Source organism: Pseudochaenichthys georgianus, chromosome 6, assembly GCF_902827115.2.
Source record: "Pseudochaenichthys georgianus chromosome 6, fPseGeo1.2, whole genome shotgun sequence".
In the NCBI taxonomy this organism is placed as follows: domain Eukaryota; kingdom Metazoa; phylum Chordata; class Actinopteri; order Perciformes; family Channichthyidae; genus Pseudochaenichthys; species Pseudochaenichthys georgianus.
The window spans coordinates 31,192,916-31,253,302 of NC_047508.1; the positions used below are offsets into that span (position 1 = coordinate 31,192,916).

The 60,387-nt window shown below is 40.4% G+C and overlaps 4 protein-coding genes across 6 annotated transcripts; 3 read left to right on the forward strand and 1 right to left on the reverse strand.

Moving 5' to 3' along the window:
• Positions 1-7,963: 7,963 nt before the first annotated feature.
• Positions 7,964-11,216, forward strand: tph1a (tryptophan hydroxylase 1 (tryptophan 5-monooxygenase) a). The gene is made up of 9 exons (XM_071203538.1): positions 7,964-8,084; positions 8,180-8,280; positions 8,378-8,445; positions 8,535-8,731; positions 8,848-8,983; positions 9,073-9,199; positions 9,302-9,395; positions 9,592-9,727; positions 9,845-11,216. The coding sequence occupies exons 1-9, from the start codon at positions 8,048-8,050 to the stop codon at positions 10,017-10,019; spliced, it is 1,071 nt and encodes a 356-aa protein (XP_071059639.1). The 5' UTR covers positions 7,964-8,047; the 3' UTR covers positions 10,020-11,216.
• A 450-nt stretch (positions 11,217-11,666) lies between these two features.
• Positions 11,667-23,226, forward strand: sergef (secretion regulating guanine nucleotide exchange factor). Of its 2 annotated transcripts, XR_004552268.2 has the most exons (12): positions 11,667-11,729; positions 11,990-12,128; positions 12,660-12,812; positions 13,974-14,068; positions 14,234-14,294; positions 14,375-14,488; positions 14,574-14,636; positions 15,220-15,378; positions 15,480-15,640; positions 19,554-19,590; positions 21,671-21,767; positions 22,195-22,279. XR_004552268.2 is itself a non-coding variant. In XM_034084658.2 (11 exons), the coding sequence occupies exons 1-11, from the start codon at positions 11,688-11,690 to the stop codon at positions 22,401-22,403; spliced, it is 1,233 nt and encodes a 410-aa protein (XP_033940549.1). In that variant the 5' UTR covers positions 11,667-11,687; the 3' UTR covers positions 22,404-23,226. The 2 variants fall into 2 exon arrangements, 1 of the variants encoding a protein (XP_033940549.1); XM_034084658.2 differs by lacking the exon at positions 21,671-21,767 and having other exon boundaries at positions 22,195-23,226.
• A 99-nt stretch (positions 23,227-23,325) lies between these two features.
• kcnc1b (potassium voltage-gated channel, Shaw-related subfamily, member 1b) lies at positions 23,326-46,374 on the reverse strand. 2 transcript variants are annotated; one of them, XM_034084645.2, is made up of 4 exons: positions 44,829-46,374; positions 29,431-30,343; positions 28,534-28,707; positions 23,326-24,835 (listed from the first exon to the last, which is right to left on the reverse strand). In XM_034084645.2, the coding sequence occupies exons 1-4, from the start codon at positions 45,390-45,392 to the stop codon at positions 24,726-24,728; spliced, it is 1,761 nt and encodes a 586-aa protein (XP_033940536.1). In that variant the 5' UTR covers positions 45,393-46,374; the 3' UTR covers positions 23,326-24,725. The 2 variants fall into 2 exon arrangements, with proteins under 2 accessions (XP_033940536.1, XP_033940535.1); XM_034084644.1 differs by having other exon boundaries at positions 24,743-27,394.
• Positions 46,375-47,492: 1,118 nt separating this feature from the next.
• LOC117447778 (CD81 antigen-like) lies at positions 47,493-57,500 on the forward strand. The gene is made up of 8 exons (XM_034084668.1): positions 47,493-47,809; positions 49,370-49,484; positions 54,433-54,530; positions 54,614-54,688; positions 54,792-54,905; positions 55,002-55,100; positions 56,318-56,401; positions 56,890-57,500. The coding sequence occupies exons 1-8, from the start codon at positions 47,744-47,746 to the stop codon at positions 56,953-56,955; spliced, it is 717 nt and encodes a 238-aa protein (XP_033940559.1). The 5' UTR covers positions 47,493-47,743; the 3' UTR covers positions 56,956-57,500.
• Positions 57,501-60,387: the final 2,887 nt, after the last annotated feature.

Genomic DNA, 60,387 nt, shown 5'->3' on the forward strand with positions numbered 1-60,387 from the left:
CTCCAAACTATCCTCGACAGAAAGTGAAGAGCAAGCCGCTTGAGCCTTGCCGACTAGCTTGCACTGTACAAGTATGGCCCACACGTCGTCTGGCCAGAGCAGAGCAGCAGCAATGCGCTCAAATGCACTAAAGAACATCTCCACTTCCGACTCAAGAAAGACCAGTGGCGTTTTCTCCCGGAGGCCAAGGGAAGCCAGGCTTCCCCTGTTTTTTCGGATTGTAGTTATAATTTAAATAAATAAATAAAAACACTTTGTTTTGTTTCTGTAATTCTCCTTTCATGTGTGTTTCTGCCGGACCGTCTCTCCGTCTCTCCCCCATTCTCATTGAGTATTTTACAAAGAGTGAAACAGCGCCCCTCTAGATGTCATGGTGAAACAGTAGATTGCATTCACTGTTGCGAGAGGAGGCCAGCAGAATCTAGCTTCCCTTGGTGAAAAAAAATGGAGGGATTGACCAATCAGATGAGGCCCACGTGATGTCCCTGCCAACCTGTGATTGGTCAGGGCCATGCCAGGGGAAGCTAGCCGCCTCTCGCTTCCCTTCAGGGGCGGCTGGCGATTTGATTGGACACTGCCATCCAATCACATCAACATCAATTTTAATACTGTAACTGTCATCACCGCCGTTAGAAATTATCAAGCAAATGAAGCATTATGGAGGGAGGAGATTTGGCGTACTTAATTAAGCATAACTTCACTAAACTTCCGCTACAGCAGCAACTAAAAATTAAAGCAGATGGCAGGACAACGCCCACACTCGAGCTGTGTACACAGGGGAATAAGGGATCTAATCGGACATTCAATGAGGACAATTATGTCCGCACGGAGTGGCTAACTGGAAGCGCTAAACTTCAGCGTCTATTTTGGTGGCCATGTCTTCTTTTTGACAAGGGTTCGTGCTCCCTGAACAATCCTTGGGCAACTTCAGGATTCATCGACCTTGCCAACCTGTTACGGGCAATTGAGAGGCACGGTAAATCTAAAAATCATATAGATTGTGCTGTGAAATTAAAGCTTTTTGGACGCGTCAGGATTGCTGCACACGCTGTACAAACAGGTTGTTTCACAAGCCACCAGGAGAGCTGATACAGCTTCTTATTGAGGATGACCTACAGGGCACACTCTCCGAGGTCTACAAGCTGCTCCAGCTCATGCTCACGATACCAGCCACCAGCACATCAGCAGAGCGCTCCTTTTCCTGTCTAAAAAGGATCAAAACGTATCTGAGGAACACATGTGGACAGGACAGACTTGTCAACCTAGCCACAATATCCATTGACTCTGTTGTTGTGGAGGACCTAAAGGCCGCTGGGAAGTTCTATGACATTGTTATTGACCACTTCGCTACCATGAACGACAGGAGAATGGCCTTCCTCTTCAAATAGGGTGAGTGAAATGCACACCCCTTTCTCTCTGTGCATACCTGTTGCCTGAACTGCCCGTGTAGCTATGTGTGCAATTTCTGATGTGGTTCTGTTGGTTATTGTGCATTGCTTGCCTGGATTTAGCTGCAGGTGTTCCGTCTGAAGTAGTTGTTTTATTGCAGTTGTTTAATTAGCACAGGGTGCTGCTATCCGAAAATCAGCCCCGCAGATAGCATGCCATATAGGGCCCGACCAGCTGAATAGATGAGATTGTTTATATTTTTGTGTTACTTTTGGACTACGGACTGAACTAATTACAGAGACGAGGACTGTTGCTGCACTTGCCGTGTGTGTTAGTGTAACAGATGTAATAATAATAATAATAACTGAGATTTCTATAGTCGCTTTACAGGGTAAATATGCAGTGGGGTTTATTTAATTTAATCTTGTATAATCACACACATTCTGTGTTTTATATTATTTCATTCTGTGTTCTTCATTTTATTGAATGTTAAATACCTGGCAAGGTCGGAGAGCTGTGCTCAGGAGTTTATTGTTGTGAGGAATTTCATTTCCTTTCTTTGTGATTTTACTTGTATATATTGTGTCCCTCACGTTTCCTCTTCCCTTTTTGTAAACGTTCCAATGAGAGGAGTCACTGAGGGAAATGTATGTAAAACTGATCATTTGATCTGTTATCAGATTCAGACATTAAACAGAGATCGTCTCAACTCGGCGGGTCTCGCCCATTATCAACACAACGCATACTGATACTTTGATGTGAACGTAAAACTTTAAAGGTCTCCTGATTTAGTTTGTGAATGAATGCTTCTTATTTATTAATTACCGAATCTGCACTGCGCATTGAGCGGCTGGTATTGCATTGGTGGGGGGAGGTTGGCATACATTAATAAGAAAATGCTTAAATTAATAAGGAGAGAGTTTCAGTTGGAGTGCGTGCGGACCTGTTGCTTAGATAACAGGCGTGTACAAGTCCTGCATCTGTATGATACACATGTGTGTAAAATGTTACCGGGCGCTGTAATCACTCATCTGGTTACGTTATTGACCACCCCCCCGACCCAAAAACATTGTCTTCCCCTACATTTTTCCCCACCCCACGCTACTGAGAAAGACAGGGACCAGCTGAATGTTGCTACCAACATCAAAAGCAGCAGCAGAACCTGAAGGTGTAACGGCAGAATCACCCACCACAGCTGCTTGGAGCTCTAGCTGACGCATCCGGACAGCAGTGTCTGCCTCCAACTTCCTGATCTCCAGCTCATGCTTCCTGATCTCCAGCTCCTGCTTCCTGATCTCCAGCTCCCTCCTGAGCTGAAACTCTCGCTCACACTCACGCTCCTCCCTCTCACACTGGAGACGAGCCATACGCACTTTTACCCTGGCATCTAATTTAGACCCCATAGCAACGGCTACTTACAAATATTATTATTTATTTATTTACAAACTTCCCCAGATCCTGCCTACCAAACTTTACCTAACTATCTTCTGGAGCGTGCCGGGCTCGAGGCGACTTTAAAGGCAAACATCAGCGGCCAAAACCCTGAATCGCCTGCCCCCAACAGGGAATAAATCCCCACCCAGGATTACCCCGAAAATAAAAAAGGCAAAATAAAAAATGAGTGCCTGAAGGAAGGACTGATTCAGTCCAGCTAGACACTCCCCTGTCTAAACTGAGGAAGCTGTTCAACAGGAAGACACTTCACAGCCAACCCTACACCTATATACACTACTGCTCACCACCACACACAATATCAACACTAACCAACAACCAAATACTCACTCTTTGTCTCAAAGATTGGACGAGCCCCCATGTTACGTTCCCTGGTAGATCTAGGGGTACCAAGGGAAGTAGCGACACATAAGATAGCTGGACGAGAGAAAAAGGAGAGGAAACTCAATGCTGAAGGAGTTTAAGTGAGGTTTTAATAATAACATAAGTAAGGCGGCTCACCAGCCAAATTACAACACAAGTTTACAATAGACAGCACACCACTAGGCTGGGTCTCACACAGAGACACGCTGCACACATGCAGCCAGACGAGAAGGAGAGGAAGAAGGGGCCTCACTGCCGTCCTCCTCCGGTCCTATATGGAAGTCCTGATTGTCGATTAGGATCACCTGGGGAGAGGCTGCACCTGGGGACAATCAGAGGGAGAGAGAGGAAAACACACACACTAGAGATGTTAAGATTCACCGATTCGCATCGGTGCACCGGCATAAACGTTCAAGATGCGAGTGCACCGGTTGAAAGAGTGCACATCGGCTACAGTTTGGGTTGAACCGGGTTGAACTCGCGATGCATCGATTGCGTAGCGTCTTTGCATCGGTAAAAAACCGATTCATTCATATAAAATCCCCTCATCTTGTCAACGCTCAGCAGAGACGATCTTTGATATTTGCTTCGCCACTACGGAGGCCGAGAGTCTCAGTTATTAACACACACGGAAGTTGAGGAGAAAGAGAAACACAGCGCACCGAAAAATACCTACAAATCAAACGTTTGGCAACACTTCGGATTGTTCAAGAAAGACGGTGTAATAGTCCTTTATGCTATATAGTTGACCGCAGGTCATGGAGAGTAATAGGGTATCCGTAGACCTTTGTATGAGGTATCTTTATTACTCAACAGGTCTACAGCCATGATACATAGATCCGTCCGTATGCGGGCTTGCATACACACAGTATCACTCCGCAGCCGCACCCCATCAGTAACGTCCTGATGGTATATGTGCGCGGCACTATATACTACAGACGGTCAACTTGAAAAATCGCTCGCAAATTGTTAACAATGCCGAGCCGCTTTAAAGTACACACGTAGTACGAGGAACTTAACGACGCACATAAAGAGGCGACATGGGGTCTGCGGCTGAAAAGAGAAACCTGAAAGTTAGACTATGAGTTAAATCACTCAGTGAGGTGTTCTGTCAGAGAGAGTGGTGTTTAGTTTACAGCAGCCTGTGACGGCCAATAATAATTTAAATGTCTTCCTTACTGTAAGCAGTTATGAAATACCTGTTTGTGAAAGAGGTTATTTGTATTCTTTATTGTTATAGAACCCACTGCTTTCTGCTCACATGGTTAGCCTATGAATGAGTGTTAAGCACATCAGTCAGCAGCTGTATGGGCATGGCACTATGGTAGCTGTTATTTGCACATTGTTAATCATGAGCAATGCATCCCTACATTGTTTAACTGTGAGGTGTTATACAATTGTACTGTACTCTGGAGAGCTTTTAAAGCTAAAAAAATAAACGGCATGATGGGATGTGCAGTACCAAATATGTAAAGCACTTTTTTGTTAATGTATGATTTGCTGCATATAAGGAATAAAACAAATCCTCTGTCGTACCATATTGAAGTATCATTATTTTTGCATAGTGTTGAATCGCATAATGTTGAATCAAATCGTATCGAACTGTATCGCAACAGGGGTGAATCGTATCGTATCGCATCGCCTGGTGTTTCAAATGTATCGTTAATGTATCGTATCGTGGCAACGTATCGAGATGCGCATCGCATCGGCCTCAGTGATGGAGATGCACATCCCTAACACACACACAACCAAACACACACTACGGCACGTAACACTTGTGCACAGTGTGCGAACTATACCACGGTCTCCGGGATTTTTTTTTTTTTTTGCGGGGGGGGGGGAATACTGATCCGTGCATTAACAGCAACAGCACAGACATAGGCCTATTATAAAGAGAAAAGGTCTACATTTACATGAAACGTCCCGATGGATCATGTTCATGTCAACAGATTTCCCGAGCACGTATGGGCTACGCAAACTTCAATCAACTTGATAATAAATAATCCACGGACCACCAATGTAACGTTTGACTGTTTAATTAAATCAACTTAAAATGACTCAAAAACAGGCTACATTGTTTCACATGGGCTATAGCCTATTATGGCTGTAGCCTACATAGAGCCGAACACACGCGATAAGAGCAGCCAGCGGCACCAACCATGAACAATATTAATATTAATAATACAGCTATAGCACAACACAACCCTCTCACTGCTTGGAGAGACGCGACGCCACACACACTACACAACGGCTCGTCTTCTTGTGTCTCTTCAGCCCCCAAGTTAACGTTAGCTGTCAAGTTAGCACTAGCACTGACGTTAGCTCCCTCCTCTCTCGGTTCTGTTGTAGCAGCAGTCACAACGTACGATGTGCTACCACCAGCTACATTCGGTTGGTCTTCTTGATCAGGTTGTTTGGCCGTCTTTTTAAAGAAATTGCCCAAGGTAAGTTGTTTTTTTCTTTTCAACATGTCAGCAGCAGCAACAATGCCTGGTAAACATGCAGTGCTAACTAAACGAGCTTGTGAGTGAGTGGGTAGTGGGTGGAGCTGCGGGCAGCGTGCAAGCAGGCGACACTTTTTTCATGAATCATAAACTCTAAATATAATTTTATTTCACTTATTTTACACCTTTGAAAGAAAAAAAACATGCCCACATTTATTTGGTCATCATATCAGTATTTTAGAGAGCTCCCCCCAAATTTCCAATAGAGTCTGTCTGCAGACCACAGCAAGGAGGCGTTTCCTATAGGGGCGTTTCCTATAGGGCGTTTCCTATAGGGGCGTTTCCTATAGTGAACGACGGGAGCCGGCTCTCGCCCGCGAACGAGACGTTTTTTGTTCTGTTTTTGCGGAGGGATCTAGATCGGCATGAAGGCACATTATGCAATGTGCAATGTGTACATTATCCCGCTTATTACACATGGCCACATTCTCAACAAAGTAACGACATGACTCCCAATAATAATTGAAATGCTTTTATGGATTTAGAAAAAGATTTTATTGATTTAAAAAATAGTTTTTTGTATTGATTTAAATTGACATGCATCCGCTAAGAAAAGTAGTCCGTTGTTACTGTTTGAACTAACGTAACAACGGCAGTAACTGCTTCTATAGTGTTTTTGAGGAGCTTTTTGATTACAGATTTGAAAACATCGTTGCTTGCTTTAAAAGTAGCACAATTCATTATGTCAAACCTTGAAAGATATCCCTGCCCTAATGCAAAAAGTAACTGGCAACTATGTCGCCGTAGCTATGATGTCTATGTCTGGACCGCTGCGTAAAAAGGAGGGTTTCTGACCCATTACTTCTCTTCCTACTTTTTGTCCCCCTCTTCTCCCCGCTGCAGCCTAGCAGTTGATCTCAAAGCACGCTCCCCTCTCCTGCAGGGAGAAAAACTATATTTATATACTTTATATAGGTTGATACAGTAGCCCCTTTTTTTAAATAGTTTTTATAGGTGTTGCTATCTGTTTTGTGTAGCGTGGTTCTACAAGCAAGTCAATGCATTAATTGGGTGGTATCAGAGAGTTACACGGGTCTGTAAATGCAATGAAAACAATTGGCCACAGCAAATAATTTATATTAAACATGTAATTTTTACTTTTGAATACTTTAGTACAAAGGATGTCTTGAATAATTTAAGTGATATATGTGTACACATATACATAATTAGTCAAAACAGGGCTACATTTGATTGAATTAAAAGGTATAATATGTGGTAAACTGAAGAGCCCTTTGGGAGCCGAAAGAGCCGGCTCTTCTTGGTGAGCCAAATGATCCGGCTCAGCAAGAAGAGCCGGAATTCCCATCACTAGAACAATGACTTCTTCTGCGAGGATTTATAAAAGCAGCTGGATAAAAAAAGTTAGGAAACGCCCCTATAGGAAACGCCCCTATAGGAAACGCCTCCTTGCTGCGGTCTGCAGACAGACCCATCTCCAAATTTCACAAACCATGTTCCCAGGGGAGCTCATGTCACCACTAGGGGAGCTATAGCTCCCCCTGCTCCCCTCCAGTTCGCACCCTGCTTGTGCAGCAGTTCTCTGTAGGGATCCCTACTTAATACAGGCTACCTGTTGTGGGTGTTGCATGTCCTTTAAGATGTTCATATTTTATGTTTTGGCTGGCTATAGATGCTCTTAACTAATTTGAAGTTATGGATTCATGTATTCTGTGTTATAATTATTTCACATTGCAATTAAGTAAGGTAAAAACCAAATAAGGCAACAGTGTACTTCTCTTTAATTGTACTGATGAAGGGTTAACAAAACTATGCAGCAGGGGAGAATGTTACATTTTGTCCATATACATTTGTGGGTGTACATATGCACAAAAAAGAACTGTTAATTATCAGATGACCAATTTTGGTTGTTAAATGAGGATGATCTCTTGCGGGTACTCAAATGGAAATCTAAGTATTTAATTATTTTTTTTCAGATAAACAAATCCACCTTCACAAAAATTGAAGAAAACACTGAAAATAAGAATACATCAGAGAAAGGGAGAGCTACAATCATCTTTTCCCTCAAGAATGAAGTGGGAGGACTAGTAAAGGCGCTCAAACTCTTCCAGGTGTGGACAAAGTTGTTTCCAGTTCCTTCCTGTGAATTTAAGAATGTATACATTTATTTGGTGTACAGTGTAATATACGGTATATGTAGATAACTCGAAAATGATTGTCCATGTTTCTTGCAGGAAAACCATGTCAACCTTGTACACATAGAGTCCAGAAAATCCAAAAGACGCAACTCTGAGTTTGAAATCTTTGTAGACTGCGACAGCGACCACGAACAACTGAATGAAATAATCCAGCTGCTTAGTAGCCATGTGAACGTGTTTGATATGGATCCTCCAGATAATTCCTGTATAGAAGAGGAAGGTAAATGAAATCCCAAATATACTGTACTACAAATATGTTACATTAGGCTGTACTATCTGCAAAATGATACATTTTTATTCTCCCTCTTTTTTCAGATATGTCTAACGTACCTTGGTTTCCAAAGAAGATTTCGGATTTGGACAAGTGTGCAAACCGTGTCCTGATGTACGGTTCTGAGTTGGATGCGGATCATCCGGTATGTCAGCACAATTCAGATAACTGGTTCAATTTAAAAAATGCAAACTTCTTACATTTGCAGCATTCTCTTATCCATCTATGTCTCTCCGCAACAGGGTTTTAAGGACAATGTTTACCGGAAAAGGCGAAAGTACTTTGCTGATCTCGCCATGGCCTACAAACAGTGAGTATATCTTGTATATCCTAATGGTTATTGTGAACATCTGTGAAGTTCTTACTTGATACTCATAGAATTATTCTCTATTGTGGCAGTGGGGATCCCATTCCTCGGATTGAGTTCACAGAGGAAGAAGTGAAGACGTGGGGAGTTGTGTACAGGGAGCTCAACAAGTTGTACCCCACCCATGCCTGCCGGGAATACCTGAAGAACCTGCCACTGTTGTCCAAATACTGTGAATTTAGAGAGGACAACATTCCTCAACTGGAAGATGTGTCACGCTTCCTCAAGGGTACGTTTTTTAAGTGTTGCTTAAAATAATTTAAAATGTAATTTGTATCAATCAATCAATCCACTAATCGTCGCAGCTCAAATGTAGTCACTCACTCGTCTGTGTCATCTTCTCAGAGCGCACTGGATTCACCATCAGGCCTGTGGCTGGTTATCTGTCCCCTCGTGACTTCCTCGCTGGTTTGGCCTTCCGCGTTTTCCACTGTACCCAGTATGTGCGGCACAGCTCTGACCCCTTATACACCCCAGAGCCGTGAGTAACATACAGTACTATATTCTAAAATAAGGGATGTCAATGTTTATAAAAGCCTTTGGTCCTAATAGTTTGTCTTAATGTTTAAGGGACACATGCCATGAGCTGCTGGGTCACGTCCCGCTGCTGGCAGAGCCCAGCTTCGCCCAGTTCTCTCAGGAGATCGGTCTCGCTTCCCTCGGGGCCTCAGATGACTCCGTTCAGAAGCTGGCCACAGTGAGTGACACTGGTCAATTCAAATTCAATTTCCTATTCACAAATGTATAATCTAATATAATTGTCATATCTGTTTCTGTTTTCTCCACTCTTATGTTACAGTGCTATTTCTTTACGGTGGAGTTTGGCCTATGCAAACAAGAAGGGCAGCTGCGAGCATATGGAGCAGGACTGCTGTCATCTATCAGTGAGCTGAAGCTAGAGTTGTGTTTCGGCAATAATCTAACAATACGATATCGTGATAAAGGGGTTATAATATTTTATATTTTCGTATTTTGCGTAACTGCGTGATATATTCTTGTTGTAAAAATTATAAAATGAAATACACACAACCGTTGAGAAACAATGGAAATGGTACAATGGTTGCAATACCAACACTGTTTTTCTTTTACAGCATGCACTTTCAGGCAAGGCAAGGATAATGCCTTTTGACCCCAAAGTTACATCCAAACAAGAATGCATCATCACAACATTTCAGGATGTGTACTTTGTGTCAGACAGCTTTGAGGAGGCCAAAGTCAAGATGAGGTGAGCTTGGTTTCTCAGTAAGATATACAGTACATAATGATGTATCTTACACGGATAGATGTACATTATAAAATATCTCCCTCATATCTTTACATGGATGATGTTTGTTTTTTTTAGGGAGTTTGCCAAGACCATCAAGCGTCCCTTCACAGTCCGATACAACCCTTACACCCAGAGTGTGGATGTGCTGAAGGACACTCCCAGCATCAACAGCGTGGTGGAGGAGCTTCGACACGAGCTTGACATCGTCGGTGATGCCCTCAGCCGGCTGAACAAGCAGCTGGGAGTCTGACTGCACATATTTTAAAGTGTATGACCTACAGTCCATCAACGCTCACCGTGTCCCCGCCCCAAGCACTGCTGTAGAGATACTTCTGTGGTATCGACTTTCCTCAGTACAATGAATGTGCACTGCTTTTGGCAATACGCTCTGCTGTCCTCACTGCATGGTATATGGCTTATACAATTTACAGACACACATTAGGTATGTTTGGCTGCTGAAATCAGTAAATTGCACAAACCCAAAGATCTGCTTAACCTGAGAAATTGTTTTGCTTCGGTTTTAAATAGCTCAACAACTGCTTCTGTATTGCAAACAGGCAACACAACCTTTTAAAACATCCCCAGCTGTGATAAATGCAGGTCAGTCAGACAACTCATGTGTTTCTTTAACATGTTTATTAGAAGCAGCATAGTTGAGTTTGGCGTCTAGGCTCGGGTATCACTCCACAGATATTCATAGCATGATGAGTGATGATTAAATAACTAACCCCCAGAGCCTACAGGTGGAAGCTGGAGTGGTGGGGCAGGCAAGCAGCAGCGAGCAATGCATAGAAAGATATCTGGCAGGTTAAATAGAGCGGCATATTAAGGAGACTCTGTTTGGTTGGTTGTAGAGTGGCAAGGGGCGTTATGTATGAATGCAGCATAAGTGCTCGAGTTGACTGCCTGAACTCCCCATATGTGGTTTCCTCATCCAATTGTTAACTCTGCTGTTGTATAATATCATGTGAATTTTGTTGTACTTCTTTCACATTTAACATTTCATCTTCCTCACTTCAGTGATTTGAATAACATGTACCATGTTTGTATTCTTTTGAAGTGTCTATCATGTTTCCATTTGTCTGCTGTTGAGGGAAATTATAAAATGTACCTGGTGTTATAAGAATGTTTTCTTGATCGATTACGACAGACTTGTCCCTTGTTCCAAAACCTATTTAATTATACAGTGATGATTTGAAATACCTCCTCTTAAAGTGATTATATTGTAGTACTCCTGAAATCAAAACATTATTTTTGTACTGTAAAGAAATATAGACATTATAAGTGGGATATGTATTGAGACAAATAAATAAATTATATGTGCATCGTGTCTTCAGCGTGTGAAATGGTTTGTTACCTTTTGACTTGGTACTTTTCAATGTCCTCATATTGGTGGTTATGTTATGGATAATGATGGCTGATGATCATCATTGAGATGCAGAATCGCAGTGAGGACCCTGATAGTGATGACAATAGTTCAGGTTATAGTTTGTGTAATCTTAATTAAATGTTGAAAAAACCCATTGTCGCAAGGGTCTTCTATTCAAAGGGGAGTTTCTATTCAAAATAAAAAAATAAGATTGGTGATCTATGTCCAGGTTTCCAGGTAATACTTTAGTCTCACTGTTGAAAAATGCTGATAAAATAAGTATTTTTAAAAAGAAAACCATGCAAGTTAAAGCAACATGAGAGATAAGACATACAATTAAGCAAGTTAAAATGTAGGTGCAACATTCATTCAATTTTAGCCATAAATATGTATTTTATTATCTGTTCTCTTTTGATATGTTAAACGTCATTGTAAGATATAAATTGTCTTTATTATTTACTATGAAATGAGAAGGGGAAAAAATGAGAAACCTCTATCTGCAGCTGTTCACGACAGTGTCGCAAATCGTGCAGTATACGGTATTTCTCCATGGAAACGAGTTCGAGTACCGAGTTTTGTTTACACTCTTGGGTAAGTCATTTAACTTCACCGTTAAAGGTTTGTTTGATTCAACGTATATTTGATGTATCTAAAATACTCACCAACGACACAGTGACACTAAATTGTGGGACTTTAACGTAGCACTTTTGCTAACGTTAGGTAAACAGTTAGCAAACTAGCTCTAACGTACAAGAGTAGTGACAAGGAATAGCCGTTAAGATTCCGTTAACGTTAAGGCAGGAGTATTATTGGTCATATTGACACGGTTATCATAATGTGGTGTCGGGCAGGGAGCCAACAGCTACGGCCAGCTGGGACAGGGACATGTGGACGACCAGCCGGAGCCCCGGTTCTCCGACATCACTGCTCTACAACACAAGGCAGTACGGACTCTCACCGGCGGCGGGGGACACTCCGTGGTTATCACCGGTATTTGATCGTTTGCTCCTCAACTGTGCTGTTACTTACTTGCAAGACTGAAACATGTGTTGTGTTGAGCAGAGGTGGAAGAAGTACTCAGATCTGGTTCTTAAGTAAAACTATAACTGCCAGTGTAGGAATACTCTGTTACAAGTACAATTCCTACAATCAAAATGTTACTCAAGTAAAAGTAGAAAAGTATTTGCTTCAAATACACTTAAAGTACCGAGCAAACTGACTGAAACTGCCCTACTGAGATCATGTTAGGCCATGAAATGACATTAAGTGTGATATAATATCAGTGATATACTGTAGGTATTTGTAGCCAAGGTTAATTTCCAACACCTGTTCACAGGAGGCTTTAAAAAAACAAAGAAATAGTACAGGGAGGTCTAGAGAGGGTAATGTTGTTTCTCTTTCAGACATGAAAACATTACATTTGTGCTTCATTTTCAGATCAGTTGGTAGAGATTCCCATAGGTATGCTACTTTAACAGAGAAGAATATGCAATATATTCTGTGTGTTTTTGTGTTGAACAGAGAATGGAGAGGTGTTTGTGTGCGGACAGAATAACAGAGGCCAGCTGGGACTTGGCCACATTGCAGACATCACAGCTCTGCAAATCTGCCCCAGCTTGACTCAGAGGGTCTCAAAAGTAGCCTGTGGTTGGGAATTTACAATTTGTCTTACTGGTGAGAACTTTTTTTATTTAAGTATGTGTTGATCTCTTACTTGTGCCATAAGGGTAAGTACGGAAGAGGATTAGGGCCACAAAAAAATTATCTTATAATTCTGACTTTTTTCTCAGAATTCTGATTTTCTTTTCATGTGGCCCTAATCCCCTTCCGTAGGTAAGGGCCATATAAGTTTCATGAAAAAACATTAGGCATTACCCAAGTTAAACATCTAGATATCAGAGCAGCCTTATATGAGTGAGTCTCATGCTGAATTATATAAGAGGGGACCGAGAGAAATATAAAATAAATCTCATTTCTTTGATCATTTGCAATAGCATAATCAGTTGGTAAAATGAACGGTTGGATATTTACAATAATGCAATTAGGTGACAATTTGATATTAAAAAATGTAATGCAAGTAGGTTACAGTAGAGGGCAGTAAGGGGGAACAAGGTCAGGAACAGTTCTCACAGACCATAAAAAACTCATCATGCTGCATTCATTTCATAAGTAGGTTACTCTGATAACCAATATCTCACTGTAAACACCATTCATGTTAACATACAGGTTGAAATTATAATTAGGTCATTTTTTTACAAGGACATGCCTGAAAAAGCACAACATACAGACTTTCATGTCAGCTATTTCCACCTTTCAAGTTAATGCAACCCACATTTTAGGTTTGGAGGGTAATATATTCTGTGTATGTTTTTTTCAACCCTCACACAACAGACATTGCAACACATTGCAACCATGCAACTGTGTTTAGTTGTCTAAAAACACACACACACACACACACACACACACACACACACACACACACACACACACACACACACACACACACACACACACACACACACACACACACACACACACACACACACACACACACACACACACACACACACACACACACACACACGACTTAAATACAGCATGAGACTCACATTCCAAGTGATCAGGTTTGTCCTAAAAGCAGCAATAGCTGGAGGGCTCTCATGCACACTAGCTTCACCCCTCAGGCACCACTTCAGGGAGTTACCCAGAATCCATAGCAGGGTGAGGTTAAATATGGGTATGAAAGGCAAAACCTAAAACCACCCATCCAAAAATATTGAATATTTCTGTACTTTTTATTTATAAAGATATTCTTTATTTTGGTCAAACTGACAGATTCTGGTCGAGTGTTGGCATGTGGCTCCAATGCATTTGGACAACTAGGTGTTGGAAAAGCTGTATCACACTCTGCAGATCTACTGGTTGTTGAGGTGAGCATATGAGCAGTATATATTTTAAATATTTAAATCACAATATTACCACTTTTTTTGCCATACCTTTTATTTAATCAATCCTAAATTAGCTCAAATTGCTACAGACTTACTTAACCTTATGATCAGTTACTAAGCAGATGTTGCTGTGCTGTGTGCTTTCAGAGTCTGAAGGATCCAGTAGTGAGTGTAGCAGCAGGACTCAGACATTCATTAGCTGTTACAGGTAAGCTGGCACCAAAACATCATCAGTGTTTTTCATTAAGCAGTCAATCCACACATCCTAATGTTCTGTTCAACCCTCAGTCTCAGGCTGTGTATATCAGTGGGGAACTGGCCTCTGCAGTCACGCTAAGAGAGCACTCAGTCCCCGGCCTGTCCCCCCCCACCTCAGCTCTACGGTGCCCTCTCTGGTACCAGGTAAGTGGTCTACTGAATAGAAATAGTTGATGAAAGGAAAGTTTTTATGTATTTCAGTGATGATCGATAAATGTGTCTGTTGCAGGTCTGGATCAGAAGAATGTAAACATGGTAACTGCTGGCTTAGCGCACTGTGTGTGCCTCACAGGTATGACACCAGAAATGTAATTAGCCTATGTACAAACCTGTTATGGAGAATGACATTTATATTACCTGGGAAATTGCAGGAAGGAAGTTTGTACCCTCCCAACTTGCCGAAGATTGTTAACACAGACAAGAAACAAACTTTATTTAGCATGTCGAGGTATACAAATAAAGGCTTGATTTGCATTGTGATTTTGATTGTAGGCATTAGGCAGTTAGGCAATGAAGGCAGCAATACATTTTTTACCAAAGACAAAAGGAAACTGCACAGTTCAAGTTAAGTTTGAAAGGGTTCTCTGTAGCTCTTCCAGCAGGGAAAACGTTTGATTGATGCATTGGAAGTGTATAATTGTACTTTCTGGACAGAAGCAAGGCTATAATTTAAAAGCAGATATGTAAAGCATTTTGTGCTGTTCTTCCTCAGAGGGAGCATTCAGAGTTCCAGGTTCTACGAGCATGTTGTCCTCAACTTCATGGTCAGACATCATGTCTGTCTGTAATTAGTTGAACGGCAACACTCAATTACTGCCTTTCTGTGGCTGCTTCTGCTGAGGAAGAATGATATTTCTCCTGTCGTGTCTGTGCAGAAGACGGAGATTTGTTTCTGTGGGGAAGCAACAAGCATGGCCAGCTGACCTCCACCGAGCCCTTCCTGTCCTCTCCCACTCTGGTGAAGCGCTTCCTGCTGGGTGGAGAGAAAGTTGTCCTCGTGTGTAGCGGCTGGACACACATTGTTGCTCAAACAGGTTAAACACAATAACAGATATTATGTTTTCAATGTTCACAGGTTTTTATTGAGATTTAACGGACAGTTGCCATATCTGAACAATGTCCCTATTTATTTCAGAGAGCAGGAGAGTGTACACATGGGGCAGAGGAGATTATGGACAGCTGGGCAGACAAACCTGTCATCACGCAGAGCGGCAGATGACTGGTCCTTCAGCAGGAAGTGGGAACACTGTGGTGAGCCTCCCTGCAGAGGTTAAAGTCCTCTGTGGAGCAACACAGGTACAATTTATCACTATTTGTCACCTCTGATGCGGCTTTCACACCAGCGCTTTTCAGTTTCTAGCTCCGAGCGGGAGCTTTTCTGGTTCAGCTCCGGTTTCCCTTTTCAGCTCCCGCTCTGTGCACACCGCCCACTGGCGCCCCAGAGCTGCCCTTGCTGCGTCATGACGTCACCGTTTACATCGCTGATTTGCCCCCCAACGGCAGCCATTACGGCAGCTCACAACAACAACAACAACAACAACAACTGCGTCGGGTCGATGATCGTGTTGATTTTAATCACACGAAGCCAGAATAAATTGAATAACGACTTCTCCAACCTTATACTTTTCTCCAGAGTGCCGTGGTTAATTGTTTATTAATGTGTTTCTGCAGCATTTACCGACCGCTGCAGTGCAGCTCTTCCACAGGAGTTTATTCTCCCGTTAGCTCCCGGTTAGCTCACACTGCAGCAGCCGCTCTAAAGTATTCACTGTCCGACTCACACAAGCAGCTGATGCATATCCCCAGTCCCCTTAGCCTAAGTGAATGTGTGTCAGTCTGAATTGACACTGTTTGGTATCACAACGCTGTTATGAAAGTTTCTCTGGTATAAAACGGGTGATGTTAGCATAGCAACCGAAGCTAAACTGACTACTTGCATCCGATAGCTGCAATAATACAAAACGACACGTCTGCCTCTCTCCACAATGATCGATAACAGTGAACGGATGGTCAAAGTAAGGTACAAATAAACAGAATCACACGAAGCCTGGTTAGTGTTGCCTGACTTTATAAAGTGTGTTTATAGGCACTACTGCTTGTAGGCAGGCATAACAGTCGACCCATGGGAGGTGGGTTTAGTTTCCTGCACGCCTCGACGTAAGAGAGACGTAAGCGACGTCACCTCTTAGCTCCAAAGCTCTTGCCTCTGGACCGACAATTTTTTGGAGCTGGAAATGAAGCGGATTCCGGAGCTAAGAGCCGGCGCAGCTCCGGTGTGAACTGGAAAACCCAGCGCTTTTCAGGCTTTAGCTCCGAGCCGGAGCTGAAAAGGCGCTGGTGTGAAAGGGGCACAAGTCACCTTAAGGCATATGTACAACATACAGCGGTGTGACTTGAATACTTTAGTCGAGTTCTTACCCTTAAGAACTAATATTGCACTTAAGTATTTAAAGTTTCCGATGCTTTATATTTGGCAATATTATACTTTTTACTCATTTATGTGACAGCTTAAAATACTTTTCAGGTTAATAATGAAAAAAACAAGAGTGATCCTATAAAATAAAACCCACTGTTATAAAGCTAATTAAGCCCCCTAGTGGTATATCAAATGAGTAAAGTTACTTCTGTCTGTTACATCATTGAAATGCTGCTTGCATCAATAACAATAATAACCAAATATTGTAACATAAAAATGTGGGTATGAGTAGGCTTACGGTTATCTAAACATTTATCCCATACACGTATACTAGTTCTTTCAATGGAGGGCTCTAACTGGGAACATAGTCTTTTTTAAATGGTGGTATTTATACATTTACTTAAGAAATAAATATCTTAATAATTATTTCACCTGCATATGTTTATTCTTATTAGGTTTGAAGATATACTGGCCCTTTCTCATTTCTCGAACTCCCCTCCTCGACTCCCCTCCTCGACACTTAGTCCCGCCCACAGGAGATGCGAGCGGAGGAGCCGAGGAGGGGAACCGAGGAGAGAGGAGGGGAAGCAGCAGGCGGTTAGAGAAATGAGAACTCCTCTCCTCTTAGTGGTCATTTTAAAGAGACGTCCATTAATGATGACAGGAGGCACAGCAGCCCTCTGTCTGATGGACAGATGTGTTCATGACGACTTATATATTTACTTTGATTCATTCACAGTGCGGTATAATGAGACAATAATGGCTACAGATGCGGGGACACACACACGCGCACACACACGCGCACACACACACACACACACACATATGTATATTATATACAATTTCAGAATCAAGCAGAGCACTCTCATAATAACGTAACACTATCAGAGACTGGATATATCCCCCCCCTCTCTGGTCGCTACAATGTGGAAAATAAATTACGGGACAAAAGTTTTATTTACAAGTATTAAAAGTAAGCAGAGGACACCAAACCAACTGACACCTGTCTGTCCCCTGCATCTATGCACACACTGTACCACACACACCTACACCACAAACACGCATATCCAGCTCCTAAAACAGGCTACAGCCGTGGTGTATTTTATTGTGAAGCACTAAATGGTTTTAGAAAAATATTGACTCTTTGTTTGTAGATATCTACTAAACTAAAGCAAAAATAGTAGGCATGTTCTACTGAGTGATATATATTATACACACTGTTCTGCTTTCTGCACGGACCTCACAGCTGTTCTCACTGTAAACATCGCGTCGCGATGAAAGCAGTTAATAAAATAATATCCAGGGGATGCATGCAGAGCTGTCATTGGCTGAGATAAGTCCGGCCGTGCGTCACGAGTCTTTGAAACATCTCTGTTGCCGGAAATGCATCCACGAAGCAGCCGCGGAGGACCGTGGAGGACCCATCAGTGTATCCTCGGTTATAGCTCCTCCAGAGAGCCTCCTCGACGCTCGATCTTCGGTCCTCGAAGTGTATTTAGAGAAATGAGATGTCCTTCAACATGGCGCGCTGAAATTCATTTCCGGGTCACTACCGGAGGGTCGAGGAGTCGAGGAGGGGGATTTGATGAAATGAGAAAGGGCCACTGTATTGGATCCTATTGTTGTTGCCATCACACGTGTGGTGTATAAAATAAGTGATTCCGTCCAGCAGGGGGCAACAGAGACCCACCAACAAAGCTGAGGGTTGTTTTTAGTTGAAAAACAGTCTGACTGAATGGGAGCCAAGCCCACTGAGAAAAGCTTCTTAATGTTTTGCATCTCTACATCTATTGTGTAAAGCACACACACATATTTTCAGAGTACCACTTACATTTAGGGAAGGCGGAGATCTCTTCTCCCACGAGGGCAATTATATGAAAGCATCTTGGGATTGCAGCAGTTTAACTGAAGCCTAAATGGCAGCTATATTGTAGGAGATTGTTTCCTACTTCCTAAGTGGATATCAGGGAGCAGCTCTGGATCATTTCTCCAATGCACACATGATGCAGCAGCACAGGCGATGTTGAGGCGCAGTCACCTTGCGTGTAAAGCTAAAGGCAAGATGGATTAGCCGCTGGGATTATGAATCTTTCAGTCCAGCGTACAGTGTTGGTCCTCATAACACCGTCTATACACACCCACTGAGTCAATATTTATTCAACTTTCACATTTTAATGAAGCCTATGAACATTATTGGAGTTACAAATTAAAACCTGTCAGGGGTCCAGGACTCAATGGATTTGTTTTAATGTATGGCTTGCTACAGCTTTATGCTTGATCAAAGACATTGCTTCATCATAGCAGCTTTAAACTGCATTAGCAATGATATATACTCAATTCAGTGACCTTTTATTGCTAGTAACTACGTTATATCTATCTAAACTGGAATCTACAGAGCGCACTCTCAGGATCATCATTTAATAATGTGCTCTTAAGAAGGACTGGAATAAATGCCTTGAAGACCGTTGCATTACTTGTGCATTTTATTCTAGCTTTTATGAATGATCCAGGTTTTCTGTCATAGTTTCTACCCTGCTCTCTGAGAATGCTGTGTGGGGCTTTTATTTACAGAATCTTTTTTTACCCATGTAATTTGCGTTTCCATGCAGTTCTGAATACAAGTTGGAAGTCTACTTTTTTGTTTAAACATGGAATTTTATTTCAGTTTTGGATAACATTTGGTTACAAAGCATCTCAGTATCCATGGTGGTAAAGTATTTTGTGAATATAACAATTGTAACATTGTCTGCTTTTATCTCACATTTTATACAATTAAAATATTTTTCTCCACAGATTGCGTGTGGATCTGAACATAACCTTGCCATTTTAGGTGAGTGTTTCAAAAAGAAATATCCACACGATTTATTGGCGTTTCTTTCCCTTTTTCTTTTGTATGTTCTTTTCAAAATGTGCTCTATTTTCCTGTGTCATCTTGCTAGAAACAATATAAGAATAAACATGACAACTGTACTCGAAAAATAAATGAGGGCATCACTGTGAGGAAGTAAAGCAGAATTTTTTAAACATACAGTATTGTTTTCAGGATGTGCAAGTGCCTTACACAAGACACTCCACTTTTGTCCTTACATGACTCTGACTCCTACTAAATAAAAGAGTAGGGAATAATTATTTGCTCAAAGGCTGAGTAGGGAACTGTCTTCTTTACAGTTAGACATATGTGCAATATTAATCCTTCTGCTAATGCTGCGGAGGATTTCTGAGTTCAGCTCATTGCTCTGTGGCCTTTGCATCAGGAAGTAATTACAGCTTGGATAGATGGGTATCATTGACAGAGGCAATTACCCGCACAGGCCTGCAAAAGAGCTGAATTCCCTGCAAACATTTATAGGCATGTTTTTCCAGTTCCAGAGTGTTTGGAGAGCGATCTCCCTTTGTCTACATAAGAACATAACATAGACATCGCAGCTGCTCAAATCACTTAAATAATACTAAACAAACACAGATGTATATTGGGCTTCCTCTTCCAATTTAAAAATAGATTAAATTTGTTTGCGTGCTTTACAGGGTTGCCCAAAGTCTCCCGCTTTTCCATAGTCAGCGACAATCGCCAAAAATATTTTGGAAGTAAAATCTTTTTTCCATAAAATGTTAAACACTGACCCACTTTTTTACATCAGCCTGAGTATAAGTACTGCAGATGAACACAAAAACACAGGCACTGAGTTCCATTTAAGAGGAAACTCCTGACATCGTTGGTATTGCTGCAGTCAAAGCCACACTTGAAATATTTGGACCAATTAGAAGAGTTAATTGGAAATTCTTAATGCTGAGTGTCAGTCATTATGGCAGTTCTTACAAAGCATTGCTCTGTGCGTTCAAAAGTTCAGTGATGTGATGAGAAAGCAGAGCTCCTGTGAACCTCCTCTGTGCCGGGCTCTCCTCCTGTCTGGAGCGTGGCGGCAGGAGCAATGAAATGGCAAAAAAGGATTGGAAGCAGAGACCTGAGTGCTGCTATTTCTGGTCCTGATGTAGGTCAGGCAGAAAGGAACGGAGAGCATTGCATGCTGCTCATGATATCTGTTGCCTGCTCAGCCCTTGCCCATTTTCACCTGAGCAAGTGCTCCTCATGTATGAAATTCATCATCGTGGTCAGACGTGGGAGTAAGGCCACAGCTCATCCAATCTGAGGAAAGATTTGTTTGTTATGTGAACATTTTGAACTTAACATGAATGTTAGATCAGACCCTGTTCAAACTCATAAGTGTTGTATGATGTAATCCCTGCAGATATTGTTACGATGCTATCGCTAGTTCGGGGGTGAGATTTATTAATAGTTGAATATAAAACCAAAAGACAGGATTTGTTTACAAGGAAATGTCTTTTGGCTCTCGTGTCTTGTTTTTAATCCTTTTGTTGTGCCGAATATTGTGCAGCACTTGGTTGCCATGGAAACACCAATGTGTTTTCCTCCAGTCACTGAGTCCATGAATTAAGCACGGCACCAAAACAAGGCTTTTCCCCCAGTGAAGCAAACATATCAACACACTTTGCTCACGAGCTAATGGATGTTTACTGAGCAACCTTAATCAAAGATGGAGACATACGGAGTACACTTATAAATAGATGCAGTGGCTTCTGTTTGTTATGTACAAGCCATTACTGGTAGATTGTCACACTGACAGTAATTGCTGGCAAGATGTCAAGGAAAGCATTTGTCACATGGAGAATCCAAATCTTTGAAGCCCCTGAGAGACGAGCTAAAAAACGCAGAGAGACAAAGAAACGCCACGATGAAAGAAATGAGAAGAAGGCATGAAAGACACAACTGCAGGACAGGGAAAGCTTGAAGATGTGTTACCCTTGAGAAAGCAAGCTCGCTTCTGTTGCCATGGCAATGGAGCCTATTAGGTAACTGTGTTGCCATGGCACGTGTCTCCTCTGTGATGCAGACCTGACCACACCCACCAACAAGCTCACCAGCTGTGAAGAGCAGTGAGGCTTTGTGCTGGCTGAGTGTCAGTGTTGGGGACAAAAAGAGAAGTAGAAGTGTGTGTGTGTGTGTGTGTGTGTGTGTGTGTGTGTGTGTGTGTGTGTGTGTGTGTGTGTGTGTGTGTGTGTGTGTGTGTGTGTGTGTGTGTGTGTGTGTGTGTGTGTGTGTGTGTGTGTGTGTGTGTGTGTGTGTGTGTGTGTGTGTGTGTGTGTGTGTGTGTGTGTGTGTGTGTGTGTGTGTGTGTGTGTGTGTGTGTGTGTGTGTGTGTGTGTGTGTGTGTGTGTGTGTGTGTGTGTGTGTGTGTGTGTGTGTGTGTGTGTGTGTGTGTGTGTGTGTGTGTGCATGTGTGGGATATTGCATGCCTTCTGCTTTTTTGTACCCAGGCTTTTTTCTTCAGGCTTCTAATTTTAGGGTGCAGTTCTGCAGCCCTGTCCCCCTCTCCTCCTGTCAGCTCCACTGACCCATGACCCCTCTCCTTTTCAGGGGGGCGTCTCCTCTCCTGGGGCTGGAACGAACATGGGATGTGTGGCGACGGTTCCCAGAGCGACGTCTTTCAGCCGCAGCTCGTCTCTGGTGTCAGACCTCTTCTCATTGGCTGCGGAGCCGGACACTCTATGGCAGTGAGCCCTGTGACGACTGACTCGACTCAAAACTCTGCAACCACCTCAGAAACATCGGAGCAGGAACATTAATTTGGCATATAGCAGAGCAGGATGCCTTTGTGAAGCCAACAAATGATTAGCCTAAGAGCCTTAGAATTTACTTTGACTTTCACCTCCAAAAAGGCTACTTGAGAAGATCAGCCTTCAAACTGCAGTAGTCATAAATACTGTGGTGTGGCTGGACACCGGCTGAGTTATGTTACATGTGGACACACGCCATCATTTTAATGGACATGATTTGGCCTGATGGCTTTTCAGGACAGGGCCATGCCTAGGCTCCTGGTGCACCTGCATGTCTTCTCTCTAAAGGACGCCGTTATGGGTCATGTGAGGGATGGGCTAGACTGGTGCTCGAGCTCCATCTTCCAATGTCAGCGGTTTTATTGCTGTGATCTTGAAGGCACTCAATCTCTGCACTTCATACTGAAAATATCTTGTTCATCACATGATTTACCACTTCCTCATACAGTATATTTTTATTCGGCAACTTTCCATCACCTATTTATTAACTTGGCAGTCTGTGTCATACCTTGTGTGATGCACCACTTTCAAACTCTATACTTCAGAAATCCCTCTTGGGGGAAATGTGTCCGCTATATTTGACCCGAGCTACATATTTACGAGCTGTGGGCGCCCGCAGTGCAGGGACAAACTGTAGGTTGAAGCTGTGCAGTAGTAAAGGGCGATGGCTCATTGATGCAATTCATCTAAAGGTTTCTATTTTATCCTCGTGATGCAAATTAAACATGAAAAACATCTTTATCACTGAAGCTATGCATTAATGAAAGGTACATTAATATGCTTGTACCTGGATTAGTTTGAAAAAAATAAATCAGCACTCGTTGAAAAATGATCATTTCTGGGTTTTTTTTATTTATCACTATTTAATTTACAAGCCTGAACTGTATCGAATAAAAAAGACACAAAAATCCCTAAACAACAAACCAATCAAACGACCACTGAACACCTTTTATTGAGATAACTAACCACAAAATGCACGGTGTTCAAAACACACACTCATGTCTCACTACACGGCACATTGGTTGCCTCTCAGTTGCGTTATTGGGTTCGTTTAATAACAGCTGCTGTTGTTTGTATTCAGTGTCGGACAATGACCAACACACTGTCCCCCCATTCCTGCACAGCTCTATTGGCAGACTCATATCTGCTGAACCTGACTGCACACAGATCTCTGTAAGTTGTTGGCAGTGTGTTTGCAGTTGTTTGGTAAAAAGTCGGTCCCTCTTCACTAACTTTTACACACAAACTATTAAGCTCTACTTTAAACTGCATGGCTCTCCTTTCTTTTTTAATTAGGTATGCTTAATGCTTGCCTTTAGAAGCTGATGCGTATGGGAGTACGTATTGTATCTTTGTGCTTGTTGAGTACTGAACTGATGTGTGTTTTCAATGGCTGGTGAGTAATGTCAAATGAAATATACATTAATTCAACATGGTGAACAGTTAGAAGAATTTGCATAACAGAGGCACTTGTCCAGTATGTGTGTAATGTACTGGCATTGGTTTGCATTTCATACTAACCAATTTGCATGTGTGCAGAAAAAGTATAAAACCAATTCTACATGATTGTCAATTAATATTCAAATGAACTACAGAATAATGAATGTCTGAGCTGAGATATATGAGTTCATGTAATTTACATGAGCTATCTTTGTTAATCAAAGTGTAGCTATATATGAAAATATATCAACGTTTAATGAATGTTAAAAATACATTATTCCTTTCTGAGTGATAACCCTTTATACGTTCTGATAAACTAAGCAATTCATTACCCATTCCTAACTGCACACTTTGAATGCCTCTTAAATACAAGGTAAGAGTGGTGGTGTTTAAAGTAGGACCTCTTTTGTGAATGTGATCTCTTTGATGCCGCAAAACATATCAAAGGATTGTTAAAAGTGTACTAGTGCAAAACGGTGCAAAAGTCTACAAAGATGTGATGATGACAGTGCAAAGTTAACGATTGGTTTTCTACTGTTTTGTCTGGCTGACATGACACGTGTTTTTTGTCTTTTTTTGCTGGGTGAGTAAAATCGGAGCAACATTTTTTTTCTTTCAACAGAAGAAGCACACAGATATTTGATGATCACTCAAAAACATTGGTACACACAACTTTAGCACACAAAAAAGCGTATTTACAGCACAGGCACAAACCGAAAATAGGCACACAAATTACAACACAGTAACCAGTCAAAGATACTGAGCTACATAAGGCTTGACAACAAAACTTCCTCAGTGCTACATCTATGCTGCGTTTTGTGATGTACAGGTTGTCACTGTCACACCCATTTAAAAAGACTAAGTAATACACACAACAATGCTACAGCACTATCAGGTGGGTGATCGGCCATTATGGGTCATACACATAGTGGTTGGGACACCATGGTTCATAACACAAACTGACTCTGTTGGTTGTCTGCTCCGGTGCTGTCGCTGGGTCTCTATAAACATATAAAAAACAATAACATAAATAAATTATTACACAAATTATGTATAATATGGTGGAAATGATGGCGATGATGAATACCTCTGCGAGAGGCGAGACATGACACTATTGGAGAGTAAAGAAAATGTGCTCCGTTAGTTCCTCATGGTAAACGTCCGGTTTACCATGTTTTCCCCATGCTTAGGCATCAGGCAACGGTGTACTGTTTGTGTGCAGAGGTCACGCTCTTGAGTCGGTTAATAAACATGCCCGGTCATGCTGCGTGTTACACGTTGATGTACAGTAGTTCGGTCATTGTCATGCGTTTGTAAACTTTGCGTCATGCTCTCACAGTCCCCTCGTTTTTGTACACTCTCTTTGACCCTGACACAGGTAAACAGAGGGTCGAACAACAGTTCAAAGTACTAAGCCAGTGGGAAAGGAAAGATGTATGTACAGTATGCATGTGCTGGTGAATAAAAACGGAGTCTAAGCGCTAGTTGTGTATAAAATTTATTTCATGCAAGGACTTATATTTACATATTTTATTTTAATACTTTTCTGTTGCATAAATGGAAAATACATGCATGTACCTTTCCCCAAGTAGACCCACATCCCATGCTGTGTCGCATTGTACTTTTTTCCCCCACTTGAATTGCATGAGAATAGAATCCCTCTCCATCTTCACATCAAATCTTCACAAGGTTTTTTTTTCTTAAATATATAACGTCGATTAATTACCACAAGAGACATGACTCAAAAAGTAAAACTCTGCTCTCTCAGAATAAAAACAAGACTTAAATGAGTTGCAGTACTTATATCTTCTTCTAGAAACGAACACTTCTCATAATATTTTCTTTTAAAGTGCCCTAAAATAATTGTGCATACTTCTTTTGGGACAAAAACAGTATTGACGTTTTAAAGCAATAGAAATAGATACTGCCGAAGCCAGTGTGTCATCTTGTAACTCGCTATATTTTTGCTCTGTAGAACAGCTTTGTCCCTTTTTTTGTAAACAATTTGTGCTTTATCATACAAACATCTTGATATGAGGAATATAAAATTAGTATTTTCATTTATTTATTTATTCTTGGAGCTATGTTTACCCCTTAGGGTTAAATCCTAGTGTTTGTGGACTTGTGTTACGATAATAACCAGTTTACTGTGATTTAAGGTACGAGGATGGTGTAAAAAGTGCACCTTGTAAATAAAGCTTACCTTACACTGTTATGAGCATGAATGATATAAAGTGTATTGATGCTACACTGAGAGGACTTATGTTACATCATGTCAATAATAACTCACTTTTACTTTGCCTCACCAGGTATAAAGGCACCATTGTTTTAAATGCCTTAATTTAGGCATCACAGCAGTAATAGAAGTTGCTGCAGACTACGGATACTGTTTAAAAACTAATAACTACCAGTAAATATATTTGTATAAAAACTATTTATGCTCATAACAGCATTTGTTGGCTTTATAACAGATTGTTCAAGTCAAATTATGCTGGTTTAGTTGGAGGCCCCAGCCAAATAAATGCAAAAAAATATGAATTTAGGGAAAGGCAAAGAATGGCAGCTACATAAAAATCTCTGCTATGACTGAGTCTCTTGTAAAGCTGTCTCAAAATGCATAACAAATGACAAAGCTTTAGAAGCCTTTGAAAGAAAAAAGCTTTCTTTTTCTTGCAGGTACTGCGATACAGTTAGCTTCTTGTTGAACATAATTTCTCATGCAGTTCATGCAAATGAACAAAAGTTCTGTTAACATTAAACTTATTCTTCACTACTATGATAGGAATCGTCATCATCTCCATATTGCATTGGACACCATGAGCATCATTTTGACTGTTTCTTTTCGCGGATAACATTGAGCTTTGTCTGGTTTGCACTTTCAGAATGATAACGTCTCTACTTTGCAACGTACAAAGCACTTAAGAGAAGGTCCCTTAACAGCTGGCAGTGGGATCTTTTGGATATGTTTCAGAGCCATGTATTGTTAATGTCCAGCATATTATTAGCATGGGTTACATCTTATGAAAGACTCTTTCACAAAGTTGTAAAAAGCAGATGATAAAAGTTATTGGCAAAAGAGTGAGATCAAAAGCAACAGAGCAACAGGCAATGATGTAAACACAGGGAAAGAGTGTAGCCTGTGGTAGAAGTAGAACAGTGCTTTGTCTACAAGTGAGGTGACCCATGCAGAGTGGCGTGTGCCAATGTTTTCTAGTCTAGGATAGGATGACACACCCAAGGAGAACACTTGGGAACGCTGAGTATTAGACACAGTTAAGGTACAGTTTTCCAGAAAAATAATGAAATAAAAATGGAAAAAAAACAAGAGTGAAGGCAAGTGTAAAAGCAAAATTTGACAGGTAAGATAAGGAGGAGTGTTGACTGGCCTTCCAATGTCATTGTGTCTGCTACTCAACCATGCTACATAATGGATGGGATGGGAGAATGTGAGTGCTGCATTAGACAGGGTGGGCTGCAGGGCAGGGCGGACACTGAGGACACTCCAGAGGCGTCCCCGCTCATGCCAGACATGCTGTTAAGGCTCCAAGGCTTTTCATAACCTTTAGTTGAAAAACAGAGAACGTTCTGAGTACACTTCAGCACTGAATCCATGACACTGTTTTGGTTGCTCCTCACTGGTTATACTACACCTGTTGCTTTCTTGTTTTTGTCTCCAAAGAAACAGGTCAACACAGACTTGCGACAGATTATTATTCTCCATGCATTGAGAGCATCAGGAGTACAGCATGCACCGGGTGGTACTGGAATGGATCGGAGTACAACACCATAACAGACTCTAAAAAGGTAGGCACTGCAGGCAGAGAATGTATTCTCAGCTACAGGTAGAATTTCAAACCGCACGCCATGTACTATTGATGTGCTGGTTGGACTCACGTGAGTGAGAGAGGAATGTTTTTGAAGATTAGCAATATTACATTAAGTACAAAGGGTTTAACCCAAGTATTCAAACGTAAATTAAGTAAATTAGAAAGTGGCTTTTAATAACATAAATAATAACATTTGACAATATCTATTTGTGTTGTGCTCCTTCACCATACTGATAGCACCCATCAGCAAGACACTTCATGCACTGTTATGGTCAAGAGCAATGTACTCATAATTCAGGATCCTGCATGGATATTTATCATTAAATACATTTACATACATGGCACTCACGTAAGACATAAATACTGTCTTATAAGACAACACATTCTAAATCGTATAAATCTTGAAAATAGCTTTCTTACTTGTAAATAAATAGGGGTATTACATTATGCATGTTATCAAAAAATATAATATGTAGATGTGGACAAATACTATTGACATTTGTGATGATTGTGCTTGGCCTTAACAGATGTTAGTGTGACACTGAATATATATACAGGTCCCAAAGGGATGATAGAAGAGAAGCAGCTGCTGTGAAAGCGTGTAATAAGAGGTTTGTTGTTGTGTGTGTGTGTGTGTGTGTGTGTGTGTGTGTGTGTGTGTGTGTGTGTGTGTGTGTGTGTGTGTGTGTGTGTGTGTGTGTGTGTGTGTGTGTGTGTGTGTGTGTGTGTGTGTGTGTGTGTGTGTGTGTGTGTGTGTGTGTGTGTGCTGTGGAAAACTGAGGCGTAACACTCAGCAATGAGCGTGTCCTGTCTACGGTCTACAGGGTGTCAGTGTCTTACAGGGGCCTGTGATTGGCTGTTACTGTACGTACCCCTCCTCACTCTGCCCCCTGTGTGGTTGGGGCGTTCAGCAGTGGTGACCAAGAAGCAGGGCCGCTCCCTCTCGCTGGGGCTGAAGATTTCCTCCGGAGATGTGGCCTGGTCTATATGAGGGCAATCTTCATTAGCCAGCGCTGCGTTAGCAGCCTCTCCATTCAACTTTGAATCTTAGAAGAAAACAATTTAAGAAGAAAAATCAGGTTGGAATACGTGACTACTACTACTACTACATACAGAACAGCTGTTGTCTAATGTTTGCCTCTCTGCTGTTCACCATGAGGCTGTGTTTTCATTTTATTTATTTGTTTCTTAGCAAGAAATACTGAAAAGATACTCGCCTGATTTATATGAAACTGGCAAAGGAACAACCCATTCAATATCAGAGCAGATCCGAATCATGGGGCAAATTATCTTTCATTTTCGTTAACATTGCAAGATTGGCCTTGGTGGATGACTGCATTCTTCTGAGCACTCTTCTGGTTTCACATGTTTTTTTAGCATAATTTGTATCAAAGGTCAATTTATCTTGAGGAATTCAAGAGTAATTCAAGTGACTCCTGCGTCTACTTGCATGTTCTTGACATTACAAGTACATGGTGATTACAGACCCTTAGTTAGTGTAACGACAGGAGGAGTGAATCAATGTATTAATAAGATTACTCACGGTCTGCCTCAATCTCTCTATTCTCTATCCAAGGTAAAACTTGTTTTCATCACATATTTTATTCATAGTTTTCTGTGGGAAACTCATTTGTTTAATCTCATGCTTGAATCATCAGCTGATTGAAGCATGGGATAAATGCTAAACAATGAAACAGCTGAGTGGTAATGTGGCTGCATCAAGAGGAGTGATGAGACAACACAGAATGCATAATTATATGTTTTCTTACCTTGAAATTTTATCTCGAAAACGTCGTCATGGGGTATTGGGCTCGGTTGTAGGGAGCTGACACTTGACTTACAGAAGTTTGGAGAACCTGGTTGTGGGGCACGGATATGCCGGTTCTTCTTCTTTGGTAGTTTCTGTTTTGCCATGGCCAAAGAGTAATACATTCCAAAGTTGTTGACAATCACAGGGACGGGCATGGCGATGGTCAGCACGCCCGACAAGGCGCACAGGGCTCCGACCAGCATACCGGAGGTCGTCTGAGGGTACATATCGCCATAGCCGAGGGTCGTCATAGTCACCACAGCCCACCAGAATCCGATCGGGATGTTCTTGAAGTGCGTGTGCTCACTGGCTCGAGGGTCGTTGGGGTTAGCTCCAATCCGTTCAGCGTAGTAGATCATAGTAGCAAAGATGAGGACACCGAGGGCGAGGAAGATGATGAGGAGCAGGAACTCGTTGGTGCTGGCTCTCAACGTGTGGCCCAGCACCCTCAGTCCTACAAAGTGACGTGTCAGCTTGAAGATACGCAGGATCCGAACGAATCTGACAACTCTCAGGAAACCTAGCACGTCCTTAGCTGCCTGGGAGGAGAGCCCACTGAGGCCGACCTCCAGGTAGAAGGGCAGGATGGCCACAAAGTCGATGATGTTCAGGGCGTTCCAAATGAAGTCACATTTATTTGGGCAGAAAGTTATTCTCATTAGAAATTCAAAAGTGAACCACACCACACAGACGCCTTCGATGTAGGTGAGGTAGAGGGCAGTCTCAGTCTCCTGGTATGTGCGCACCACTGTCACGTTGTCCACCACCTCCTCCTCTGTGCGGTTGATGATGGCGTTGAAGGCCTCGTGGGTCTCCAGACAGAAGGTGGTGATGGACACCAGAATAAAGAAGAGCGAGGCCAGTGCCACCCACTGAGCAGGACATGAGGGAGAGATAGAGGGGAGGTAGGAGGAAGAAGGTAGGGAGGGGGAAGAAGGACAGAGGAGCACAGTAATTCATGCAATGTAATCAAGCTGAACGCCTTGCAGCCATTCTTAGCACAACACAATGCAATTCAATCTATTATCAGAGACAATGCGGTCTGACAGTGACTACCACATCGAAACACTCTCTCAATCCCCACTCCCTCTCTTTGCGACTCTATGCGTGTTGATTGAGAAATGTCATTGTAAAATGGACAATCAATGCATGCTCTTGCTTCTCATCTCTCTGCTGTACCTCAAGGTCATGGCATTTTCAAGGGGTTGCCACATTAGAATTACAAAGAGCCAGCAGCAGCAGCAGCAGCAGCAGGAGGAGACAGGACATTAACCCACATTTAGCTGGGGCTCTTCCCTTCATTACAGAAGGTTTTTCCTACACAAGGTCATACAAGGTCAAGGGTGATCAACTCTTGGGACATGTAGTGAGCTAAGAGGCTTGCTGAGCTGATGAGAACCTTGTATGAGAAATTTCCCTCAATGGAAAACGTGTACTTTAGCTTTCATTATGTATTGATTGGATGATCACATTTCATCATATTTAGGCTCTGATATGTCTGATGCAAACTACATGGGTGTAACAGATACAGTATTCTCTCCTGGGTATTGATTGCTACCCTCATGTTATCCTGCTCCTCAAACTGTACTGCTTTAACTGTGTTTGCTGAAGTTTGTAATGTAAAAAAAACGTAGGGCTTATAGGGCTGGCAACAAATATCATTTGAAATTATGATATTATGATATTGTAATATTGCAAAAGTATCTCTTCCTTGTTTTAAAGTTAAGTTTATGTTATTTTAAGAATTTACCAGACTGTTTTAACTGTTCTATTATTGGTCTTTACCCACTAGGTCAATACATCCACCTTGCGTATGATTATTTATCCATAAATGATTGGGTAATTATTTTGTGAAAGCACCAACAGTCAACCCTACAATATTGTGGCAATATCGATTCCGAGGTATATGATCAGAAGTATTGGGATATCATAATCGGAGGTCAATTGAGCTTATTAATTATCCTTTTAAATAAAACAATTTGATCAATATCAGCTTTTAGATGCATGAAGATGTCTTCATAAGAGAAGGACGATTCTGCTCAAACTAATGCACTGCCTTGTTAATAGCAGGGAGGATTATTATCAGGAGGTTTGTTGTCTGTGCCCAAGGACGTCTAACATGAATTCCACTGAGCAAAGGAAGCACAGCGTCTTAGTCAAGTCTTAAGAATGTCTGCTTCCCATCCGTGTTTGCATGGTGGTCTGCAGGGAGGCTGTGTGTTAGCAGACTTCTGTTCTGTCAGCAGGGCTGTCCTCACTGTTCAGAGAGACGACTCATGCTGAGCAAAGAGGACGCAGTTTAGACCGAGAAGGAGACTTGTTGCAATTTAGAGTATGGCATGTGAATGACTCGTTAAATCCTCTTTGAATTCGATACAAAATGTCCGACTTTTAAACATACAGTGCAGATAGATAATGTGGACATTTAACATTTCAATGCAATCGGATACATGTTTTTTTTAAAGCTGTTCCTTTATCGAGTTAAAGATATTCCATTTGTGTTGGTACAGTGAGAGAAAAAGAGGCATGAGTACAGTGTATCTCGTGTTTTATTGGATTGCATAATATTGTTGTTTTGTCCACCCCCTCTATAACACGTACTGTCCAAAATAACACGTTCTAGACTATAATACAATCATATTCAACCACATTGGAAAACTACATGTAACTAAATCAATGGCTATATTACCAGCTGAGCAAAGTGGGTAACTTTGCATAGCCCATAAAAGCTGCAGATTTATTGTCAACTAATCTATCTAAATGTAAATAAATAGATCATACTCCTAAATAAGTTTGACTAAGTCACATCAAAAGGTTAATAACACAGCTCCTTTCCTATTGATTTAATATAGCCCTGCCAATGCCTTATCAATACAGCATTAACAGAAATGTTTTGTATACTGACAGAAGATTTGATATGATAATCCATTGAGCGTTCATTGTTTTGTAATTGCACAAAACATTAATTGGCAACAACTTTGATAATAGTTGCGAAAATGCCCCAAAATCAACTGTCTCTACCTTCTAAATTAATAATTATTGTTGGTCTACTAGTTTTCAATGACTGTAAACTGAATCTATTTTGTTTTTAGACTGACGAATCAAGCTATTTAAATAAGTCAACATGACATTTAGAAAGAAATAATAGATTAGTGCTCTTGGTATTTTATTTTTCCAGCCTATTTACATCAATTAGCAGGGGAACTGGAAAACAAACATCACCCTTGCTGCCAGCAGTGTGATAAAGCCTCGTATATGTCGAGCCTCCTGACACCTGACTGGCTCTGAACATCCCGCTCTTCAAACTGTTAAACAAACGTGCATCTTACGAGATCGCCTCTTCCAGTAAATTATGTCTCTTTGTGACAGATAGCAACAATGTGGCCTGGAGGGAGGGTGACAGGCGGAGGATTTGTTTGCGTCTTATTGGATAATTCTCACTGTTGCCGGCAACCCACTGGCCTACAGTGATATGCAGGGAAAGGGTTTTCCACTGATGTATCCACTGTGAATAGAGTCTGTGATTAACTCTGGGGCTCACTTATAATTAATCTTCTTGCCTGTCTTGGTGGAGCTCTGTCAATCTTCGCTCTGCTTTGTATTTCTCACTGCTAAATGTGGAACACATCAGGGGAGTATTCAGCTTCGGGAAATGTCCCTGCATGCACACTGAAAAAGTGGGTGTGTTGATTTTACTGCTTTCACTAATGCTTTCTTTAGTGAGAACATGTCAATACAGTTTACACCTGCTGGATGGGCAGTCACTAATTACACATATCAGTGCTACATCTGTTAAGCCAGCAGGCAGCACAGCGGTCTTTGTAGGGGGCAGTGGCCTAAAAAACAAACAAAAAGTCAGAAGGTGTAAAGTATGGAGCTATATCAGGGTCATAAGTTTTGATCATTCAAAAAAAATTATTTGAAAGTTCAAGTTTTTATCCTGAACTTTGAAAAATACAATGATGTATTCAAAATGAAAATAAGTATTTGAAATATTTTTTCAGGTTGAATATTATTTTGATTCAGTTCAGCAATTCTTTTGAATAAAATATTTATTTTCGTGTTTCACTTTCATACATATTTTTGAAGTCCCTCCCTTTCCGGTGGACCTCCATGGGACCTTATTTCGGAAAAATTATGTATTGAAGTCAATGGCGAGAGAAAAGTTATGTTTCGATCCCGTTTGAATTGTGTTTGGATTGTTTGTCAATCTTAAAAAATCATTTCCAAGTAAAAAAAGTCACAGTTTGTCGTAAAACTGTGAAGTTACACTTATTTGTGTGTGAAATCGCTAAATGAACTACATCTCTGGTCTCGCACAATACACGTCACCAACACCAGAATGAGGTGAAAAGTATTAAAGGAGGTGGAAATCATTACACATCTGGGCATGTTGAGAGCTGCTATTACACAAAAGGGGAGTTAGTCGGTTCCGTATGAGCCAGCATGTGGGACCGGCTGTACAAGGTTTCTGTGAGTGTTAAATGAGTGTAATGTGTAACGTTAATGTCAGCTAGCTAACATTAGCTAACAAGGTACACTCTCGTGTTTTGTTTTAGAAACTAGTTTTCTGTGTACCTTGTCCTTGCCAACACTAATGTTATCCACAGCGATCACGCAGTTCTTAACGAGAAAACCAGTTGCTCAAACAAAACACAGGAGTGTACCTGATTAGCTAATGTTAGCTAGCTGACATTAACGTTACACATTACACTCGTTTAACACTCACCTCGGCTCTTACGGAACCGACTAACTCCCTTTTTGTGTTTATACTCTCAACATGCCCAGACTTGTAGTGATTTTCTCCTTGTTTAATACTTTTCGCCTCATTCTGAAAGAAAGAGGTGAAATGTGCTAACGTGATGGCCAGCTTGGTGTTGGTGGCGTGTTGTGCGAGACCAGAGATGTAGTTCATTGAGCGGTTTCACACAAAAAAGTGTTACTTCACAGTTTTACGACAATTGTTTTTTTTTTACTTGCAAAATTATCTTTTAAATTGACAAACATCATATATTCATGGCACAATTCAAACGGGATCGAAAGATAATCTTTCTCTCGACATTGACTTCAATACATAGCCCCCACCTAGTGTCAGTTAATTTTATGTCATATATTTTGTTGATCTTCTGTCATTTGCCTATAGGCTATTGCTCTGCTGGATCGATTGATATTGTGACCTCGGTGACGAGTGTCTGTGTTTTCCTTATATTTACAGTCTATGGTGTTTTAATGCTGAAGCATTACGGGTGTTGTTATTGCTAAGTATTGCTTTGTGATGGTGCCCTTTACTCCATGTATTAAGGTGCGTTACAATAATAATAATCTGTATGATGTCCTTTTGTTGTTCTATTTATGTTTTTATGTTTCATGTGGAACTACTTGAGCAGGTCTCCCTTGAAAAAGAGATCAATGGGATTTATCTGTATAAATAAAGGTTTGAATAAGACATCCCCACACTGTGTACGTAAATGTATGCGCTGACGGTGTTGCTCCGTGGTCTTCATTCAAGGCTTCCGACAGTAGGCCTATGTCATTTGGCACTCCCCCCCCCCCCCCCCCCCCCTACACATCTAAGTTGGTCGTGCCCCACCAGTTTTGTACATATAAAAACGCCACTGCGCACAAACATACTCTCTGTCCCACTTGTGGCTTGTTGACACCTGGTTTCAACTCTTGTTTTTTAAGGTTTCACTTTTTTTTTCCGCCTTCAGATCTTTTTTCACTTTCAGATCTTTTTTTTTCTGCTTTCAGACTTGCTTGGTGCTAGTGGAGCCTCGTGGAGCCACACTAATTGCCACACTAATTGCGCCGCATAAGCGTGCCGCATTTTCTGCTCAGTTGAGGCACCCTCCACAAGATGAGGCCCCCTCCGCAAGGTGAGGCCCCACGCAGTCTGCATGATCGGCCTGTAGGGAGGGACGGCCCTGACAATAGCTCAGGCCGTGATCAACACATCCTCACTCCCAGGTTGGCCTCTGTTGACGTTATGTCAAGTCCCCTGTGTCGGCTTTTTCCAACGCAAGGGGGGGGCCCTTAGCGTACATTTTCAACTTTCCCGGGATGTCCATAGGCTTCTATATAGCTCCCTAAACGTATGTTGTAGACGACTTGAGATCGCGAGCGCAGATCCCGCAGATCCATTCTCACATCGTTTATCAACCTTTTTCTTACTCAATATCAAGCCACACTTATTGTTTTTACTTCTTTATTTTTAATTGAATAATGTAGGACTTTTGTTGCCGGCAGTTCTGCAGCGAGATTTGACGCTCATGGAAGCACAGCATTTGTTTGTGTCGACTGCCCTTAAAGGCAATGTGAGCGTCCATTCTCATTGGATAACGGAGAATTGTACACCCGGAAGTAAGTATTCCTCTTACTGTCAATTGATTTTACAGTGATATCTGCACTACTCATCGACTAAAAAACACCAGATTATCCTTGTTAATTACACAACATTGATTGGTTTAAATTGTGTGCAATGCTTTTGTATTTTTCCCCTTCGATTCGGAGAAACAAATATGTTTTCGGAGTAAAGGATGGCAGAAGACACTACACTATCCAGAATCCCCAGCTATCGTTTGGACTACACCATGTGCTCTGTTTGACGTCACGTGATCTTCAAATTTCTCCCTGCAAAAAAAAAAACATGGCCGAACTTCGTTTTATTCTCGGTGGAAAATGCCTATTTTAAAGTTAGTTTGGGCATTAAAATGCGTTTTGATGTCATTTGATGCGAGAAATATGAGTTGTTATTTCAGATTATGTGTGCAGTGGATGTACATGATCTTTAGTTTGCTAGTTATTACGAAGATTACGTCCATAGAACGTTTTCATTGTTACCAAGGTGGTTGCTAGGGACGCTGCTATCGATATTATTTCTGTTATGTTGTGTAACTGTTTAATGGTGTTATCTTTATTGCTAACCCCCTTCCCCGTCAATGTATAGTGTTGGTCCAGAGCGCAAACGTATTAGTTTAACAAAATCCGCATCTAAAGATACGTTATTTTCCCCTGTGCAATTCCAGTCTCACATCTCACAGCACATCGTCATTAACAAATACCGGAAACAGACCGAAAACATTTAAAAAGAATAAAATAATACTTTATTCCGAGTGTGCTTGCTTTTCTCTTTGAAAGTCATCACATAACGGCATTGTAATACACGGTTCGGCTGCATTAAATATTACATATCTGCCGTAGTTCTCTATTTATAGAGCCCTGATGAGAAGACAAACATGAGGAACTGAAAACGTGACGTGGATCATAAATATATCAGCCATTAAAAAACATCTTACATTTCTTTTCACACAATACGTCTCCTTGCAGTATCAACACTAATTCGGCTGACTTTTATATTTGATCCAATTGGTAGATAGGCTGGTATTTACACATAAAGGTGCACATCTGATATAAAGGGACACCTAGTGGTTAAAGCATGTTATTGAATTTCATTATTTTTATTATTAGATATTAATAGGATCCCTATAAAGTATATTCATTACTCGTTATTCTCTACTAATAGTTAATTAAAGACTGTATATAATGACTATTTTGCACATCCCTTTCAAGATTTCAAGATTTTCTAAGGTTTATTGACATATCATATAGGCCTACACAACTATGGTGTAGTTATGCATTGAATGAAAAACTTGGGTCGCAGGTTCCTCAATAGTGCATTATAAGACATCTATCAATATTTGTGCATACCTCCAGCAATGTTAACTCTGTTGAAGCACTTATTTTAACTGATATTATACATAATGTATTATACTCTTGTATGTAGATATTTCATCTCCGGCCTTGTCAGGTATTGAACAATCAATAAATAAAGAACACAGAATTGTTAAATATAAAACACAGAATTTGTGTGATTATACTAAATGATTTACAAATATACACCACTGCATATTTACAACTGTTACACATGCTGTAACACAAATGTTCCAACTTGGGATCAATAAAGTATATCTTATCTTAAGCTGATCGATGGCTACTGCCATATTTGCAAAATATGGCATGTGTGTGTATATATATTAATGCTGCCCATTATGGGCACAAGCAATGTTCACCCATTTATTAATTATATGTTTTAAATGTGAGTGTTTCCTATCCCCTAAACCTCCAGGGATGTACACAGTTTAATACTGGCAACTTCTTATTATGGGAAATACAAAAACGTCTTTTAAAACTACAACTCCCAGTAGAGACGTGCCATAGATAGAGAACATGTTGCGAAACAGAATAGCCAGCATGTGTAGTTCTGGGGACGGGGTGGGGGAGGGGGGGACGCGGTGGACCCGTTCAAATCCAGTTTGGACAATCTGCCGTGGTTCCATCCCATTTCAAGTGCTGTTCGAGGCTCGGCGTAACCCTCGGAGCACACTCTCCAATCACAGAGCTTGAGGACTATCACGGGGTTTGTCAAACAGAGCACATGGTGTAGTCCAAACGATAGCTGGGGATTCTGGGTAGTGTAGTGTTCTGCCATCCTTTACTCCGAAAAAATATTTGTTTCTCCGAATCCAAGGGGAAAAATACAAAAGCATTGCACACAATTTAAACCAATCAATGTTGTGTAATTAACAAGGATAATCTGGTGTTTTTTAGTCGATGAGTAGTGCAGATATCACTGTAAAATCAATCGACAGTAAGGGGAATACTTACTTCCGGGTGTACAATTCTCCGTTATCCAATGAGAATGGACGCTCACATTGCTTTTAAGGGCAGTCGACACAAACGAATGCCGTGCTTCCATGAGCGTCAAATCCCGCCGCAGAACTGATGGCAACAACAGTCCTACATTATTCAATTAAAAATAAAGAAGTAAAAACAATAAGTGTGGCTTGATATTGAGTAAGAAAAAGGTTGATAAACGATGTGAGAATGGATCTGCGGGTAGCATTCACTCGCGATCTCAATTAGTCTACAACATACGTTTAGGGAGCTATATAGAAGCCTATGGACATCCCGGAAAGTTTAAAATGTACTCTAAGTGCCCCCCCCCCCTTGCGTTGGAAAAAGCCAACACAGGGGACTTGACATAACATCAACATAGGCCGACCTGGGAGTGAGGATGTGTTGCCGTGATATATGCTCATTATATCACAGTGGGGTTGAACCACGCCCCTTAGCTGTGATATAATGAGCATATACCGTGGTATATGCTCATTCAACACATCCTCACTCCCAGGTCGGCCTATGTTGACATTATGTCAAGTCCCCTGCCGGCTTTTTCCAACGCAAGGGGGGGGCCCTTAGCGTCCATTTTCAGCTTTCCGGGATGTCCATGTGCTTCTATGGACGCTCATGGAAGCACGGCATTCGTTTGTGTCAACTGCCCTTAAAGCAGTGGTTCTCAAACTTTTTCTGTCATTCCCCACTTTGAACAGATGGGCCTTTTCAAGCCCCACCTTTTCCTCATCGCTCCAATAAAATGTATCGTTCTATAACAGGGGTCTCCAACTTTTTTTAGGATGAGGGTTACTTTCAAAAAATAAAACAAGTCGTGAGCTACTTTTACTCCTCTTTTTTGTTTTTTTGCAGTGTATATATTTATCACATTTTAACATTATTATATGCTACCTTTAACCTTTGAGTGCTGTTTGGGTCTGTGGGACCCGTTTTCAGTGTTTACTAACATAAAATGTATGCAATTTAATTATTTTAACCTGCTTTATTTGGTGGTGGACGTCACCTCCTCTAGGGGGGTCCGGGGGCATGCACCCCCAGGAAGATTTTTTTTTTAAATGTTGAAGTTAAATGCATCAATCTGGTGCACTTTGAGCTAGGGCTGCTCAATTAAATCGTATTTTAATCGCAATTACGATTTTGGCTTGCAACGATTATGAAAACAACATAATCGAAATCAAACAATTTTATTTATTTTTTAAATAGGTTTTTCAGTTGAATTATACTTAAAGTTCAGGGTAATCAACTGTTAAAAACATACTTTTCAAATTATTTTCTTCAATAAATTGATGTTTTTCAAAGTAAATGGTTAATCGTTTTTAATAATCGTGATATCAATTATTGACCCAAATAATCGAGATTATGATTTTTGCCATAATCGAGCAGCCCTACTTTGAGCCCAACATGAATTTATGGAAACAGCTCTCAACACTCAGATGAAAGGGAGCTGTATACTTTTCAATAATCCAAACATCTTTAGAATATGATCACAACCAATCATTTAAACTTGTTTATTCTTATCTTATGTTACCTAGTTAGCATTCTTTCTTTTTATTTATGCATATTTTACTAATCACTCCCCTTTTAAACTTTTTACTGTCCTATAGTACACATTGGAATGATTTCTTACTTTATTTTGTACAACTTTATTAAATAGATAAAGGTGTGCTCTCTCTCTCGCTCTCTCTCTCTCGCTCCACATTGCTTTTCCTCCAGACTGCAACGCTGTTGTGTGTGTCTGTGAGAGCGTTTCACACGTGTGTATGAGAGATGTTTACCAGTGGCGAGCCTGTCTCTGAGGGCCTAAGATATTCTACAAAATAATATTTAAAAACATTAAAACAAATTATATTTTTCTTTATATATTTTTTTTAAATATGTTTTTAGTAATATTTGTCAATAGTTTTACCAAAAATAACTTGATTAAATTGTATTTAAAATAACATTTCCAAAGAAATAAATCCTTTGAATCTGCCTATTCAGTTTCTGTTTGAATGTGAAGGGTTAAATGAAAGAAGCTCGTCTCTGCGAGTCTGTGAAGAGAGGAGCTGATTGGACGTCCAGCTATGAATTCACAGAGGGTCGCTATAGTAACTGAACGAGAGAGTAATGTCAAATGACAGTACAATTGACCAATCATATCTTCCCTCTAAATGGGTGGGCTTTATTATCGCGGACTTTATGACAAGTTCCGCCCGCTGTGAAACGTTTCTTGTTTCCATAGCAACAACAACTGTCAACAGCGTAAACTTGCCTTCAAAATAAAAGCATGCCAAATTACACTTGAGACATACAACTGCAACGAAAGTAACAAACACAATGCAATATCCTTTTCAATTTCAAAGAACACAAATTGGGTTATCTACAGGTGTTTTGTGTGGTAGGGGGTCGCTTTTCATTGATACGTTTTGCACCCCGGGCGGGCCGTTGTTTTGATATTCCACGAGTGTATAAATAATAAATAAATGTGAAAAAACATCTCTGCGCCCCACCAGTGGGGCGCGCCCCACACTTTGAGAAACGCTGCCTTAAAGGCAATGAAGACACTACACTACCCAGAATCCCCAGCTATTTGGACTACACCATGTGCTCTGTTTGACAAACCCCGTGATAGTCCTCAAGCTTTGTGATTGGAGAGTGTGCTCCGAGGGTTACCGAGCCTCGAACAGCACTTGAAATGGGATGGAACCACGGCAGACTGTTCAAAACTGGATTTGAACGGGTCCACCGCGTCGTCGTCCCCCTCCCCCACCCCGTCCCCAGAACTACACATGCTGGCTATTCTGTTTCGCAACATTTTCTCTCTGGCACGTCTCTACTGGGAGTTGTAGTTTTAAAAGACGTTTTCGTATTTCCCATAATAAGAAGTTGCCAGTATTAAACTGTGTACATCTCTGGAGGTTTAGGGGACAGGAAACACTCACATTTAAAACATATAATTAATAAATGGGTGAAAATTGCTTGTACCCATAATGGGCAGTATTAATATATATATACCCACACGCCAGCTAAGGTCAGAAGAGCTTTATTTAACAGCTGGACTTATGTTTGTGACCCCTCCTGTTGTTAATTGATAACATTACATTACATTACATTAATTGATAAGCCTGAAACATGCACTTGTCAAGGTTCAGAGGCACATTTTGCAAATATGGCAGTAGCCATCGATCAGCTTAAGATAAGATATACTTTATTGATCCCAAGTTGTAACATTTGCGTTACATCAGCATGTGTAACAGTTAAATATGCAGTGGTGTTTATTTGTAAATCATTTAGTATAATCACACAAATTCTGTGTTTTATATTTAACAATTCTGTGTTCTTTATTTATTGATTGTTCAATACCTGACAAGGCCGGAGATGAAATATCTGCATACATCTTATAAGAGTACATTATGTATAATATCAGTTAAAATAAGTGCTTCAACATAGTTAACATTGCTGGAGGTATGCACACATATTGATAGATGTCTTGTAATGCACTGTTGAGGAACCTGCGACCCAAGTTTTTCATTCAGTGCAGAACTACACCATAGTTGTGTAGGCCTATATGATATGTCGATAAACCTTAGAAAATCTTGAAACTTGAAAGGGATGTGCAAAATAGTCATTATATACAGTCTTTAATTAACTATTAGTAGAGAATAACGAGTAATGAATATACTTTATAGGGATCCTATTAATATCTAATAATAAAAATAATGAAATTCAATAACATGCTTTAACCACCAGGTGTCTCTTTATATCATCTGTGCACCTTTATGGTGTAAATACAGCCTATCTACCAATTGGATCAAATATAAAAGTGAGCCGAATTAGTGTTGATACGGCAAGGAGACGTATTGTGTGAAAAGAAATGTAAGATGTTGTTTAATGGCTGATATATTTATGATCCACGTCACGTTTTCAGTTCCTCATGTTTGTCTTCTCATCAGGGCTCTATAAATACAGAACTACGGCAGATATGTAATATTTAATGCAGCCGAACCGTGTATTACAATGCCGTTATGTGATGACTTTCAAAGAGAAAAGCAAGCACACTCGGAATAAGGTATTATTTTATTTTTTAAAAATGTTTTCGGTCTGTTACCGGTATTTGTTAATGACGATGTGCTCTGAGATGTGAGACTGGAATTGCACAGGGGAAAATAACGTATCTTTAGATGCGGATTTTGTTAAACTAATATGTTTGCGCTGTGGACCAACACTATACATTGACGGGGAAGGGGTTAGCAATAAAGATAACACCATTAAACAGTTACACAACATAACAGAAATAATATCGATAGCAGCGTCCCTAGCAACCACTTTGGTAACAATGAAAACGTTGGACGCAATAATAATAACTAGCAAACTAAAGATCATGTACATCCACTGCACACATCATCTGAAATAACAACTCATATTTCTCGCATCAAATGACATCAAAACGCATTTTAATGGCCAAACTAACTTTAAAATAGGCATTTTACACCCAGAATAAAACGAAGTTCGGCCATGTTTTCTTTTTCTGCAGGGAGAAATGTGAAGATCACGTGACGTCAAACAGAGCTTATGGTGTAGTCCAAACGATAGCTGGGGATTCTGGGTAGTGTAGTGCCTTTACTCCGAAAAAAGATTTGTTTCTCCTAATCGACGGGGAAAAATACAAAAGCATTGCACACAATTTAAACCAATCAATGTTGTGTAATTAACAAGGATAATCTGGTGTTTTTTAGTTGATGAGTAGTGCAGATATCACTGTAAAATCAATCGTCAGTAAGGGGAATATTTACTTCCGGGTGTACAATTCTCTGCTATCCAATGAGAATGGACGCTCTCATTGCCTTTAAGGGCAGTCGACACAAACGAATGCCGTGCTTCCATGAGCGTCCATAGAAGCACATGGACATCCCGGAAAGCTGAAAATGGACGCTAAGGGCCCCCCCCTTGCGTTGAAAATGGACGCTAAGGCCCCCCCCCTTGCGTTGGAAAAAGCCGGCAGGGGACTTGACATAACGTCAACATAGGCCGACCTGGGAGTGAGGATGTGTTGGCTCATTATATCACAGCTAAGGGGCGTGGTCGTGAGATATTTCTTAAATATATGCCGTTAAAACTGCAATATATACCTGGCTGCTTAATCCTCAGAACTGTTACAGGATGTGTATTTTGTAAATTGTATACATTTTAATTTTATATTTTTTATTATATAACTTTTTTTTACTTTAATACTTTTTTATGCATTATATCTGTAACATAGGCTATGTAACATTAAGCTGTCAGTGGCTCTTTTTCTGCTGTAACAACGTACATTTCCCCTCTGTGGGACTAAAGGTATTCTGATTCTGATCTGATTCTGACGATGCTCAACAGCTCGCTTAACGGAACTTTGACGCTGGTATCAGTTTTGTTTAACACCAATCACGGGAGTATTGTGTATAGAATGTGTTGAGTTATATTTCTCGCGCGACCTAACATCCACGAAGGCAACATGACAGAGGGAGGCCTGTCACTCAGGATGCCAAACTACTCTTTGGTAAGCCCCGCCCCCCAAGCAACATCAGGGACAAAAGTTTGAAAGCGAAAAAAAAAGATCTGAAAGTGAAAAAAACAAGGATTTCAAAAAATGTGAAATATGAAAATAAATATTTTATTCAAAAAAATTGCTGAACTGAATCAAAAACAATATTCAACCTGAACAATTATTTCAAAAAGTTATTTTTATTTTGAATACATCATTGTATTTTTCAAAGTTCAGGATAAAAACTGAAAATAATTTGACCCTGATATAGCTCCATGGTAAAGTCATTTAATTGTCACCATGCAGAGGCATTACACCCATAACATTGACCAACCCAATTTTTGTCTGGAGGTCTACTAAAATCCTGATGGTGCCAAATGGTTTGGATCTAACCTATTTAACCACATAGGCAGCCTGGGATTGTCCTGATATCAATCCAAAAACTGATGACAGCCACAATCATTCTTTAGCCCTGTGAAATTGAGGAGGAGGGAGTCATGATTTGCTTGTAAATGATTTTGACATAATAAGCTCTTTGGTTGATGTTCACGCCCCTCCCTCTCTGTAGTCACTTCACTGTTGTGGAGAATCTCAAGGTCATCAAAAACCTCTTTAAACCTCCTATAGCCATCCATCTTTGTGTCATAATCAAAAGACAAAGGCAGTCAAATACACTAGGGCTGCAACCATTAGTCGACTAAAAGTAATCCCCAACTACATTTTTTCACAATTGATTTATGGTAAAGTAATTTTTCATTGAAAATGTCATTAAAAAGCTTTAGCTTCTCAAATATTGACAATTACTGATTTCGTTTGGTGAATATCATATTTAAGTGAATATATTTGAATTCTGTTGAAACAAAACATTTGAAGTCAGCACCTTGGACTTTGATAAACTGGGAAGCACACTTTTCATCATTGAAAAGTGTGCTTTTCAATGATGAATTGATGATGAATTGTGTAAAACAATTCATTTCGAAAATGACCAGATAAATCGATAATTTGCATAGGCCTACTTAAGTTGCTCCCCTAATTACAACTGAATTGTTCTCGTAATGCAACTTTGAAAGTTATGACATTTGCGTTTTTGTTTTAGCACAGAATGTTCCCATGACAACTCCTGAAGTTTCAGATCTTTGCAGAAAAACTACTTAAAAGCAACTCACCCTTGCATATTTAGAGGAGTAAGGGTCCTCAAACAGAGCCCAGACGTGTCTCTGCCACCGGCTCCACAGGCTTCCACTCCGGTGATCGTGAGTGTCTCCCTGCGCTAGCCTCCTTGTCATTTCATCCACATCCTCCTCGCCATGCTCCAGATCTGGCTCCGCGTCATCGTTCACCAGGTCCAACAGGCCCCCCCCGCCGAAACTATCAAGGGCCTCCTCTGCCTCCCGGTGTTGGCGATAGTTCATCCAGCAGCATGGCTCCACGTCTGTCTCATCAATGCCCCAGAAAGCCAGCTCCTCCTCATAGAGGGGCCCGCAGACATCAGCCGGGCAGTGCAGTTTACCTGTCCTGTAATAATTAAGGATATGTGCAAACACGCCAGGGTGACGGTCGAAGAAAAATTCGTCGATCTTGGCATCATAGTCAAAGTGGTTAGGGGCATCGGGCTCGGCTAACTGGGATAATGTAGTGCCAGGTAGGGTGCGCAGGGTGCTGCGGTATGTCTGATGTCTGATCCCTCCCACGTTTATCACAATGCGATCCTTGTCGTCGCTCAGGCCCATTGCGTCCCTTAGGCATTTCTCCAATAAGTTCCCTTCATCGCAAAGGTAAGTCTAGGAGTGAAACCATGCACCACAGGGATCTCACTGATGGGAACTATTACATAAATGAGGCTCAGAACAACCTGTCGTTTATCACCAACTAATAAAGAAATCGTGGCTGCTTGACACGCACCTGGCTACATCCACTCTAAACCCTGTGGTTTCTACAGGTCTGTCATGCAACTTCAGACGCTTATAGCTGCCGGACTCACTGGAGGATATCAAATCCAAAAATCATTGCAGCCAACGACAGTAGCCTACCCTAAGAATGGACGTCACATAGTCTGTAAATCCAAGATGTCGAGATAAAAGCACTAACGCTGACACATCTCCCCCCCGCCAGCAGAACACATCCAGCTCATTGCACTCCCCAAGTTGCGGTAATTGATCAGATCACTGCTGAGCTTCTTTGTGACTTTCACAGCAAGGTGACTGCGGTGGTGCTGAGCGGACAGCGCCTTCACAGCCTCCTCTGTTGCTGCCTACAGACTCACCTCCTTCACACCGACGCTCAGTAACGACACAGCTCTTTGTCTCAGCACAAAGATGCTCCCCAGATCAGGAACTTTCCCTTTCCTCCATGCACTGCTGATGAAGAAAAAGACACCCGCAGCCTGAAGGGAGGCAAACGCTGCTTTCTGTGCTGCGTGGTTAAACAAAAAATGAGAGTCAGAGATGAGAGGACGACAAGCCTCCTCAAAAACGCCCAAACTGCCTGTTTATTCACACCGTGCCCAGCTCTCCTCTCAGATCACATGGAGCATGCCCAGTGGACCCTGCGTTTGTTAAAACCCGCTGTCAAGTCCTCAAATTAAAGCTGTTGCAGGTTTCATCGCTGCCCAATTTTTCTCACTTAACGTCGTCGTTCGGAGGGTTATGGTCGATGGGCGTCTGTCACAGTCAGGAGGGACTTATCGCATGCACAGCTGGTTGGAGAAGGTGTGACCCTGGAGCCATGCACGCGCAGATCCGCCCATACCATCAAAAAGAGTCTGATCATAATGTCTCCTTATAGCTCCGTGATTTATAGATGTGCGATGCAGACCCGTGTTGAAAGTCTGCATGTGCAGATCGCTGTACCAACTGTGGAAATATTTTGAAGCAAAAAGTTGAGAAAATTATTTTTGTTTTTGCACAACTCTTTTGTGTTGCCTGGTCTGTAGCTTGTAATCGTTAGCCTCCACCTGTGTTTAAAGTGCCAGCAGAGGGCGCCCTTAGTCACTTAGTAATATACTCCCCCTTTTGTATGCCTGTTAAATAAAAAATATGAAACACAAGCAAAAGTGATGGAAGAAGTACTTAGTAAAAGTAGCAATACTACATTGAAAAGTAATGTGTTACAAGTAAAATTCCTGCTCTCAAAATCTCACTTAAGTAAAAGTTAAAAAGTATCAGCATCAAAGCAAATTTAAAGTAGCAAAAATCAAAGTGCTTCTTATGGCCAATTTCAGAATCTAAATATATGGAGTTACCCCATTATTATTGTTTTTTTCCCTCACATCTGGTAAAGGTAGGGCTAATTTGAATAATGTATACTGCTGCTGGATATCTTAACCTATAAAGTCAAAGTTTATTTAATAATTTATTTTGTTTTTTTATTAGCTAATAATTTAAACCTAAAAGGTAAAACCTTTCAAATAAACTTAGTATTAGTAGTAGTAGTAACAAGTTCAATATTGGCTTCTAAAATGTAGTTGAGAAGAAGTAAAATAGTATAAACTGAAAATACTCAGGTAAACTACAAGTACCTCAAAATGATGCTTTACTTGAGTAAATGTACTTTGTTTCTATCCACCACTCCATAACCATAAGGGGACAACATTTGAATGTTTTTTGCAACATGAGTCATTACATCAGATTTTTCTTATGAAATAAAATCCTGTGCCAAGATGTCTTATTTCTATACATATTTGATGTCGATTTTGTCTTTTAAAACTGGTTTAATAATTAAAATGGACTGTGGATTTCACTTCCTTCCTTTCTTTCTGTCCACTCATTTCCCCCATGAGAGTCAAGGGAGGTTTTGTCCTATTCTCACCATAACCCATTTTTAAAGTGGCAGAGGAACAAAGTAGGGCTCTCAGTGTTGTTCCCTCTGCCTTCTTCTCCTCCTGTCCTCTTCTCTCGGTGGGCAGTTCCCGGTCTCGGTTTTCAATCTTCATTATAAAGGAGGAGTTAGCAACACAGAGGCGCTTATACCCAGCCGGCCTGAATAAAATCTGGCAGAGAGAGAGACTGTGTGATCTGGGACAGTAGACTGACCTCACAGTGTGTTTGATTTGCAAAAGGACGAGTTGGTAAAAACTGGCAACATGGTTGTGGCGGGCTGCACAAAATGCATCAAATACATGTTATTTTTCTTTAACTTTATTTTCTGGGTGAGTTGAACATATTTTACTTTGGATTTGCTATTATGTTTGTTCTTTTATTGTCTGAGTTGCTTTCTTTTACCTTGTTCTGTTCTCCCTGTTAAGGCTAATAGTCTGTTAAGCTCAGAGTTTAAGGTTAATAACTGATACATTCTGGACAGTTTCCTGCCCTGCTGTACTAATTATGCTGATGTGACATTCAGCATCGGAGAGGCACAGCACAAACCTTGTCCAGGCTGGAGTGGTAACGCTCTTCATCAACACTTATTTTCTGCATGACCGAGCGGCAGGGCAGGCCGGATGGCTGAGAGCAGCACTTCACACTGGTTGGGCTTCAGTCTGTCACTGCTGGGATAAAACTGTTCTTTTCCTCACATTAACTCTTAGATCAATCGTTTCAGTTAATTAACTTGTGTTCATATTATTGAAACACTCCAAACACTGGTTTCTGAAGTTGTTTCCGATGAAACACTGAACTAAACTTCCTTCAATATTGGACCGTTTCTTGTTTTTTAACTAAGTCTTGTTCTCCTCAGATTAAACATGTGAAGAGGGAGATTGAACAGGACTAAAAGGGCTTCTGGGGGAGGGGGGCGGCTATTTTTACTCTTGTCATTTCCTTTGTTCCTACCTGGTCACCAGACTTATTTAGTGCCTTTGAAGCTTTTAAAGAGCTCAGGAAACACCTCCTGCATTGGTGTATTTTTTTATTTATTTGTTGTTTTGACCATCCAGATTGATCTGAGATTTGTTTTCTAAAAAGTTATTTCACCAACAAGGGACTTGCCACAGTTGTTCCTAATGCATGTCTGTATTTTACACTTCGTTACATCATATCAGACTTCCTGCAGATGTTAACTTCACCCTTTACCCACTGAATGGATCACTTGTTTGTGAATTTCCATTTGAGTTTACCCGTACAGAACAGTCGTCTTTTTTTAGACAAGTCACCATATCCTGGACATGCCGCACTTGATGGAGTGTTTCCTCTGTCGGTTTTGCCGCTCTGCCTGTCATTGTGAAAACCATGAGCCCTCTCTTCCTTGTTTTGCTATTTTTCATGTTGAGGATTGAGTTTCCTGTTTCTTTGAGAACAATGGAGTGCAGAATAAATATGCAGATGTATCTTGATATAAACATAGAATAAATCGACAGCATGTGAACAATATATGGCCCTGATCCTTCAGTAGTTATGCTCCATCAGCTTTTACAAGATAACAGTTTATCAGGATGTTTCTGCCTTAATGGATGTGAAGTAGAGGAGAGATCAAGAGGGATAAAGTTGAACAACAAAGTTCTTGAGTTGGTTTGAACAATGTGGTGCTGACGTGGTCTGTGCTGTAGGTCAGCAAGGTTTCAGGATGTCCTCTCATTACTAGAGGACAGTTCACTGATTTGATCTTAGGAGAGTCAGGCCTTGTACGTTCTCTATTGATGGGTCTTTTTTTCAAGTCTGAAAAATGGATAACTACAGGTTGGTTTTAATATTCATGCTAACATCTCTCTTGAATATCAAAGTGAAGAAACATGAAAGAAAATCAATTAAAACCTTCTCTCTCTTTGGGACAGCTGGCCGGAGGTGTGATCTTAGCAGTGGCCCTGTGGCTCCGCCATGACAGTCAGACCAGCAACCTCCTCATCCTACAGTTTGAAGGCCAACAGGCTCCGGGCACCTTCTACATCAGTGAGTATTCAACACCCCGAGAAACACATCACAAACACAAGAAGAAGTTTCTCTTTTCACCCTCACATCAACATTCAACCTTCCATTACTTTATTCCTTTTTAATGTTGGGAAAGCTGTTCATATGTACCACTTCAATTTTAAATGTTCACTGAGTGGAGTACCAGGTTAGAGAAGCAAACAGGGTGCAAAGAAATAAACAATGTATTTTAAAATATAACAGTCAACAGAACATTAACATAATGCCATACATGTAAACTCCTCCTAACATTACTGGATTCAAGTCCTTACTTCAGGGCTACTATATGCAGCCTCCTGTGACTTGCCTGGTCACCTTCCTACTTCCTTCCTATTTCCTCAGAAGCGTGTGTCCTCTGTGAGACACTAGATATGCTTCCTTGCAAGGTCCTTGGTCATTATGTCCTTGTTCCTTGTCGTCAAGAAGCTCACTGTTACCAGAGTGATGCAATGTACCTAATTGACAGAAAATACCTGTCTTTCACACTCAGCTGGATCCAGTCCAGAAATAGTAACAGTGGTGTGACGTCTGAGAGAAGACCAGGAAACAAGACCTGCGTATATCCGCAGCGTGACTTAAGAGTCAAGACTAACTCCATCACCTCAGTGTTTTTACTCAGCTGTCCCTCCGATCACTGCATACTGTAAGTGATGTTCTCTAACTCAGATCAAAAAATATGTTTATGACTTCAGCTTCAAACTCCTTTCTTGAGAGAGGGCCAGATGTCTCAGACAGATGTTGAGACATGTGGGCTCTGGTGCATAAACAAAGCCTTTATGTGCCTACTGTCGCTTGCACTTTAAACTATCTGAACCTGAGGAATTCTAAGAAGTTTTGTATGTCTTTGTAAACTAATTCAGGGATTTGTGCCTCAGATTTTGGCTCACATCATGTACTAAAGTCATAAATCAGCATCATGTTTCCTTTGCTGCCAGACTCTGGCCCTAAAACCTGCAATACACGTTGTGATTTGAACATATCAAAGGTCCCTCATCTCGGTGTGTTGTGGTGGTGAACTCTAGTGAGCCCATTAATTTACATTTGGGCTCCTGCTGCACTCCCATACTTACCCCTCAGTAAGTATACAGAGCGAATGCGAGCCCGTGCTTTTTATACAGGAATAGCACACTCGTGATTTTAAAGGCAGGGCGGCAAGAGAGGCCCACCCAGTCGAGATCAAGGGACTGTTTCTTTTCTTTTTAACCCTCCCTTGAACATACGCCCTTGAATAATTCAAATAACCTTGTACATCTGCACATTACCCTTCAAATTAGAGTTTGGAGTGGATGTTTTTAGCACACTGGCACACCAAAGTGGTATTTATGTAAGGCTGAAAATACACATACTCCCACCTCTTAACCAGTGGCTGAAATCGGTGGCAGTTGTCAGGAGTCTGGTGGGGTTAGGGCTCCAGCCTCTCAAACTCTAGGAGCTGCAGAAAGGCTGACAGATGTTGTTACACATGCTCTTTCAGTACCTTACACTGTATGTATAATGCAGAGCCTCGGCCTGAAGGACTTTTCTGCAATATTTCATAGCCCAAAGTGCTAAACTATAGGATGCATACACCAACTGTGAGGAAACAGTTTGACAGAAAAATGGTGTGTGTCTTTGTACACAAAATCAAAACATTACTCTGAAGTCTCACAGGCTTAACAAGCTTAATCCAAACATGACATCTCTAACATCTCCCACATGGAAATGGCAATAAACAAAGACATTTGGGGTTTTAAAGTCATATGTTGCCTCGTTAGCTTAATGTATCAATAAAAAAGCTTTATATTACAATTCAAACAGCTGTACACTGGGTCTTTTTGAGCTCTGATTCTCTCTCATTTCTTCTGAAAATAAAACTTCTTTCCCTTTCTTTTCATCAACTGACACTTCAACTGATTCCTACTCTTTAACTTGAAGTACTTTACCTCATATCTAAAGAAAAGGTTCATATTTATGAAAATGTGCTTATTCGCTTTTCTGACAAGAAATTAATGAGGAGTATTCCACTCTCATGTTTGTACTTTAAACCTTAAAAATAAAACAACGTTGACACAAAGAAGATGTTCTTGTATGATAAATGTGTCACCATTTGTCATAGTTTCTGAGTAATATGTCGGTAGCTGGTTGGACATTTTGTCACTTGCCGTCATTAAAATAAATTAAATCAGCTTAAAGTAAATGTTTGGTTGTTGTTCTGACTTGTTCCCATTCAGTAGTTAACTTTTCCGCAAACCACATGAATGCAGCAACAACACCCATATCTTGCAATGTTTAGAAAATCAGAAATAATTGAAGTATCTGTCATGTGTTTTGGATTCGCTCCAAAATGTAATTGGTGCTTGCTTAGCCCATCCCACCAAGTTTCATGAAATCTGGCCTGTACTTTTTTTTCTGTCATCCGGCCTAAAACATAATGTGCTTGGCAGAGATAACAACGTTTGTCTATTCCTTTAAGCGATAGAAGCGTTACTGCTACAAAGCAACTATTGTGTACTAAGTGTACTATTAGTACACATTCTTCAATGATGTCTGAGTTGTCAATGGGTTAAACTTTAAAGACACAGTAAGGTGGGCTACAGATAGCTTTAACGAAGAGTATATTCGCTGCAGGAAGTCAACTATGTCAACAGGAAATGCATATATGGAGCCTTTTTTTTATATATTTAATCTTCTACTCAACATGTATTCAGTGACACACAGTATGATTGTGTTCATCTTGGTTCATTGGTGTCATGCTCTGACAGTGTGAACAAGACTCCTGGCCCTTTGTTTAAGATACTGGATGAGAAAAGTCCGAGCGGTGCTTTTAGATGGTCCTAACCTCCCCCTCTTCCCCCTCGAGATTACACTGGGAAACAAGAAATACATGAACTTCCCCAGTGGAATAAGATTGCCTGTCTCCCTGAAAGTCCCTATGGCCTTCAAACCTCAAAGGGTGTTGTCATAGTAATGGCAGGCAGTGGAAATAATGCCTGCTTTGCCGCATTGCTGGGTAACTGGCCCTGGTAGCCGTTTTTCACTACAACAAAACCTGAGAGAGAAAGAGAGGAGGGGGATAAAGCAGGAGGGGTGTTGATTAGAGACATACAGAGTTAGAAAGAGTGTAGATGTAGGATGGGATGTGTGCGGTACAGCAGGAGTCAGGATCTCTTCCCGGGCCTGTCTGTCGCTCTCTGTCAGGATACTTTAGAGCCTGCGTGTGTTTCGTTCACCTGTGAGTAAGTATAGAAACCCAGAAACAGACCCCCCCCCCCCGCACCGTCTTCCTAAAAGTATCCACATCCTTTACTTGAGTCATAGCAACGATACTTTACCTACTGTCAGGTAGTTATTTGGGGGAATGAAACTGCTGCACCATAAATGTATATTCATAGTTTTCTCCAATCCTGCTTTTTTATGTGAAATATTGATTATCTAAATGTTATCAAGTGATGAGAGGAAATAAGAGATAACAGGCCCCGACTAGCTTTCATGTAAGAGGCCAACATTGTTAGAACCAATCTAATCTTTAACAATGTATTTTGTAATTCAATTTTTTTGTGCTTATGTTGATTTTATTTTTGTAAAAACCAAACCCCTGTGCATTATCAAAAGGAAATGTAAGACCTGTTTTAATCATGTGTGTTTTATTGTAGAGAGATATTAGTTTATAAGCTTTAATCATTGTTTTTTTATTATTATTTTTGTAAAAGGCTCAATTTTTGTAAATAATGTGTTTATTTAATTGATCTTTCCTACTTTTATTTTATTGATTTTTACACTTTTCTATTTCTGTGTGAACAATAACGGCCTTTACTTGAAATTGAAAATTAACTAGTGAAGTAAGAAATACCTAACTCGAAAATGTCCACATCTCAAATGTATACATGAATCTGAACACATTTGATTATCTGTCACCGCTGGCTGTAGGGATTTTACATTTAATGAGCTTTACTGTTCAAGGTGTGAGGTTGCTGCCTCATTAGATTATTCAAAGCAAACTGTAACCGCTCTGAAACTTCATCACCTTCAGGTAATTTATTCATGCAGGTTAGGCTATTGATTGTATTAATTCCTTTTGGAGCGGAGCCAGCCAACCACTGCACCAAAAGAAAAAGATCACAGGAGTTAGTCATTTGGTCTCTTAATATATGCAACAGTCTGCAGTCTTTACAGCAGTTGACTTGACAACACATTTCACATGTTTCCCATCCGCAGAAAACTAGATATAAATAGCCTAATGAATTCCTTCATGTCACCAAGTGCGTACTTGTTCTCTAAATTAAACACATACTCCCAGAACAACAGATATTTCATTCCACCTTGACTCCGTCCTGAACGTTAAGTGTAAACCATAGACTGTGTAAACATAATCCAGACCTCTGCTGTAACTGGAGCTTTATTGCTCTTCATTGACTTTTTCCTGCAACATGACTACCTGAACTGGAGCTTGTTGCACACGGCTGTGCCTTTTTAAAGTAATGGAAACTGTATTTTTGTCATCACTATGTATAACAGCCAAAACATCGCTCAACCTTCGAGTGTGAATCTCTTTATTTCAGTTTAATCACACCATGATAAGCGTGTATACGTGGGTGGGTAACTGTATATTCACGTGGGTCCCCCTGTTTCCTGGGGAAGAATAATGATTGGATGGGGGCAGAGATCACAGCAGAGGGGGTTGTGGGTAATTTCGTGGCCTGACAGCTGAGCAGAGTCAGCTCTTAATCAGTATCCTGGGGTCGTTTTGCTTCAGGATGTCAATGATGTCATGTCATCCTACCGCATCCTACAGGGAAGGCAAGGAAAACATGCAGGAAGTTCATTACCAAACAAAACTTGGATCAATGATTAGCACACTGCTCTGACACTGCTGCCCCCTAGTGGTGCTGAGGACACATTGCCGCCATGATGAGATACATTTATTTACATTATTATGTTTCTGTGTTTCCAGGTGTGTACATACTGATAGCTGTGGGGGCTGTGATGATGCTTGTGGGCTTCCTCGGTTGTTACGGTGCCATTCAGGAATCTCAGTGCCTGTTGGGGACTGTGAGTATTTCTCTTTTATCCAGCAGGAAGTTGTTGTTTTTGTTTAAATAAATAATCTTTTCCCCTTTATTATCTTTCTTTAGTTCTTCTTCTTTTTGATCATCCTCTTCGCTTGTGAAGTGGCTGCAGCGATGTGGGGTTTCATGAACAAGGACACGGTAAGCAACACAAACTCGATTGAATCTTTGATGTTTCCATTGATTTTCCACCTCTGAGCTCCAGTGAACCTGCTCTGTTTGGTTTCCTGTCTCTGAAACTCAGATCTCCAAGGAACTGATCAATTTCTACGACTCTGCATACATCAAAGCTGTGGACGTCTCCGGCTCTCCCAGCAAAGACTCTGCCATCAAGGTGCTGGAGGTTTTCCACTCTACGGTACGTCACTCAACATCACTTTATGGATATTTTGTAACATGTATAAGTGAAATTATTATTTTGATCATGCTATATGTTCCTTTGTCTCCCCTTCAGCTCGACTGCTGCGGTAAAGGAGACGACACCGCTCTGTTCAAACAAGTCGTCGGCACCTTGTGTCCCAGAAAGACTCAGGAAGATTTTCTGAAATCTCAGGTATACACAAAACATTTTCACAATACCTGGTACAGAAATGATTTTCATTGGTGAATGTCTACCCTTCGGGAAATAAATGTCACGTTTATTTATTAGCAACTTTAGAAAGAGATACATTTATGGTTTTGTGAAATAGCAAGGATCTGGTTGGTTGAAAAAGGGAAAATATGTTGATTACCTTGTTAAAGCTTTAATGTAGTAGTAGTAGTAGTAGTAGTAGTAGTAGTAGTAGTAGTAGTAGCAGTAGTAGTAGTAGTAGTAGTAGTAGTAGTAGTATCGTGGCCAATAATAACATATCAACTTGTGAAACAATTTGACTTTTTTTCCCAGTTAGTTTACTATAAATAAATCTTCAGGAAGAACAAACTGGGCAATGTTTTAAATCCGTAAGCAGTACTGCTCTTTGGCCATATTGTTTTTTTTATACACTGTCTGATATTTAATTCACTATAGTTGCCAAGAATAGAAATTCCTATCTGATTAGTTTATTGATTAGTTTGTCCATTTACATTTCCAGAAGATGTTCTACACATCAAATATTTTGATTATTATGCAAAAATTAGATAACTTTACACAGTGCAAATGGCCTAATTTGACACTGTGTTAATGTTGTATTATTTTAATACATACCGAAATATGAACATTATGATCCAGTGTTAAAAATAAAAACTCTCAAGACTGTCACAAATGTATTTATTGTAATTGTATTGTCAACAATGTTTATATGATGCTGAAAGTTGGAACAGATACAGAGATTATTATTAAGCAGTTACACGTATTGACATGAATGTTTAAAAAGACAACTGTTCACAACTACTTTATTTGCTTTATGTAAATAATCTTACAGTAATATAAAAGATAACATCACATTGCCTGTGGTGTTTTCCTGCCTATGTATTCTTGGTAAATGTAACCCCGTATTGAGTTGGAGCTATATTCAACCTATGGCAGCAAAGCAAGACTTTTATCCTTTTCCACTTCTGGCTTCTATTTATGTTTCTAATAGATAACATATGACATCATTAATTATTCAGAGTCATGCGGTCACAAGCTGCTGAAATTCAGCCCATTGTTTTGACAGCAGTCAGCTCTCCATTACATGGTCTCCCGTACAGTGTGTGTACAGTGTGTGTACAGTGTGTGTACAGTGTGAGGGGTAAACACTTGTCATTTATCAGAGTGTCACGCTCAACTTTTTTATTTCTGTCTCCTCCCAGAGCTGTCACTATAAGCTGATCGAGCTGTTCTCAGAGAAGCTCTACCTGATCGGTCTGGCTGCCTTGGTGGTTGCTGTTATCATGGTGAGTGTCAGACTGGACATGTGACGGATAATTCACACAGCTGCAGTGTGAAAGGCTCAGATCATGGCCAACGTCCCTGAAACATTACTGTTTTGATCAGCTCTGATCAGGGCGTAGTTTATTATTTAAACTAATCAATCGTTTGATCCAAATATCTGCTGTTTTGATATTCGTTAAAGTAATATTAAAAGCAGAAATTGCTATTTTCATCCTCAAATATGGATATTTTCATACTTTTTGTTTTATATCATATTCAATTGAATATCTTTGGGTTTTTGACTGATAAGACATGTATACACATCGCCCTGGACTGTGTAAACTTGAATGGACCTTTTTCAATATTTTCTGACATTTTATAGATTATATGATGAATAAATGAATCCAGAAAATAATTGGCATATTCATCATTAATGAAAATAATCATCTATTGAAGCCCTCAATGTGATTAAACCTAGTGAATTAAGTCATTCTGTCCTTTTCCCATGTAGATCTTCGAGATGATCTTCACCATGGTGCTGTGCTGCGGCATCCGGAACAGCCCGGGGGTTTATTAGAAGTCCAGCCAACAGGCAACATCAGCCTTTAATGGGATTCTTTATTATTTGTTCTATGCATCACCTCCTCCTCCTTATGAATATGACACGACAAGATGGATACCTCTCTTTTTTTATTCTAGATTAGAAAATACAACTTGTTTTTAATATTTCTTATCCATCGAAACTCACCTTTTCTACTTAATAATGTAGCTTCTCTAAGTCAGATGTTCTTAATTTATCACACAACGATTCATATGAATCTTTTATATGTACGGTATGTTGTGAAATATTTCTATGAGGTCATAATGCTGTTTTTACGGATGTATAAATTGTATATATACTTGTCGTATGTTAATAACACTAAGGAGGGTGCATGTATTCCCTGATTGATTGTTTGTTAAACAGTGTTAGAATATAATCTAAGCTCATGTACCGTCTTACTCTAATGATTTTCAGGAAGTTAACCTGTGAGTTTTTTAGTTGACTGTCTCTTCCTTGTGTCTAGTGAACCATCTTCATACTTGTGAAACACCCATCCTTAAATAAACAGTCTTCTTACTCAACCTGTTTTTTAATAATGCTAATAAATTATGTAATTTTTATTTTCCTTGCTGAACTACACACATTGGTTTTTCACAAGGTTTCATTTTGCTTGTGACTCCAAAAGATGAAGCAAATTCTTTATTCACATCTGCAAAATGAAACATAATCAGAGAGGAGAAAGAACTTCTCAGATTATCTAATTCTAATCATTTTAAAGGCATTAGGGGTACAACTATGAAAAGAGGGAGCACGGAAAAGGGAAAAAGAACGAAAAAACGTATGTTGTGTATCCACATGACTTGAGTTTGTTCAAGTTTTTTCTTATTTCCTTCAATCTTCTTCTTACCACTGAACCAACTCACTACACAGATGTTAATAAGAACAAAATATACACCATTTGAACATTTTCATAGTAATACAAATCTTAAAATCAGTGTTTCTACACTGTGATATTGTTTTAAATAAACTGATATCAGTGTTTTCACATAGAACTGATAGTTCACTGATTTAAAGGGGCATTTTAATTTTCATTGCAGAAGATAGGGACAATCCGAAAGAGCATAATAGGGCCCTTTAAACCTTCACAAAGGCCTTGAGTATTTTGCCCTGTGTCACCACAGGGGGGCAGTGAGTGTCATATCAACGCCCTTCTTGCTCAATCAGCACAACATTTCTCCTTGCAGCACATTTGAATAAACACTCAACATACTTGTATTTCTGGTCTTGTGGCATCGGACACACCCGCAGCACACTTTCTGTTTATTCTCCGCGGTGGGGGCCGAGGGAACCGGGCAGAGTTTTTCGCCAGTCAACGTGTATTAAAGTTTAAATCTTCCGAACAAAATTATAAAAGTGCCGTTCAAAGGTCTTCTTTGTTATTTATTGAGCTTTAAAACAAATGAATAACGACTCTATATAATATAATAATAAAATACATGGAGCCCTCTCTTCTTCTGACAGCGTCAGTGTCTGTCTCATGCAGCAGCTGATCCAGTAATGAGTGACCCGGCCGACAGTAAAAATAAACATATTTATAACTAGTTTAGGTAGTTTGAGAGGTTTTCGTCCTCGTGTGGCCGGGGCCTCAGTGTTTGTTCTGCTCACAGGTTCACTTTCTCATCAGCGGTCACACAGCTCTCAGGTGCTGAAGACTGAGTTCAAACTAGTATTCAGGATACCCAAAGTACATTAACACACAATACACAAAAGCTGAACTCTCGTTTTCTCTTTATCTTCCAGGCTAGACTTAATACCGGTGTATGAAGAAGGATTGAGAACATTTCTTCAGTAAAAGAAGCAAAATGACAGTTTAAAAATAATGTGTTACAAATAAAAGTCCTTAAATCCAAATGTTACCTGGATTTACTATTGTGTTGGTTTTGCACACAATTTAATAATACACAAACAAAACAGATAACAAATAAAAAAGGGCAGGAAGAGGAAAAAAATCACAATTTTATGTAAAACACAAGATCAATATGCAAACAATTGCTTAAATTCAATACACACTAGCATCAAGTAATCCCCATGCATAATGATAATAATAATATGTTGTTAATAATAATAATAATAATAGTAATTATTATTATATTATTATTGTACATATTAATTTAATGTTGGAGCTACAAAAAGCATACTGTGACAGCTCCATGTAGGGTGACATACTTTTGGCAAACAAGATAAATACATATCTGTTTGTGTATTGCCTGAACAACATATAAAAACACAAAATAGTTCCTTTTTTAATATAATATTGACACTTCATGGTCAGTCATCGAGTTGAGCTCTGTGTACATTGTCTCATAATCCTTCCATATCTGCTGCCATATTTGCAGATATGTCTTCTTTAAACCTCTGTGAGAGTCTCCTTGTTAAGATCTGTCTGTGGTTTTCTGTCTGCGTTGTGTTTTGTCTTGTTTAGATCTGTCTGTGGTTCCCTGTCGTTAGTTTCCCTGGTGTGTCTGATTACCCGATTGTGTTCACCTGTGGCCCCTGGGTTTTCTCCTCCCTCCTCACCTGTGTCTTGTTTGTGTGATTAGTCTTGTGTGTATTTAAGTTCTGGTTTTTCCTCTCTGTCTTTGTCGGTTCGTCTTGTGTATTGACGTGGTCTTCGGTGAGTGTCCTGTTCTGTCTTTGTGTATAGCCTTGGAATAAAGGAATTATTTTTACTCTGGTCTGCATTTGGGTCCTGCTTCCTGCAATTTACACACGGCATCTATTGCACGTCTGTCCGTCCTGGGAGAGGGATCCCTCCTCTGTTGCTCTCCCTGAGGTTTCTCCCATTTTTCCCTTTAAACTGGGTTTTCTTTGGAAGTTTTTCCTTGTACGATGTGAGGGTCTAAGGACAGAGGGTGTCGTATTGTCATACTGATATTCTGTACACACTGTGAAGACCACTGAGACAAATGTAACATTTGTGATATTGGGCTATATAAATAAACATTGATTGATTGATTGATCCTGCACACCATAACATTACGAACCGACCAATAGTGATGGCGAGATGAAGCCTTATGAAGCTTTGAAGCTTTCGAACCAATTGGTTCGCAAAAGGGTTCATCTCATGAGGCTTCATCATGGGCTTCATTTGAACACAAACCTCCTGTTGGTCAAAGTGTGTAAAACAGGCAGATTGGACATCTCAACAGTGTGCGCTATCTAATACGAGTCCCCATTGAGTAAAGCCTTAGAATAACTCTAAACAACGAACATTAAATCATATTTTCATGTTAACAATATTGTATTTATTCCAGTTTAATGATTGTGATTGAAAAGCCTAAGGAGGCTGGTACACATTGCAAAGAGGGATTTGTATTCCTTAATAATATTCATAAACTTGTTGTAGCCTGAGAAAGGCTAAACCATATCAAAGAATACATTTATTAACTACATTGTCTCATTTAGCTG

Coding starts and splice junctions, on each gene's coding strand:
- tph1a (XM_071203538.1), top strand. CDS start 8,048: ATGGATCCTCCAGATAATTCCTGTATAGAAGAGGAAG. Junction 8,085..8,179: donor TTCCTGTATAGAAGAGGAAG/GTAAATGAAATC, acceptor CTCTTTTTTCAG/ATATGTCTAACGTACCTTGG. Junction 8,984..9,072: donor CCCTTATACACCCCAGAGCC/GTGAGTAACATA, acceptor TTAATGTTTAAG/GGACACATGCCATGAGCTGC.
- sergef (XM_034084658.2), top strand. CDS start 11,688: ATGGAAACGAGTTCGAGTACCGAGTTTTGTTTACACTCTTGG. Junction 12,129..12,659: donor ACACTCCGTGGTTATCACCG/GTATTTGATCGT, acceptor TGTGTTGAACAG/AGAATGGAGAGGTGTTTGTG. Junction 15,379..15,479: donor ACACATTGTTGCTCAAACAG/GTTAAACACAAT, acceptor TATTTATTTCAG/AGAGCAGGAGAGTGTACACA.
- kcnc1b (XM_034084644.1), bottom strand. CDS start 45,392: ATGGGCCTGAGCGACGACAAGGATCGCATTGTGATAAACGTGGGAGGG. Junction 30,344..44,828: donor ACTCCTCTAAATATGCAAGG/GTGAGTTGCTTT, acceptor TGTCCTGCTCAG/TGGGTGGCACTGGCCTCGCT. Junction 27,395..28,533: donor AGGGGGCAGAGTGAGGAGGG/GTACGTACAGTA, acceptor TTTCAACTAAAG/GTTATGAAAAGCCTTGGAGC.
- LOC117447778 (XM_034084668.1), top strand. CDS start 47,744: ATGGTTGTGGCGGGCTGCACAAAATGCATCAAATACATGTTATTTTTC. Junction 54,689..54,791: donor GTTTCATGAACAAGGACACG/GTAAGCAACACA, acceptor TCTGAAACTCAG/ATCTCCAAGGAACTGATCAA. Junction 54,906..55,001: donor TGGAGGTTTTCCACTCTACG/GTACGTCACTCA, acceptor TCTCCCCTTCAG/CTCGACTGCTGCGGTAAAGG.